The sequence below is a fragment of the Acomys russatus genome, chromosome 7, assembly GCF_903995435.1.
Source record: "Acomys russatus chromosome 7, mAcoRus1.1, whole genome shotgun sequence".
NCBI classification, from domain to species: domain Eukaryota; kingdom Metazoa; phylum Chordata; class Mammalia; order Rodentia; family Muridae; genus Acomys; species Acomys russatus.
In genome coordinates, this window is record NC_067143.1 from 66,346,345 (window position 1) to 66,418,433 (window position 72,089).

Genomic DNA, 72,089 nt, shown 5'->3' on the forward strand with positions numbered 1-72,089 from the left:
AATTTTCTAACTTAGGTCAGGTCTTTCGGGTTAACATAAAGCTATGGAAGGGCCTAAAATTAATACATGGTGCACAGTGGATGCTTCCTTTATCTCTAAAAGCCTAGGCTTATTGTTGAATGTTTCATTCTTAGTTTGTGGTGCTGTTTTGGAAGGTTCTGGAAACTTTAGGAGGTGGGACCTAGGTAAAGGAAATTGGTTTCTGAGGGGCACGACTTTTGAAGTATATTATCCCTGACCACTTCCTGTCTGTCTCTCTGCTTCCTGTCAGCCAAGCAGTGGCAATCAGCTCTATTTCACCTTCCAGCCATGCATACATGAGGCCAAGCAACCACAGGCTAGCCCCTCTACAAGCATGAGCTAAAATCAATCCTTTGTCCTTTAACTTGTTCTGTTAGGCATCTTGGTCATGGTCATATAACCCTAACGAACACAACATTTGACCTCCAGTGTAGTGGTATTTGGAGGCAGGACTTTTGCAGGGGTTATTTAGTCGTGATGATGGAGCCCTGTGCTAGTTAGCTTTCCATCACTATAAAAAAAAAATAGAGAGAGAAGGTTTTGGAGTTCCTGGTTCAGGATGATAATTGAACTTGTTAGTTCGAGCCTGAGGTGAGATGGTAGATTTTTAGGAGGAGTGCAAGGCAGAGCAAAATCACTCATCCCACCAGCCAGGAAGCTCAAAGCAAGGAAAGGAACTGAGGGCAACGCTGTGCTACAAGGGCTTCCTGCAATGACATAAGCACTTCCAACAAGACCCCACCACCACCCAAAGGCTCCATGCCGCTCCACCTTCAGGGGCTGGGAGGGAAATAGTTGCTGTTTAAGCCAATCTGTCTTCGAAGTCTCCTTGCAGCTGCCTGATTAGTCGAACAGATGTTGTTTCACCAGTATCTATTCAACTCTTCTCTGCGCTCTACAGCCTAGTGGCCAAACCCCAGTTACAAACACAGGATTTTTGGACCCAGAATCAGACCCCGGATCAGGAAGCTCCCAGAGAACCAGCCAAACTTACCCTGACCAGGCTGTCTCCCATCTGCCTTTTGTTTGTTTCTTTTTTTTTTTTTTTTTTTAAGACAGGGTTTCTCTGTGTTGTCTTGGCTATCCTGGACTTGCTTTGTAGACCAGATTGGCCTCTAACTCACAGGGATCTGCCTGCCCCTGCCTCCCGAGTGCTGGGACTAAAGGCGTGTGCTCCCCCTGCCTGGCCACATTTGTGTTTTGTGTGCTTACTTTACCTATCAGCTTTACCTAGGGCCTACTTTGGCTTCTTACGTGTCCGGAAGCCTAGTAAATCAAGGTAAATTTCTTCTTGTCTGAAAAGGCTCCCAGCAGCTGCCCGGCTTCTCTCCAAAGCCTTTCCCCTCGGACTAGTGCGTGTGCCAGAGAGAAACATTCAGTTACTAATCTGTCATTAGCACCTGTTAGTCTCCAGTTCCTTTAAGCAGACTTCAGCCAGCAGGTTTGGTCCTTGGGTGTTTTCCATCAAGGGTGGTGGCAGGGTGCAGGGGGCAAGTCATCTTCAACCACGGGTGCAGTTTTATTTTTGTAACTCTGGGAAAGCCCACATCAGATTCTAAATGGCTGCTGCCTTGCTCAGAGATAAAATGTGAGAGTGGATTGTGAGCATTAAGCTTCCCAGGGAAGGCACATTCTACCCTGCATGACATCCTTTCTGGCTTAGTGAACCGTCTGGGGGTCCCAGGAGTGCTGGTGACTAAGTCTACAGATGTTACATTGCTTCACAGTAAGAGAAGAGGGTCACACTTATGTTCAGGAGTGAGAAAGGAGACGGGAGTTTGGGGGCTTTGCTGAGGAAGTCTGCGGTAGTTTGGCAGCGGCAAGCAAGGCTGTAGATAGCAAGTTTTCAAATGTCAATCAGGAGCCTTGGCCTTACTTAGGCTCTAAACCAAACTCAGTGGCTGGTGGGGTGCATGAGCTCATTGAGGCTGGGTTTTGTTTTTGTTTTTGTTTTGTTTTGTCTTGATTTTTTTCCTGTTTTATCTGTCTTCTGTGCACTCTGACAGTGAAACCTTGGTGTCTGTCTCAGTCTCCAGAAATGAATTCACATTTTTAAGCCCATTGAACAATTGCACTCCCAAGGGGCATTAAATGAAAACTCATGGTTGAAGATTGGCACCTCTGATCATGCGCAACCCTCAGATAAGAAAATGTTTATTTGCACTTTGGCAGTCTCCTTCAAGGAAAAAAAAATTGTACATTTTGGGTGCACTTCCCCAGTCTCTTGTTTTTAGTTTGCTGTTCCCCAAAGAAGAAGAGGGGTGTTTGGGGTGTATGGGGATGTGAAGGGCTGTGTAAAGGATTCATTTATCATCTCTTGATGCCTGTAGTAAACCTTCTGTCCCTCAGGGATAGATCTGAAGTGAGGAAGCCCAAAGCGAGCCTTTTAAAGACAGGGATGAGAGGGTATATCCGCCTATATACTTCCAGACTGTGGCTCGGAGATGGAAAACAAGGGTATGGAAGGCAGGGCAGACAGCTCGGGCAGAAAAGTGCGTGCTGCGAAAGTACAAGGAACTGAATTTGATACCCAGAACCTCTGTAAGAAAGTTGAATATGGTGGCATGCACTTGTAATCCCAGGGCTGCGGGGTGGGGGGGGGGGGGGGGGGGGGGGGGGGGGGGGCGTGGGTTGTGGAGAAGGGTGGGTCCCTGGTGCTCACTGAGCAACACCTAATCTACTTGGTAATTCTGTGAGAATCCTCTTCCCCCTTAAATCAAGGTGGACAGTAGTACCCGAGGAATGATGCCTGGGGTTTGTCTCTGTCACACACACACACACACACACACACACACACACACACACACACACACACACACAATACACAGATATCCACATATCCACACAAATCAAAGAATAGTGTGGGGCCAGTGTAGGAAAATGTACGAAGTAGATTTTGACTGTAGATCCGGCTGATTTCAAAGCTGGGGTTGCTAACCATGGGGACATAGAGTCACAAGTCATTCAATACAGTGATATTTAGATTCACAACTTTTGTAACTGCCAACATTACAGAGTGGAGTTAAACAAAAGTGACATCTCTAGGACACATGATGTAATAATGGAGCCACTGCCATGTATGTGGCCCATAGCTGACCAAAGCGCCGTTGTGTGGTATTTGGCTATAACTGTAACTGGAGTCACCAAACCCTCGGCAGGATGATTTTTACAGCCAGACACAAGCCACAGCATCCCTGGCATCTGGCTAGTTATAAATTGGCTGTGGTGACTTTTGTGTTGTTTTGTTAGGTGGCAATCATCTGGAATCATTGAGGTGTACTTTTACGGAGTAAAACTTTGCAGCATTGACATTGCATCAGTCAGAGCTGAGGAGATGGCTCCTCGGGTCAAGTGATTGCTGGGCAGGTATGAGAATCCCTGAGTTCAGATCCCCGACACACACATAAGTCAGGTGCAGTGGTGCACATCTGTAGTCCTAGCACTGGAACGTGGAGCCTGCGGCTCAGTGGTTGGTGAGTCTAGACAAAATAGCGAACTCCAAGCTCAGCACACATGTGGAGGGCACATTCGTGTGTGTGTGTGTGTGTGTGTGTGTGTGTGTGTGTGTGTGTGTATGTGTGTGTGTGTGTGTGTATCGCATGTGCCTGCATGTGTATTGCTTTATCCTTTTATCTGTTGATGGGCACTAAAGCTGATTCTATAACTTGCCTCTGGTGAAGACTGTGTTGGTGAACAGGGATGGACAGGCGTCTCTTTTCTGGCTTACATTTCTTTGGGTTCACACCCAGGTGTGGACCTGACGGTCCCATTTTTAGTCTTGTGAGGACCCTTCACGGTGATTTCTACAGTGGATGAACTCATTTTAAACTCCTCCAAATGTGAATGAGCATTCCACTCCCTCCTCCCACCCTTGCCAGCATTTGTTCCTGGTGTCAGCTGTTCTGTACGGGGTGAGAGGGCGTCTCAGTACAGTTTTGATGCTCAGTTCCCTTGAGGCTGCTCGTGTCAGCGCTCTTACACGTGTCCTGGGGGCATCGTTTTAGAATACTGGTCATTTCGTTTCTGTGTGTAGTGACTGGATCATTTGGCTTTGGTTTAATTTTTGAGTTCTTTATGTAGTCTAGATATTAGTCCTCTGCAGATGTGTGGCTGGAGGAGTCTCCTATGCTGTGGTCTTTCACTTTTTCTGCTGCACAGGAGATTTTTATTTTTACTCAGTCCAAGTTGTCAATTCCTAGTTTTGTGAGCTACTGAGTCCTTCCAGAGAGCCCTCATCTGTGCAGGTAGATGGAAGTGTTTCCCCCCTGGAACTTTCAGAGTTCATACTCTACCAGAAGACTCTTAGGACTGATAAATATTTTCACAAAAGTAGTGTAATATGAAATCGGAGCACAGCATATCAGTAATCTTTGTCTTCCCCAATGGAAAATATCCTGAGTAAGAAATAGAAAAAAAATCCCAATTTTGTTTACACTAGCTTCAAAATAAAATCCACCTAGGAATAAACATAATTAGGAAGATAAATTGTTTCTAAGATGCAAACTTTAAAACATGGTAGAAATAAATTGAAGGAGATGTTAAGTTCCCTTAAAGAGCAATCTTTCTGTGAACAATCTATTGAAGTGTTTTGCCAATTTTGGGAAAAAAGTTGTTTCTCATTTAAAATATTGATTTATAATTTCCTCCTGTATAGAGCTGTCCTCTTATCTGCAGAGGATGCATTCCAGATCTTTAGTGTAAATGTGGAAAGTTCAGAATTCTATCATGCTGCTTTCCCTTGTGTATGATAAGTATAGGCTTGGGATAAAGTTTAATTTACAAATTAGACACATTGATGAAACTGAAGAGTTGTAACAATATACTGTAATAGGAGTTTTCAGCAGAGGCTGTAGTTTATTGACCACAGGCACTGTGACAGCACAAGTCAATCTGACAGCCAGCACACCTACTAAGTGCTAACGAGGGGAGAGTGTACACACCGGGCCAAGGAAGGATTCTGTCTCCAGTAGGATGGAATGGGATGGTTGAAGGCTTCATCCTCGTAATCAGAATGATGTATAATTTAAAATTCGTTTTTCTGGAAACTTCCACTTAAAATTTTCAGATGTGCTTGATATCAGGTAATTTAATCCACTGAAGGTGAAACTTGAGATGGCGCTGGTATGCAGGCATAGATCTGCTCTAGTCTGGGTACAAGTTCATGGCCATGGATAGATATAAATGTTTCTTCAAATGTGAGCTGTCTGTTCATTTTTCTTAAAGGTGACATTTGATGAGCTGAGAAAGTTAGTTTTGATGGAGCCCAAAATTTCCATTTATGTTTTGAATTTTCTTTTTGTATCCTGCTGGTGTGTGTGTGTGTGTGTGTGTGTGTGTGTGTGTGTGTGTGTGTAAACTTTATATGTCCAAGGTCGAGGTCCTAGTTTAGTTTACTTTCTGTCACCATGACAGACAGCATGACCAAAAACAGTCTGAGAGGAGAAAAGATTTATTTAGCTTACAAGTCACAGTCTCCCACTGAGAGATGCTGAGTGGGGAACTTGAGGTAGGAGCTTGAAGCAGAAAGCATGGCGGGACCTGACCACTGGTGTTCCCCCTCCGGATGATTCCGCTATTATTCTTACATAGCCAGGTCCACCTGTCTAAGGATGGCGTTGCCTACAGCGAGCTGGGCCCTCCTATGCCACCCAGCAATTGAGAAGGTGCCTCACAACGCAATCTGATTGAGGCAATTATTTTCGGTTGAGATTTCCTGTTCCCGGATGACTGTAGGTCATCTCGGTTTTTATCGTTGCTGTTGTTTTAAACAACTATTGTTGTTTCCAAGTAATGGCTTTAATTGTCAGCTCGACACAACCTAGAATGATCTAGAAGGGACGTCTCAATGGAGCATTGTCTACACGGGGCTGAGCCTTGGGCACATCTTCATGTGGGAAGACTCAATCCACTATGGGCAACACCACTCCCTTGACAGGGGTTGCTGAAACTGTGCTAGAGTGGAGAAATCAAACTAAGCCCAAGCAGACAAGTGGGCATGCGTGCCTTCATTTTTCTCTGCTCTTGGCTGCCAATATGACACCGTGAGTAGCTGCTTCCAGCTCCTTCTCTCTGGCATCTCTGCAGTGAGGGACTGTCACCCAGAACTGTGAGGTAAAATAAGCCCTTTCTTCCATAAGTTGCTTTTGTCAGGATATTTTATCATAGGAAGAATAATGCAAGTAGGACAGGGCCCAGTTACATACTGTCGTCTTGAATTAATGCTTGCACAGGGAGAAAATGTCTCACATTAGTTAGCGTTTCATTAAAACAAAAAACAAACAAACAAACAAAAAACCAAGCAGACTACCTGAGGCTTACTTTGACTCAGGGTTTCAGTTCATGGTAGACTTGGCTGCGCCAGCTCCAGGCTGCTGGTAGGCGGAACATCACAACAGATAGCGTGTAGCAGAGACAGAGTGGGTTAGAGATGCTCTTATGAAAACGAGGGCAGCAGAGATGGCAAGGAAAGGCCTGAGGACAAGGAGCATCCCTCCAAGGCAAGCCCCAGGGAGCTACTTCCTTCCACTCAGCTCCACTTTCAAACAGCCCAACCAGCTGAGTCACCCATGAGTTACTCTACTGATGAAACTGTACCAAAGATCCAATCAGTTCTCAATAATGCCACCAGGTGAAGACCAAGCCTTCAACCAAGCCTTCTGGGGGCAATCATACCTAAACCTCAACAGGTAACATGGCTCTTTCTCTGCCTATAAACTAGTCAGTATGCTACTTGCTATATACAGATGAGGTGGAAACTTAGTGACATCACGTATATGGTAGTGTCCATAATGGTTCCCTCAATGTAGCTCTCCGCCCTGAATTCAGTTCAGACTCTCTTCGTTGCTTATTACTTTAGAATAAAACTTAATATCAGGTACTGTCAGGCTCCAGCCTGTCAATCATTTATTTACAAGATTGTTTTAGTTAGTCTAGATCTGAAAATTGGCTGCATATATTTCATAGCTTTTTATATTTCAAACCAGTAGCCAGGTAGAATATCACATGAAGTCATGTTGGACTTACACGCCAGTTTTAAGGGCAGCATTGCTCTCATATATGCCGAGCCTTCTAATCTGTCAGCATTGAACAATCCCATTTAGGTTTTTATCTTTTGCCAGCAATTTGTTTTTTAAAATGTTTCATTCCTTATTATCGTTTATGCACTTGATGGGTATGTGTGAGTACAAGCATGCATGTGCTGTATCATGTGTGTGAATCATGTGTGTGAAGGATCAGAGACAACTTCCGAGAGTCAGCTCTCTCCTGTCATCGTAGGACGCAGCAGTTGAAAGCAGGCTTTGAGGCTTGTGCACACGTCTTTACCCACTGAGTCCTTTCGAAGGTCTGCTTCGTGAGATTTTTAAGTTAAATTTTTTTATCATATTCATCTACTTTGTGTGTGTGTGTGTGTGTGTGTGTGTGTGTGTGTGTGTGTGTGCGTGTGTGCAGATCTGTACTATGGTGGGCGTGTATAAGTCAGAGGACAGCTTGCGGAAACTGGTTCTTTCCTTTCAAGTTCCAAGGGTTGAACTCAGACTACCAACGTAAGCAGCAAGCCCCCTCACCGCTGAGCTCTGTGGTGTCTCTCTGACTCCTGCTCTGTGATTTTGATTGGTAGATGGTGTGTGTGGTTTACTAAATTTGCTACTGTTGGATATTTTGGGTTATTAAAAGCAATATCATCTTGTTAATTTGGAAATAGCTTGAGACGTCAAACATATAGAGGAGAAAATAAAATTTTCTCTATATATTTTCAAGTAAGGCTCCACAGGACACAGGACTCTGCATCACCACCTACCACATCTCCCAAGAACGGAGTTAGCCCCCTGAATAGCCACCGTGCACTCTTGAATGCTAGGGGCCATCTGCATTATGAACACACCATTTTCATCCTGAGTCCTGTCAGCTGTCCTCAAAGTCCTCTTTGTAAGGAAAGACCCTGCCCTCGAGTAACACAGTGTTCAGTGACAGCCATCTGAGAAAGTTCTGATTGGCCCTTGGCATTTGTAACTGGGCAGGATGTGGGATATCTCTGTGTACTCTGTGTCGCTGTGATCTTACCTTCTGGTTAATTAAACTTCTGCAGCTTTGTCAGAAAGCCACACACGTGAGGCTATCCTGTATTATGCCTAATTGGCCACTGTCATGTTTTTCCTTTCTTGTGGTCTGATGGTAACAGCAATGGCTGACATGGCTTCTGTCAGGCTTGACAAGGTAAACTTAATGTTCTGTCCCCTTGAAAAGAGCATTGAGTGTAGTCATTCTTGAGGCTGCACTGACTGTCATCAAAGTTTATTCCGTATCACTATGGGATCGTACATTCATCTTTATTTAATAGATTTAGTCATTAATCACATTTTATTTTAATGCTCAGATTGCTTCCTGTTTCACTGATGGATGCACATTCAAATTGGTTCCTATATCTTTTAACAGGACCCATTGTTCATTTAGGGGTATTTGTTGTTGTTTGTTTTGAGACTGGGTCTCTTTGTGCAGCTCTGGCTGTTCTTCAACTTATGACCCTCCTACCTTCACCTCCAAGTGTCGGAGCCACAGGAAGGGCCACACCACACAAGGTAAACATCAACTAATAGTGGCTATTACCAAAGTATTTTTTAAAAGTTCTAAGAGAATGTTGGAATTCAGACTATTTTCTACATTTATTTTTATAATTTGGAAATTTAAATTCTGATTATTTATAGTATGCATGATATTTTGACATATTGCATGTCATGTAATTGCTAAAATGTGATAATAAATGTTCACATTAGTACACATCTTTTCTGCATCAAGAACTCTTAGCAATTTTTTCATACATAATGTATTGTTGGTTTAGCTATAGCCATTATCATGGATGGTGGATTTGTTGAACTTATTTTTCTGGGAAGCTGAAATTTTATAACTTTGATTGACATGAACCTAATATCTCTACTCCCCATACACGTGCACACACACACACGTGTATGCATGTGTGTATGTGTGTATGTATGTATGTATGTATGTATGTATGTATGTATGCATATCCACACAGGATCCCTGTCTATAGATTTGTTCTGTGTCACTTAAGTCCTTTGGTTCATCTATGTTGTAACACATGGTAGAATGTCCTTGCATCTTAAGGATAAAAATATTTTATCATCAATACACACTGTATTTTCTTTACTCGGTAATCCTGTGATGGACAGTTAGGTTGCTTGGGATAATGATGCAATAGCCTTTGGATTGTGTTGCCAATATGAGGACTGCAGCTCATAATGTCATTCTGTCTTTACATTTTAAGGCATTTCCATCGTGTTTTCCATAGCAGCTGTAAGAATCCTTAGTCCCACCACTAGTCTACAAGGACTTCCTTCTTCCCCCTCCAACATGTATGATCTTTCTTCCGTTAGCACCAGCCATTCTCGAAAGCATGAATCAGCACCTTCCTGTGGATTTGCATTCATATCTCCTAGCATTGCTAAGCGTTTTTTTCCTATGCCCACTGCCTATTTCTACGTCTTCTTTTGAGAACTGACAACTCAGGCCATTTGCCCATTTAAAAAAGTCTGCATTTTCTGTTATTGAGTTTGAGTTCTTCACGGATTTTGAATATTAATCCCTTAACAGCTGTGTGGCTCACAAATGTCTTCTTTCATCCTATTGGTTGTCTCTTAGTTATCATTTCCTTGGCTGTGCAAAGCCTTTCAGTTTGATGTAATCCTATTTATCTAGTTCTGCTTTTATTGCTGGTGGCATCAAGGATAGATAAAAAATCGTTGCCCAGAGCAACAGCATGGGACATTAGCCGTGCGTTCCTCCGTTCATTTGTCAATTTCAATTCTAGTGTTTAACTTTAAGTCCATTTGAGTTGATCCTTGTATGCAGTATAAGAACAGGGCCTAATTCCATTCTTAGATATGTTGATACTCTGTTTTCCTAGCACAATTAACTTTACTCCTTTTATTTAGAGTGTATTGTGTGTGTGTACATGTGTCACTGCACATGTGTGGAGGTTAGATAACTCTCAGGAGTATGCTATCTCATGCCACTTGTGTGCTTCCGGGGTCAGAGTCAAGCACTTCTATCTGCTGAGCCATCTTGCTAGCTTACCCAGCACCATTTATTGAAGAGGCCACTTTCCCAACTGTGTATACTTGGTGTCTTTGGCGATAATTACTGTAAATGCATGGGGCTATTTCTGGGCTCTATTTTGTTCTCTTGGTCTATCTGGCTGGTTTTGTGTATATGTGTGTTCATGTACACTGTGTGTGAGAGTGTGCGTGTACATGTACAAATGTGTGTGTGTGTGTGTGGTGTGTGTGTGGTGTATGTGTGTGTGTGTATGTGTGTGTGTGTGTGTGGTGTGTGTGTGTGTGTGTGTGTGTGTGTGTGTATGTGTGTGTGTGTGTGTGTGTGTGTGTGTGTGGTGTGGTGTGGCCATTATGCAGGTTCTCCACTTGATTCTTTTGAGACAGAGTCTCTCACTGAACCCGGAACATAGTTTCAGCTAGACTGGCTGCCCAGCAAACCCCAGGATGCACCTGTGTTTGTCTTGCCCTCTACTGACACCTGGGCCTGACTTTACAGCCATGTGGCAGAGCACTCAGATTTTACATGGGCTCTGGAGGTCTTCATGCTTGGGTGGTATGCACTTCATCCATGAAGGCCCTCCCCAGCCTTGTGTGTCTGTCTTCACAGTAGAGCTTTGCTTTCTGATCACTACAGCCCCGTGCTATGTGCTGACACCTACCAGGATGATGCCTCTTGCTCTGGCCTTGCTATTTGCTTTAGGGCTTGCTCTGACTGCACTTCGCAGGCTTCTAGGGCAGGGGCTGAGCCTGCAGTCAGGCTTTGCAGTGGCTTATTTGGGCTTTACTCACCCCTGGAATCACATGATACATAGCTAGGAGCAGACTTTCCTTGCACAGGACCTGGAATGTGAGTGCTGACGTCACTACTCCTGTCTCTCTGGGCTTGAGGACCAAGTTGCCAGCACTCAGAAGGCAGCTCTTTGCTCCACCACTCACATGCCAGCTCAGCGGGATTGTGGAGAATTCTCTTCCCTCTAGCTCTGCTTCCAATGCCTAGGAAATGTCTCACTTCTGTCTTTCTTTCCTGCTACCAGAACTTCTCAGGGTGGCAGCTGTTCAGAGCGGGAAGGCCCCAGAGGGATATTTTTACCACATCTACTCTGCCATTGTTATTTAGTGGCGGAGCATAAACCTGCGTGCCTTATGGTTTCTCTCTGGTCTGCGCTAACTTGGTGTTTGGTGGATGAATCTCCAGCACATGCTGGGTCGCCTTCCCTGACCTTCCCATGCCAGCCTTCCCTGACCCTCCCATGCCAGCCTTCCCTGACCCTCCCATGCCAGCCTTCCCTGACCCTCTCATGCCAGCCTTCTCTGACCCTCCCATGCCAACCTTCCCTGACCCTCCCATGCTAGCCTTCCCTGACCCTCCCATGCCAGCCTTCTCTGACCCTCTCATGCCAGCCTTCCCTGACCCTCCCATGCCAACCTTCCCTGACCCTCCCATGCCAACCTTCCCTGACCCTCCCATGCCAGCCTTCCCTGACCCTCCCATGCCAGCCTTCTCTGACCCTCCCATGCCAGCCTTCTCTGACCCTCCCATGCCTGCCTTCCCTGACCCTCCCATGCCTGCCTTCTCTGACCCTCTCATGCCAGCCTTCTCTGACCCTCTCATGCCAGCCTTCCCTGACCCTCCCATGCCAACCTTCCCTGACCCTCCCATGCTAACCTTCCCTGACCCTCCCATGCTAGCCTTCCCTGACCCTCCCATGCCAGCCTTCTCTGACCCTCTCATGCCAGCCTTCCCTGACCCTCCCATGCCAGCCTTCCCTGACCCTCCCATGCCAGCCTTCCCTGACCCTCCCATGCTAGCCTTCTCTGACCCTCCCATGCCAACCTTCCCTGACCCTCCCATGCTAGCCTTCCCTGACCCTCCCATGCCAGCCTTCTCTGACCCTCCCATGCCTGCCTTCCCTGACCCTCCCATGCTAGCCTTCTCTGACCCTCTCATGCCAGCCTTCCCTGACCCTCCCATGCCAACCTTCCCTGACCCTCCCATGCCTGCCTTCCCTGACCCTCCCATGCCAGCCTTCCCTGACCCTCCCATGCCAGCCTTCTCTGACCCTCCCATGCTAGCCTTCCCTGACCCTCCCATGCCAGCCTTCCCTGACCCTCCCATGCCAGCCTTCCCTGACCCTCCCATGCCAGCCTTCTCTGACCCTCCCATGCTAGCCTTCCCTGACCCTCCCATGCCAGCCTTCTCTGACCCTCCCATGCTAGCCTTCCCTGACCCTCCCATGCCAGCCTTCCCTGACCCTCCCATGCTAGCCTTCCCTGACCCTCCCATGCCAGCCTTCTCTGACCCTCCCATGCCAGCCTTCCCTGACCCTCCCATGCCAGCCTTCCCTGACCCTCCCATGCCAGCCTTCCCTGACCCTCCCATGCTAGCCTTCCCTGACCCTCCCATGCCAGCCTTCCCTGACCCTCCCATGCCAACCTTCCCTGACCCTCCCATGCCTGCCTTCCCTGACCCTCCCATGCCTGCCTTCCCTGACCCTCCCATGCCTGCCTTCTCTGACCCTCCCATGCTAGCCTTCCCTGACCCTCCCATGCTAGCCTTCCCTGACCCTCCCATGCCAGCCTTCCCTGACCCTCCCATGCCTGCCTTCCACTCTCTTTGCACATCAGCATCACCAACCAGGGAAGGCAGTAAATTATAAGCAGGGAATCTTTTTCACCTTTGCTTTTAGCACACCATTCCCGAGTGTCAGGTAGACCTGTGAGAAAGTATGGGAAAACAGTGGATATAAATTTTCTCTGCATCTTGAAATTCCAGTTTTTCTCATGTTGGCCTTTTGCAGCTATTACAGTGTTTTCTTTTAAATAAGTTCAGGATTTGTTTTTCCTCCCTCATAGTTCCAACCAGATCAGTGGCACGTGTCCCACATATGAAGAGTTTCTTACTTCTGGAGCTTAATTCTTTTGTGAATGTGTGTGTGTGTACATGTGTATGAGTGTGCCCATGGGTGTGTGTATGTGTGTGTGAGTATATGTGTGCATGTGTGTGTCCATGTGTGAATGTGTGTGTGCATATGTGTGAGTGTGTGCAGGTATGTATGAGTGTACATCCACATGTGTGTAAATGTGTGTGCATGTGAGTATATGTGCACATGGGTATGAGTGTGCATATGTGTATGGGTGAGTGTGTATGTGTATATAGGTGAATATATTTGTGAATGTGTGTAGTTTGAATGTATGTATATGTTTTTGTGCATATGTGTTTTGTTATATGTATGTGCATATGCTTGTGTACATGTGTATGTGTGCATATGTGTGTGTCATGTATGTGTGTGTGAATGCGGTATGTGTATACATGTGTGCGAGTGTCTGTTTACATGATATGTGTGAACATGTGTGGGTTTATGTGTGAGTGTAGGCACACAAACCGCAAGTACACACATGGTGTCCAGAGGACACTTTTCTGAAGTCATTTCTTTTTTTACACCTTTACGTGGGTTTGAGTGATGGAACTCAGGTTGCCAGGCTTGGGAGCCGAGCACCTCCACCCACTGAGCCATCTCACAGCCAGCAGCACCACTCTGTCATGAGTTCACGTCTATGCCCAGTAAAGAAGGCCACTCACAGACCTTTAAACACAGAGATATTTGTGGCCATTTTCGGATGAATCACATCTTAATACAGAGTTGGTATAGTTAGGATACAGAACTGCTCTGACTGTAACATTGGCGTCAAGTTCCGTCCTCGATGTCCCCAGTCTTCCCTGTGTAACTTCCCAGACACTCCACAAAGAGAGGGAGTCTGTGCCTCCAGCCTCCAGCCTTGATCGCGTTGTGTGTGGGCCTGCTACATCAGAGCTCAGCAGGGTACCACTGACCTAGTGGCCTGAAGAAGACTCCACAGGCCTTGGCCTCAGCGTGACTGCTCTAACTGGCTGCTGGGCAGCGTCTCTCCCTCTCTCTTTGCTTCTCATGGGGCCTTTGCTAGGCTCAGAAGGAAATGAATTTGTTCTGTGGTAGCCCTGCCCTTATGACCTTATTTAATATCAGTTGCCTGTTTAAAAGACCCTGTCTCCAAATACAGTTTCATTGAGGGTTAGAGTGTCAACATAAAATGACAGGGGATACAATTTGTATGGAATACTATGGAAATTATTAGAATATAGCGGAGGTGACAGGCGTCGCTTTCTGAGTCTAACAGGCACACTAAACAGCTTCTACATCTGCTCTTGGTACCCCACTCAGGAGGTGTGAATGACATCCAATGGGAGGAGTAACTGAACTGCCAGAAGCTAACCAATCACAGGGCATGTAAGATTTTGCTGCTGCCCACAGTTAGCTAATTATAAGACACATGTGGCAATGCCCTGAACTGACACAGTCACAAGATATAAACAGCCAACCAAAGTCAAAGCATGCAGGGATTTGTTTCGGCCAATAGTCAACTAATCCATAGGGTGCTTAAAACTTTCCTCTAGTCACTCACAGACCAATGAGAAATAACAAAATCTTATTGTTTAAAAAATTCTATTTATTTTATATGCATGGGTGTTTTGTTTGCATGTTTACCTGTATACCATATGGGTGCCTGAGATTCACTGATGCAAAAAATTTGCATTGGATTTCCTGGGATTGGAGTCAAAGGCTCCTGGGGATGCAGGTGCAAGGTCCTCTGGAAGAGCAGCCAGCACTCATAAACCCTGGGCTCTCTCTCCAGCTTTAAACTATTGAACACTTGTGGTCTTTGTTACTTAGGACTATGTAACTGATAAAAACCACACAAGGGACTGGTGAGACGGTTGAGCACCCCCGGCTCCCTCATGGTAGAAGAACTGACTTACGTAAACTGTCCTCTGATTTCACAGCTGTGCCTGCGCATGTACCTTCCCTCGGAAAATACATAACTAAATGTCATCTTTTTTAAAAAATTACTTAACAATTATTTTTGTGAGGAAAGTTTTTGGTCATACTTTGCAACTGGAGAAGGTAAGTTTTCTGGCGCTCTGGCAGTCTTCCTGTGGTGCCCCAGTCATGTGAGGGGAAGGAAATAGAACTATTCTCCCACCAGCTTGCCTTAGAGCCCACTTGGGGAGAATCTCTTTTTATTTGGAAATATATAGGAGAAGCCTGCTTCGCTGATGTAACTAGAATGGGTGGCTGCTTGGTAAATCCTGCAGAAGAATTGGAGTTGTTCATTAGCCTTGTACTCTCTGCCTTCTATGGAAGTCAGGGCAGTTTATAGAAGAAGGGGGTGCATTTGGGTGAGGTGGCTGTAGTTAGACTTGGCCTGAGTCCTGTTTCTACAGCTGCTGAGGCCTGTGGTTTAGGAAAGGTGCCCTTTGAAGGATACCCTAAGAACAGACTCTGTATATATAAAATGGAATTTTAAATCACTGGTATAGAAATTTGTTAATGCAAGGGAGTTTATTGAAGTTTTCCAAACAAGCAACAAGCAAACAGGCAAACATATTTGAACTCTCTTCTGAGAATCTGATGAAATTAGCTAAGTCATCACCCCCCACCCCCACCGCCCCAGCACACACCCAGTTGTATCTGAGATCATCCAGCAATGTCTGGCAAAGGCCATCACCTGATGGTTGAATTTTTAAACTGATCTTGGAGCACTGGGTTGAAGCTCTGCCAAAATCAACCACTTTAAATCTGGCAACAGAGTATCTGTGAGGAGTAAAACAATCATGTAGCCAAACAGCAAAAAGATAGATCCCTGCATTTGGAGAGAGGTAAGAGGGCGTGGCACAGCCGGGAAACAAGTGGTCAAAGTGGGCCCGCAGAGGAATGGGGTGGCAACCTGGGAGCTACAGCTTGGTTGGAGCAAGTAAGTAAGCAAATGGACATAGGGAAAGAGTCAGAAGGACAGAGAGATGCAGAGATCGAGAAAGGAAGAGAAGGAGAAGGGCCTGAGGGGCGGGGTCCATGAGAGAGGCTGTTGACGGGTAAAGAGGATGACGCCATTTTAAGACCACAAGGTGCTCCAGTGGTAGTTTTATTTGTTTGTTTGTTTGTGTCTGCTAAACTGTGCTTTAAAGTTTCTCTTTATTGTGCCAAACAGTCAGTAAATATATGGCCCCCACTTATTCCAGGTGAATGGTAGCAGGTCAGGGCAAAGCTGAACGGAGTGTGAGCTGATGCTGACTTAGCGGTCTCAGCTGGGCTGTGGCGCTCTGAGCAGGAAAGGATCCAGGTGACTGTGATGCCTTCTCATCTCAAGGACCTGGGGAGGGATGCAGAGCTTCTCTGTGGCATATGGGATGTGTCTTTGCCAATCTCATCTGAATTTCAGGAGTGGGTGGTACAGGGAGTCTGGCACCAGGATGGCGTGTGCGTCAATTTAGATATAATGGAGACAGAACCTCCAGGGCACTGGAAAGTGAGTGAGCACACAATGCGAGGGAATACACACATTTTCTGAGCCCTTCATTGTTCCCTGCTTTGTACACATATGATTCAGTAAGGTGCAGGGAGATGCTCTGTAGACTTCTCTGTTTTTAGTTAGACTCAACCCTCACTCCGTGGCTGTAAGAGCATATGCTTGGGAGCGCTGCATAGATGCCATCTATCTATGGCTAGAACTAGTGAGTGTGGCACCTTTACCTGACCAGGCTCACACACCTGTTGTCGTCTTCTGCCACTCTCATATTGAGCTCTGGACAAGAAGAATTCCCACAGAAGTATTATTAAGCGTTTTCCCTGCCACCCTTCTGTAACTGTAGTACGTTCTCTGTCAAGACTTCCTTCATCGGCCCACGAGCGCCACCCAACCTTCTCTCGGTGTGCACTTTGGAGACTCGGTGTAATAAAGTCATCCAGGCCCTTCTGAGAGGCTGATGAAAGGTGAGCCTGTTTGGTACCATGAAGTGGTTCAGTCCTTAAGGGCCAGCTTATCAAGGTCTGAGGCATGACTTGCACTTTAATAAGCCAAGACATACTCCATGTCCCACCCTCAGTGTGTCTTTCTTAGAATAAGTGTTGACATATCTCTGTGTGTTTTCTGATGAAGGAAGGCAGGGCAACTTGATGGATCAAAGGCTACCATCTCTTCTCCAGCCCTAGTGGTTGGGAATACACCTTTAAGGTGGAGTCTTGGGTACCGGAAAGAGAATTTTAAGCTCCTGGTTATGGGCTGGTAATATTACACTCCAATTCTGGGGTTATCCATGCCGAGATTCAAATACTGATCTCACTACTTTCTCATTTATCCTGTTATTAGTGACTACCTAACTCCGTTAGGATTTAGCTTCTTTATCTGTGATAATTAAACAAGTAGTTGCTTTTCTTTAAAAATAAAACAGCACGGCCAGCTTTCTACTCCAGAGATTCTGACTTAATTGGTTTGGGCTGCACCATGAACACTGGAATAATAAGGAGTGGGCTCTCTCCTGAGCACTTGTAATGTGTGCCAACAGAGAGGCAAGAGAGAAGACAGAGGAAGGAACACGGAGGACAGGGGTGTAATCGCCGGCATGTCTGTATCACCCTATGCCTTTTGAGGACTGTCACTAACTTTCCTCATCCTGGAATAGAGGAATAGTAGATGTACCAAACAGACGTTTTAGTTCACTTTCTATTGCTTCAAAAAAAATACCCAAAGTGACTGTTATGTATGAAAAATAGAGGTTGATGTACTCCATGGTTTGGGGACTGTATGTCTAACAGGATGGTGATGGTACGTGCCATGTGTCTGGTGAGGGATCCCTCCTGCTCTGAAATGTGCCGGATAACATCTCATCGAGAGATCTAGCAGGCTGCCGACTCCATGAGTGTGTAGCTGCAGTGACCCCGTCACCTCTGAAAAGTTACATCTCCGGTCTGTCTGCATGGCCTTTGGGAAGAAGATTCCAACATTTTCTAGGCAAACACTGAGATCCTAGCAATAGGATTCTTTTTTTTTTTTTTATTATTAATTTATTCTTGTTACATCTCAATGTTTATCCCATCCCTTGTATCCTCCCATTCCTCCCCCCCCCCCATTTTCCCATTATTCCCCTCCCCTATGACTGTTCCTGAGGGGGATTACGTCCCCCTATATATTCTCATAGGGTATCAAGTCTCTTCTTGGCTACTTGCTGTCCTTCCTCTGAGTGCTACCAGGTCTCCCCCTCCAGGGGACATGGAAAATTTGCTCAACCATGTTCATAGCAGCCTTATTCATAATAGCCAGAACATGGAAACAGCCTAAGTGTCCCTTAGCAATAGGATTCTTGTGAGCATTATGCTCCTGTGTTTATCATACCTGGGGAAATGTGTGTACAAAACAAGGCTAGTTAATTGTTTATTACAAATGTAATTAGAATCACTAGAAATAGATTATATGCCCTTCACTGTAGATGCAAAAAATGAAATTCCTGTCTCTCTGTCTCTCTGTCTGTCTTTCTGTCTCTCCCTGTGTCTCTATGTCTCTGTGTCTCTGTCTCTCTCTCTCTCTCTCTGTGTGTGTGTGTTCATGTACATGGGCATATACGTGCGTGTAGAGGATAGAGGATGAGTGTTAGGCATCCTTCCAAATTAGGCTAGGATGGCTGACCCGTAAGGCCTGTCTCTGCTTTCTCAGCACTGGGGTCCCAGGTACATACCACCACACGTGGCTTTTTATGTAGGTGCTGGGAGCTGAACTCCTGTTTCCACACTTGCACGGCAAGCATTCGTCCACAAAGTCACTTCTTTAGCACACACTCTTTTATGTTAAAGCATGCCTGCTATTGAAGTAAAACAAATGCCTATTGAACGGGGTCGGATTTTGAGTGTCGCTCTCCGCGACTCTTCAGAGATGGACACGTGCCCCGGTCAGAATGGAAGGTGTCAAAACCCACAATGTCTCCCATAGTCGTTAATGGTCATCACTTCCTTCAAAGCTCCCCTGCAATTTTGGCTTACACCACAATCCACTAATTTTCCCTGCATTACATTTAAAAAAAAATAAGTGGAGCTATAATGCTTGAGTACCTTTGAGGTTCTGATGTGTCTGTGGAACTTGCTTACCATATTTTATCTAGTAGAAGCTTGTTATTCTAATTCCTGTGTAATGGTCCATTCCATGACTGCCATATGTTGATTTATTATACTGTTGAATAATTGGGTAGATTCCAATTTTGGGCAATTGTGAAAAATGTATTTGTAAATATTCTTATACAAGCTTTAAAGTATTTCCTAAAGTAAAATCTATTTTGATTAGCTTTAGCATAGCTATGCTAGTTTCTTTACTTTTTTGTTGTTGTTGTTTATTGTTTACTGTGATTTTATATTAAGGTGTGGGACTAGGGAGATGGCTCAGTGGTTGTATTCATCAACAAGCATGGGGATTGCAGCTTAGATGCCCAGAACCAGAATGAACCATAGGCAGAATGCCTGCAATTCCAGTCTCTGAAGGCAGAGGCAGGTGATCCCTAAGAGCAAGCACTAGCTAATTCAGCAAGCTCTAGGTTTGCTTGAGAGACTCTGTCTCAACTATTAAGGAGGAAAAGTGATCAAAGATGACTCCCAACATTAACTTCAGGCGTCCAGACCCATGGATACCCACATGGGTATACCTTCCCACGTGTACACAAAGAAATGCAAACATGCACCCCCACCCCCCAAATGTATATATAAAAATGGAAAAGGGAACAAAAACATCTCTAAGTATGTGTCTCATAAACAGCACATATTTGGTAATTTTTATCCTTAAAGATATTCTTTAATTAGATTAACTTAGTCAATTACCATTTAATGTTAATTACTAAAATATTTATATTAAAATGTATCATGTTTTTGTTTTGTTTTTCTGGATTTTAGGTTAATTAATTTTATTTGTTTTTTATTTTGCCCCATTTTGGAGGTTATTAATGTGCATTTTCTAGTTTAGGTAGCTATTATAATGTGACGCATTAGCTTAAAACCTGCTGTGTGTAGTCACTTTTTAAATGACTACATACAGGAAGAGTTAGAATTTTATAGCAGTCTGTTACTTAACTTATCAGATTTCGTATGTACCATACAGGAACTATATACTTTAGTTCTAAAGATATAGTAGGTCCTAATTATCTTTAATTATCAACTGGACGCAGCCTAGAGCATGTGAGAAAGGAGTCTCAGATGAGAGATTGCCCAGATAAGATTGTCCTGTGGCATATCTGTCGGGGTTGTCTTGATTGTTAATTATAGGATAGGGTCCAGCCCACTGTGGGCAGCACCATTCACCAGGCAGGTGGTCCTGGGATTAAAAAACAAAACAAAACAACAACAACAAAATCCCAACCTAGCTGAACATAAGCCCATGAGCCGGAAGCTCAGCAAGCAGTGTTCTCGCCTGAGCTCCTAGGAGCCCTGCTCTCCGTCAGCGACGGACTTTAACTGTAAGCTGAACCAAGCCCTTTCCTCCCTAAGATGCTTTTGGTTGACGGTTTATCACAGCAGCAGATTAGGCACATAATGCCAGCATCCCAGCGTCAGTGTTCATCTACATACACATGCACATGTGTTCTTGGCAGTGGTTTGTACCCCTGCACGTTAAAAAAAAATTTTTTTTAAAATTTGTTTTATTTTTGTAAGTGCTCTGCCTGCATGTACACCTGCATGCCAGAAGAGGGCACCAGATCTCATTATAGATGGTTGTGGGGTACCACGTGGTTGCTGGAAATTGAACTCAGCCAGTGCCCTTAACTGCTGAGCCATCTCTCCACCACCACAACCCCTGCCCGATGCCCCCTCCCCCACATTTTATCATTGAATAAGTTACATTTCTGTCGCTGCGATAAACATTACGACCAGAGGCAACTTAAGAAAGAGGAAAGGGTTTACTTCGGCTTATGTGTGTAAGGGAATCGAGCTCATCATGGCGGAGGGCATGGCAACAGACAGACAAGATGGCAGGGATGGGAAGCTGTCTTGTCGTATTTCCATCCACACACAAGAATCAGTGGGAGGGAGCATGAAGTGGGGCAAGGCTGTCAACTATCAAAGCTTGGCGCGGGTGATGAACTTCCTCCACCAAGTCTGCACATCCCAGCGGTTCCACAACCTCCCCAAACAGCACCAACAAACGGAGACCCAGTGTATCAATACAAGGGCCCGAGAGGGACATTTTAAATTCAAACCAGAAGGGTCACAGTTCCTTCCAGGGTCCCAGGGTCCTGCCTCTAGGGTTTCTCCTATGTGAAGAATTCTCTTTACTTTTCTCTCTATCATCTGCCTACTATAATTAGATTTTTAGTTTTTTTTTTTTTTAATCTAAATCTGTATTTACTCAGGCAATACTTCTGTGTTATGCACAGAACTTGGGGCTGCTGGTTGTTTCCTGTCAATAATTTAAAGGTATTATTTTGCTGTCTTTGGTTGTGATAATTAAAACCGAGTTGACTGCTATTCATTGGAAAGGCCTCAATCTTGTCTGCCCCGGACCTTTGAAGCCTCCCAATTGTCTCTGTACTCTAGCAATGTGCCTAGATACTGTGTTTTCTTTCATCCTTCAATGTTTATAGAGCCTTTTAAACCTGTGTGCCAACTGTCTATCAATTGGGGAAGATTTTTTTAAATCTTATTTCCACAGGTATTTCTTTTCTACCTTTTCAGCTCTCCTCCTCAGCTCTGTTGCACCTGGCCACCATGCCCCATTAGCTGCATTCCTGCATGCTTCCTCTGCCCTTGTTTCATGCTGTGTCCATTCTGAGCAGTTGCCTCTTGTAATTTCACTCTCCACCTGACCTTCTGTTGAGGTTGTTACTGATTTATAAATTTGAGTTGCTGTAGTTTTCAATCTTAGAGTTTCCGTTTGCTTGTATTTTTTCTTGGAACTTCTCATTCTCCGTCTTTTCCTATGTTGCCTTCAAACAATGATTGTCTTTTAAATTAAAGTCTTGTGTGATAACTCAGTCATAAAATCATCCCCAGGCCGGTTTCTATTGTTCCTGCTTATTTTCACGGGTTTAGTCACAAAGCTCTCTTTTTAAAAAATGTCGTTGTCGTCGTCATCGTCATCATCATCATCATCATTTTAGTGTGTGTGTGTGTGTGTGTGTGTGTGTGTATGTGTGTGGTTGCAGGTGTCTGCTGAGACCAGAAGAAAGTTACAGTTATGCCTGTGTGATGTAGGCACTGGAAACTGAAAAATGACAACTCTCTCTAAGAGGAATATGTGATCAACTATTGACCACATTCTGTTTCTAAGGAGACCTGTATTTGCAATGTATTAGTAGTGTAGTCAGAATTCTCAAATATATATACTACATATATATATGAGAACACACACATACACACACACACACACACACACACACACAGACACACACACACACTCTGCAATGTTATAGGTTATAGTCCAACTATTCCAACAATGGCTGTCTCCCAGCGGAAACTTAAAGAATCCAGGAGTTGTTCAGCACCTTGAGCCTGGATGTTGCAGTTGATGTTTAGAACGCACTGGAATCCCAAGGTAGGCTCTAATGCCAGTAAACTCTTTCCAGCAAGAGTAAGAGCAATCCGGCAAAGAGTAAGCACTATCTTCTTCCATGTCCTTTACAAGCATTGCAACCAGAAGCTGTGGCCAAGATTTAAGGTAGATCCGCCCACTTCAAAACATCCAGATTCAGTGTGACTCTTCCCACTGCAAATGATGCAGTAAACAAAACAAAACAAAGAAAGAAAGAAAAACAAAAAACAAAAAAAACAAGTCTCCCGTAGGTGTGTACCCAGCCACTCGGGATTTGATTAATTCCAGATGCTGTCAAGTTGACAACCAAGAACAGCCATCACAAGGCCTTATTGGCATTTTAGTTTATTTATTTTTGTAGGGGGCTCTGAACAATGCTGTCTTCCTGTAGAAGTGATTTAACTTCTTTACTTCTGGATGGAGGGGAGGATCGGTTACGTCACCCCACCTTAGTGGAGGCAGGTTCTGCGTTTGCATGATTGCTGCTCTTGCTTGATTACACTCCTAGGTAGTTACTCCTGATCCAAAGGCAGTGCTCAGTGCTCAGCTCTAACCCTATTTAAAGCTGGTTGCCTTTCATATCCTTGGAGCTCTAACTTTTGTTTCTGTGAGTCTGGATTTTCCCCCAGTTTCTTAGTATTTTCTTCTTGAGCTTCTCTCTCTCTCTCTCTCTCTCTCTCTCTCTCTCTCTCTCTCTCTCTCTCTCTCTCTCTCTCTCACACACACACACACACACACACACACACACACACACACCAAGATTTTCAAAACTGTAGAGAGTCTTTGGCTCAATTCTCAAAACTCCTCTTTTATCTCTAAGATCTTGGGCTTGGGAGTCTAGATGCCTCTGCACCTGAGCCTAAGCTTTGGCAGATTCATCTGGGCTAGGGTGTTTGCCTTGAGTAGCCTGCATTGCCATCTGGCACACACAGCAAGAGGAAGGGGCTCACCTCAATATCGTCCTCATCTCTTGCGATCTCACCTCATCAATTTGCCTGCTTTGCTTTATCTTCCAGTGACTTCAAACAGCAAGGGAAATTTTACTCAGATTTTGTAGCTATTATTGGCAGAAGATTGCGTGTGATATAAGTGAGCCACTGTCCTAGTTAAAAGTAGGAGTTGGGGCACAGTCTTTGATTATCTAAATTAAATATCTCCAAAACCTCATCCTGGGAGAATGTCTTATATCCTACCCAGAGTCACCTCTTGTGGCAATTCAAGTAACACAGGTGCATATGTTCTTCACAGAAGCTGCTGCTGTGGAAAAAAAGTAAAGAATTAGCACAAAGCCCTTCCCTAGCGGCTGGGAGTGATGCTTGTTTGGCTGTGGTAGTTGCTGTGCTCACATCATCACTCTTGAACGACAAGTTCTGTTCTGCAGCTGGTGTGGTCCTCACACTCCAGCATGAGGTCAACCAAGGCCTGGCCTTACACTGCTGTGGAAACCTAGAGACCTCCCTTGTCTCCTCATTGGATTCATCCCCCTTCCTCAGAGCTAGTCTCTCCTTGTGCAGGGTCTAGGAGTTAAGGGTTATGTGTACAAGGAGCCATGGAGCCATGCACACACATGCACACACACACACACACACACACGCACACACACACAGAGAGAGAGAGAGAGAGAGAGAGAGAGAGAGAGAGAGAGAGAGCTCTCATGCAATTGTTTTACTTAGACAGATGTACTAATTAGCCTTATGACACTATATCAAAATACCTGATCATATAAACTTAAGGGACAAAATGTTGTTTGGGCTGTGTGTTTAAATGGTTCAGTGCATGGTGCTTGGTCCCTTTGCTGTGACCTCATCGCAAGGCAGAGCATCGTAGCAGGTCGCACATGGTGGCCTGGTTAAGGGGTAGACAGCACAGTAAAGAGCAGCAGATGGGAAGACCCTGCCCATCGTGGCTCCTCAATCCAAGGCCTGCTTCCCGCAGGAGACTTCACTCCCTACTATATAATGCCATCCCTGGCTTGACCTGTTGATGAAGTCAATATCCTCAGGGTGTAGTCAACTCTGAACAGTGCCACCAGCTGCAGACGAAGCTTTCAGCATGCAAGGCTTCTTTATAGGGCACTTCATGTCTAAACCATCAATGTCTCCAGGAAGATTTCTCAATGGCATAGTACCCTGACTTTACCTAGAAACCTCAGCACTCTCTCAGGCCCGAGGGCCATTTCTCTGAGTCTCCTGGGGGTAATGTCATCTTTCTATGGAAACACTCCAACTTATTACATACCTAGGCAAGCAGCTCATTTTCCTCTTTTATTTTAATGGAACAGATAACCATCTGTCCAGCATATTCTAATATAGAAATGTTGGAAAGTATATATGCATACATATATACACATATATAACACATATATATTGTGTATGTATTATTTTTATGGTTTTTTTTTTGACACAGGGTCTTATTATGTAGCTCTGGCTATCCTAGAACTCACTATATATACCAGTCTAGCCTTGAACTCATAGAGATATGCATGCCTCTGCCTTCTAAGTGTACACCACTACACCCAACCAATAATGCATATGTATGAGTATATGTATATATTATTAATAAATATTCTCATATGTTATATCTAGACACACACACACACACACACACACACACACACACACATATATATATATATATATGTATATATATACACACACTGTCTACTTTTATGTTAACTTGACACAAGCAAGAGTCTTGAGAGATGAAGAATCTTCAATTAAGAAAATGTCTTTCCAAGTTGTTTTGGTCATGGTGTTTTATCACAGCAACAACAACCCTAACTAAGACAATATCTAACATGTCTGTGTCTGTGTGTCTGTGTCTCTGTCTGTGTGTGTCTGTGTCTGTGCCTCTGCCTCTGTCTCTGTCTTCTATATATAACTTTTGTGTCACATTTGCACAGTATTACCTTGTTCTTTGTTAACCATCACTTTTATTCTGTCCTCTCCACTGGAAAAGCAAATGCATCTGTTTCTTTCTCAGTGCTAATGACTGATTGACAGTGTGGAGCATGTGACTCTGCCACCAATCCCAGTGGAGACCTTGAGGGTTAGGGACAAAGTAACTCAGGAAGCAGTGACATCTAATCGGCGAGAATAGTAGATTTTAAAGTCAAGGATTATTCGTGGCTGATTACGCAGGTCCACACACTGGAGGGTCACCTTGGACTTGAATTATTGAAGGCTTGGTCACCTGATGTACAGAGTCGGAGCAAGGCAGTTGGGGGTAGAATCTGAGAGGTAAAGAAGTAACCACATCCCTGGTCCTCTGCGGAGAATTCACTTCCAGGCATAAAAATGACTACCGTGAAAACACTTGGATCTCAGCTGGAGGACCTCTGCCCTGGCCGTGCCTATGAAGCAGCCAAGTGACAGGGTGACATTGCTGTCTGTGAGCCTTCATTTCCCCACCTGTAATGCCACAATGATAATACACTCCTCTAATGGCTGCTGTACATTTAAAAGTAAAATAGAATGAGGAGAGTGTTCTGTAAACTAGATTACAGAGTAGGTATAAAATGTCACCCATGGGCCTCCACTGCATTCACACCTCAGAGAGGAATGGAGCCAATCTTGGTTCTAAAGGCCTTGAGTTTCTATTTTTGGCACTGTGGAATAATTTCACAGTAAATCATACCAGGGTTTAAGGAAATAAAGCAAAACTCTTGATGTTCATAACTCTGTATTCTGTTAGATTTCTCGTTTCGAGATGCCTTTTTGTGTGTGTGTTTGGGGACGTCTTTAGGTGTTCATAATAGATGTGATGCTTTTCTGTGTTTTGTTTTCTCACCACTGAAAACCCCAACATCGACAACGATGGCGGGTCTGGAATGAGGTTGGGGATTTAGGCAGATCCCGGTTAAGCTGTGTGAGAAATCACAACAGCAACAGCACTGGGGCCCTATCACATGTCAGATGCCACTCTGAGTGCTACCTGGCTCATCTCATCCTCTGGGATCCTTGGAAGGTTCCATGATCCCAGCTTTAAAGACAAACAAGCTGAGGTATCCAGAGGTTGAGTCTCCCAGACTCTCACCAGCAGATGGTGATAGGCTTGACCTTAAAGACGAAACCTGTAGATTCATTCAAGTCTGTGTTTTAGAGGCAGGGCAGCTAGGCTTGATTAAACAGAAACCTCCATAGGAATCTGCTATCTGGCCTGGGAGAGCACAGAGAAGCCGCTGGTGAGCAAGTGGATAGAGCTAGTCTTGTTTGTTTTAAAACAGGGTCTTGCTACTTAGCCTAGTTTTGCCTCAACTTGAGGCTCTCCTGCTTCTGCCTGGCCAGAGTGCCAGGATTGTATATAGGGGAGTCACTACCACACCCTGCTTAGGTGGGCCTTAAAGAGAAGGCTAGGAGCTAGACATTTATTACATAAGACATCCAACCCAGAATATTCATTATCTCTCTGTCTCCACCTCTGTCTTGCTCTGTCTCTGTCTGTGTCTGTGTCTCTGTCTCTGTCTCTGTCTGCCTGCCTGCCTGTCTGTCTGTCTCTCTCTCACTCTCCCACCCCTCCTGCCCTCACTCTCTGCTTTTCTCTTTTTCCTATCTCTCCTCTCTTCCTATTCTTAAAATCTTTAGTGGGTTGACACAGGTCTCTTTCTTACTCTGCAACCAGCTTTCTCTACTTCCATATCTATGTGCTGGAATATGACTGGGTCACAATAGTAGATTATATCGTTACCATTTCTGACACTCTGGGAAAGAGACTCTCAAATGGCGCCACCTCCTAAAGACTCCACAGTTTTCACATAGCACCATCATCTGGGAAACAAGGACTAGAAACACAAGGCTGTAAAGGATATTTCAGATTTAAGAAAGAGTGCATGTGCTCCCATGTACCAGTTCATAAAATGTCCTATGATTGAACCATCCTTACATGGGATATAATATGTGGTCAAGATTGCACTATCATCGCATCTATATGAAACACAGTTATGATTTAATTCTCTTCGCACTGTATATAATATGGAGTCATGATTGAATTGCTTGTAATTATATGACCAACACTAGTTGCTTATGTGAGTACTAAAACCCTCAGTCAGTTGGTCAGTATTTGCCTGTGTCAGCCCTGGACCCAATAATAAACAAGGGATTTTGTATTGTAGAGGAATCAGAGTCTGACTTAAATATAATGCACAGTAAATGTCAAGGCGTGTGCATCACGCCAAGCTGACACTTCCATGTTGCCATTTTGTTGGCCATGGACCTCGTCTTGGTCACTCCCTCCAGGGCTCCATTCCTTCCTGAATGGAGGTGGTTCCTCCGTGATTCACTTCATTTACATGATAGAGAAAAATTGGCTCAAACCTGGGTTGAGATAGAAACTTTTTATGATGTAATTCACAACCTTTTACTAGGAGAAAATTAAGAGTTGTGATAAAATGCTTAAGCAGGTTTTAGGTTAAACTTTAATAAGATTAAGACCTACTCTGGGAAGCTCCCTACCCACTCATTTAGCTGCCTGCCAGTCAAGAGTCTTCTGATCTCCCTCACCAGATGCTCAATTTACAGGTATCCCGTCCATCAGGGATTACCCCACAGCCCTCTTTCCTACAAATGACCTTCCAAGGTCAGCAGAGGCTATTCCCCTGTTATAATTTGAAATAAGTATTAAAACATGGTCATGATAAGGTCAGCTGGTAGCCCACTTCATTCTTTTTGTTTTTGGGATCGATTGATCATTCTCAAAGCTTTAACAAAAGAGAAAGAGATACAGTACACTGTATAATTATTTACATTGTTATGATATTGGGAAGACATGAGTGAGATCTTTTTATGATATTTTATTCTCTCTCTCTCTCTCTCTCTCTCTCTCTCTCTCTCTCTCTCTCTCTCTGTGTGTGTGTGTGTGTGTGTGTGTGTGTGTGTGTGTGTGTGAGTGTGTTCACATGAAAATGGGTATGTTGGTGTAGGTTGCAGTTCAATGTCAGGGTCTTACTCAATACCCCCTACCATATCTTTCTAATATGTATTTTATTCTTAATTATGTATATTTGTGTTGGGGGCATTGTGACGGTACAGTGCCCAAGGAAATCAGAGGCATCAAGTCCCCTGGAGCTGGAGCTTAGGTGGTTGTGAGCTGACTGACCTGGGTTCTGGGAATTGAACTGTGGTCCTCTGCAGGAGCAGCAAACCACTCACTTAGCCAACTCCCCAGACCCTACACCTTATGAGGCAGGGTCTCTCACTGAAACTGTAGTTTACCAGTTTCTAAGCTGCTAGCTGAGAAAGGGGAAAGAGAATGGCAAGAGTGTTGTTGTTGCTTTTTGATGAGTAAATGGGCCAATGCTTTCCCCTCTGGACTATATGTTGGAGTCACCTGGGTGGCCTGTAAGAAATACGTGTGTAGATTTCCACCAGCAAAAAAGCAAATGCCAACTAACGCTGGTGAGGACGTGGGCAAGAGAAACCCTTATCCACTGCTTGTGGGAGTGTAAGAAAGCAGAACCACATGGAAATCAGCCTTGAGGCATCTGAAAAACCAAAATTAGAACTACCTTATGGCCCAGATATACCAACCACTTCTTGGCATGTGCTGTAAGGATGCTGTATCCCGCTACAGGGACACTTGCACATTGGAATTCTTTGTTGCTCTATTCACAATGGCCAGGAAATAGAACCAGTCTACATGTCCATCAACAGATAGATAGATAATGAAATTGTGGTATATGCACATGTAGAATTTTATTCTGATGAAAAGAAACATGAAATAACTAAAACGAAGGGGGAATAGAAAGAACTTGAAAATGTTATTTCAAGCAAGGTACACCAGGGTCAGAAAGACAAACATGTCTCCCTCTCATATGTAGATTCTAGCCTGCTCTAATAAATATGCATATCCAGGTGGGAGAAAATATGGGTAAAGGCTGGGAAACTGGAAAGGGGCCCATGACACTGGGGCGGGGCGAGAGACTTGAAGAGAGGGGATGGAGTAAGAAAGTAGAAGTGGGGACACTGGGGGTTAATGGGTGTGACAAGGAAAGGGGAGCACAGAGCGGGGTGGGGATGGAAGAAAAGGGAAGCACAGAGTGGGGTGGGGATGGAAGAAAAGGGGAGCACAGAGCAGGGTGGGGATGGAAGAAAAAGGGAGCAAGAGCAGGGTGGGGATGGAAGAAAAGGGGAGCACAAAGCAGGGTGGGGATGGAAGAAAAGGGGAGCACAAAGCAGGGTGGGGATAGAAGAAAAGGGGAGCACAAAGCAGGGTGGGGATGGAAGAAAAGGGGAGCACAGAGCAGGGTGGGGATGGAAGAAAAGGGGAGCACAGAGCAGGGTGGGGATGGAATAAAAGGGGAGCACAGAGCAGGGTGGGGATGGAAGAAAAGGGGAGCACAGAGCGGGGTGGGGATGGAAGAAAAGGGGAGCACAGAGCGGGGTGGGGATGGAAGAAAAGGGGAACACAGAGCAAGGTGGGGACGGAAGAGCCAGCCACATTCTTGCATAAAGACCACATATAGAAACCTATTACTTTGTAAGATAACTAAAAAAATTAAAAGTGAAAATAAATGCCAGTGGCCATGCTCCACCAAGAGGTCTGTATAGTGTTTATAAGGTGGAGCATGGATGTAAGAACTATCATCAGCTTCTGAGTTCGCTGTAGTGTCCATGCAGATTTGAAGATAGGAGGTACACAACCAGCTTCTACACTGCCACCTCATCACACTCGAGGGACAACTAGAAAGTAGTAAATGACCATGGCAAGAGTTTTCATCTAGGAGCTAGGGTAGGTAGCTTTAAAAAATCCCGTGGGGACCATCCTAAGAAGGTTCTCATTTACTGCATCCCCAACCTGAAAGCTCTGGAGCACTGGTTTACTCTATAAGCACTGTTTGTATGTCTGTCTGTCTGTCTATCTATTTATCCATCATCCATCTATCCACCCATCATCCATCCATCCATCCATCCACCCATCCATCTACCTTGCTTTCCTAGACGGGGTATTAGTATGTACCTTCATTCAGCTGGCCTTGAATTCATGGACTTATCTGCTTCTAGGACATGAATCATGGCATAGTGGTTAGGAGATCTCCAAAGTTAGAATCATCTGGGTTTAAATCAAGTTTTTTTTTTCTATTTTATATTCAGTTTTCTCATGTTTAAAATGTGATTGTAATCATATCCATCTGTATTAGTTCAACTTTGTAAACATTATGCAATGCCAGAAGCTGGATACTTTACAAAGACAAGGGTCCTGTCTAGTTCACAATTCTGGATATAGCACTGGTGAGGGTTTGGTGAGCATCTCACAGCGGATGCCATCATGGTGGGGAGATGGTGTATAGCTGTGAACCAGGCTGTTTCAGGTCTGCTCTGCTATGAAGGTTGCTGGGAAATTGTGAGCAGAGCTAAGAGCCTCATTGCCACAGGTATACAATGAGTTTTGGATTGTGAAACAATCTTCCAAAGACCAGTCTATATAGCCCAGCTGGGTTCCTCACCCAGTTTGTGAATGAAATTTCCTGCAGTCAATAATTGATTACTGCAGGATGATTATGCCCACCAATTGGCCTCATTAAACAACTCAGCTTCATTTATTTGAATGTGTTTGCTGTGAGAGTGTGCATGCCAAGGCACATGGATGTCCAGGGCCAGATTTCTGGCTTCGAGGGATGGAGATCTCCTCATCAGGCTCATGTGGCAAGAACTTTGACCTGCACAGACATTTTGCCAGCCTCCTACATTTATTTAAAAACATTTGGTTTCTATTAGGAAATAGTAGCTACATGTAAGAATGGGTTTCATTAATCTCACACATTCATATAACGTGTTGTGCTCACACACACACACCATTACCCTCCTTTGTCCCCTCCCACCTCTGCTGATTTTTCTTCTGTGCCCAGCCTGTCATCCATCTACTGTCATGCCTTTTTTAGTATCCCCATGGTTTTAATTATGGCTACTTACAGGAGGATGGGTGAAGCCTATGGACAAGTTATCAGTGGCTACACCAGGAAAGAAAATCTTTGTTTTCCCTAGCAACCATGAACCGGGTATAAATTCTCGGGGGTGGGGGTGGGGGTGAGGGTGGGGGTGGGGTGGGGGTGAAGGTGAGGGTGGGGGTGAGGGTGGGGGTGAGGGTGGGGGTGGGGTAAGGGTGGGGGTGGGGCGGGGGTAAGGGTGGGGGTGGGGTGGGGGTGAGGGGTGGGGGGGGTGGGTGGGGGTGGGGTGGGGGTGAGGGTGGGGGTGGCCTTGTGTGACTTCTCCATATCATTTGAATCCTTATGAAAGGAGAGCTACAGCAGAAGGTTGACCTTCAGATGGGCAGTTTTCCACCCATTTCTCCATGTTGGTAACAAACAAGCTGTCTGGACACTTGTTTTTCTTTAATATAATCCAGTTTGCTTGGTTTGGAAACTTGGTTTTGCCACTCACTTGGGCAGCCTTAGTTTTCATATCTGTGCAATGAATGCAGTGACAATGCATTGTTTCCAGGTGTACTACAATGGAATAAATAGAAGCACTTTGAACAATGGCTGGCATAGCGTAGGCACCCAGTAGCCACCAGCAAGAACCTGTGCCACTATTTAATTATAAATACAAAGTATATCTTGCATAAATATTTTTGAATGAATAAATACACGAGGAATAAAAAGAAGCTGCCATGTGATGAATCAAATTTTAAGAGGGTAGAAGACAGAGGGGTCAAGGACACCACAAGAAAACCCACGGAATCATCACTGTGAGCTCATAGGAGTTCATAGGAGCTCACAGAGACTGAACCGAGGATCAGAAAGCCCTTTGCATATATGTTACAGTTGTGTAGCTTGATCTTGTAGAACTCTTATCAGTGGGTGGGGTAGTCGTGGTGGGGTTGGGGGCAGTGGGGAGAAGGGGCTGTCTGACTCCGTTGCTTGCTTTAGGGACCCTTTTCCTCATACTGGGCTGATTTGTCCAGCCTTAACGGGGGGGGGGGGTGTCTAATCTTACTGCTACTTGATATGACATGTTTGATTGGTATCTCCGGGAGGCTGTGCCCTCCCTGCCCCGTCAGATGGAAATGATGACACTGCAGGATCACCTTTAGGGTGGTAGATTGGCTTTATTCAGGGTGAAAGAGAGCTATATAGAACTTTGGGGAGGAGGTAGGAAGTTCCATGGTGGGCAAAAGTCACTGGCTGGAGGGCTAAGGTACGGGATCCCAGGTGCTTCCCGAAAGGGTTCTTCTCTAGAGAAAGAGAAAGGGAGTTGGACCTGTAATTTGCCCAAGAACTATCTTTCTTTCTCTTTCTTTCTTTCTTTCTTTCTTTCTTTCTTTCTTTCCTTCTTTATTTTATTTATTTATTTATTTATTTTGTTTTTCGAGACAGGGTTTCTCTGTGTAGCCTTGACTGTCCTGGACTCACTTTGTAGACCAGGCTGGCCTTGAACTCACAGTGATCCGCCTGCCTCTGCCTCCCGAGTGCTGGGATTAAAGGTGTGAGCCACCACGCCTGGCCTGTGATATTCTTCAAGTAGAGGATGTGGGGGTCTAGGATCCTGGGCAGAGAAGAGGAAGCCTCATGGACAAAGGGAGTCCTCCATTTTACATGGAGGTCAGGGCTTTCCTGTGCACTGGTTAACAGGAGGCCTGCTTTTTTTTTTTTTTTTTTTTTTTTGAGAAGTGGATTGTTGGTGAGGAGAGGTTGGGCAGTGGGACAGGGAGGAGAGGAGGAGCGGAAAGGATGGTTGGGATAAACTATATGAGAGAAGAATAAATGAAAAAATTTAAATCCTCTTTTATATTAACGATCCCCTAAATGTCTCCACTTTAAGCAGGCTTAATCCTGTTTCCGGATGCTTTCTGAGGAAAGCCTCACTTGTGTGGCCACTATCTCCCAGGTCTATAAACACACAGAGTATTGTGGCTTCTCCAACTGGGTTCTGCCTTGGACTAAGTTCTCTAACGCAGGTGTCTTGTTTCAGTATGTCCATTAGCCTCCCTGTAACAAACTGTGTTAACAGTGGCTGCCTGCCTATGTCGGGAGGAGCTCATGAGGGAGGTGTCTTCCCTGATGAGGAGAGAGAAAAACATCTTCCTGGAGGTAACTCCATCCCATACCACAGCTTTGTTGCATCCTTTCCTCTAAAAGGTGATAAAATTCATTGCCTGAATGACCATGGCAGAAGCCCTGGCCTTTAGAGTACATGGGCACCATGGAGTAGGCATGGCAGGATGAAACAAAGACAGAATGGAAAGTTGGGTGGTGTCATCTTCTAACACTTGCTCGGAACAAAGGAAGGGAGCAGAGGAAGTAGGAAAATGCTCCCCAAAATCTACACCACGCAGAGTCAACACCTCCTAGGCAGAACTTCCTGGAACTTAAAAGGTCACAACGCCATGAGGTTCTGAAATGTCCATCCCTCAGGAAGGACACCTGAGCTCCTTGGTCCACCATCAGTCAGCCTGAGTCACTTCTAGCAAGGCTGTTTGTCTCTTGGCTGCCTGAGTTTTGGGACCAGACTTTGAACCTGCCTTCTTGGAGGGAGATGGCAGGCTCTGATGGCCACCATTCTATGGAGGATAAGAAGAAATAAAAATAGCATACTATTCAAAAGAAGCATGGATGAGGCCCCAAGAAGCAAGTGTATTTGATTCATTATCCTGTACAGTCCCCAAAAACCCCATCCAGGGAGGTTCATTCTCAAACCGTTTCATAGAAGAGGAGTTTGAGGCTCAAAATGGCTCAGTACCATTTCCCACAGGCTTGTGCATCTGAGAGATGTTGGCACATTTTGGATTCATGCTTGGGGAATTCCAAACCCAAGCTGTTAAATACTATTGTATGCCTTTACTTAGGAAAGAATTATAAAGGCGCCAAGCAATAAATCAACCCCATTTAGTCAGGGGAGGACTATGCTCTGACCTCCTTAATCCCTTCATTCTGAATGCATCTACAGCTGAGAGATAAAAGGACCCTCTTCCCTGGAGTAATTTCCTGTTCCCTCTTACTGAAAGAATTGAGCTAGAGGGATGATTTTTTTCAGTCCTCAGACTTGCAAACCTCTGCAGTTGTTGGTGAGTGTTAAATCATAAGCCGAGGGTAGCTTTCTCTGGAATTCCACGTTGGATTCCTGAGCTATAGAAAGGAGCAAAAATAAACAGTGTCCCTGCTGAACTGATTACTGAAGGGAGTTTTTTTCTTACTAATACTGTTGGATATTATGCAAACCTCCATCAAAAAGAGCTTTCCGATAAACATAAGCTGCTGAGTTCCATTTAAGGGATTAGCTTACAAATGCTATGGAGGTGAGTCGGCCTGACTACAGAATCTCTGATAGCAGTTACCACTGGGCAGGCTGCTGGGAGGGCAGCCAGGCTAGACTGTTATATATGGAATTAGCCACCAAAAGGTCTGCATGTGGAGTTGAAGCAGCCTGTGACCCCATAGAGTTCAATTAGAGAGCTACGTGTGGTCCTGGTGAAGGCAGGGTTTCTTCGTCTGGATTTTTCTTCCCAGGATGGGAAACATGGGATACGACAGTACTTTCTGGGAGGGTTCACTTCAGCACCACCACGAAACTGTTCACATGACAAAGAGCTCCAAGTTACAAGAGAAAGATCAGTTTGCTCTTAACAGCTTCACACAGGCCCTGGGGTCACAGGAGGGCCAGCATACAATCCACTGTTGGCTGGATAAAAAGGATCTATTGGGTCCCACATTTGATGAGTCAAGGGCTGGATGGAGCCACCAGCATGATGTGATTCTGGGCTGAAGTAACATCACCAGACTCATTCTCTCTCCATCTATTTACTCTGTGTTGATTCGTCAGTTCTTAAGGAGCCATGTCCTCTCCTTGCTGTTTGTCTGTGCTCACCCCTGGAGTTCATCTCGCCAGGGCCAAAACCATCTCTGTCCCCACCACCTCAGCCCCATTAGAAGACCTCATGGTCCCTGAATCAGCCCTAGTAGCTGCCTAGATACTATCCTCCTCTGCCACACTGATCATCTTCATAGTTACCCCCCTCACACCCCACCATGAGATCATCCTGGTCCCTTCCTGGGCCATTTGGTTCAGGGGCCTCCCACAAATTGCATTCATTTATCTAAAAGAAGTTGATGTTCTCACACGTAGGATTAGGACATCCCCGGGCCTTGTTGTCTGCCACCTTCTTTGGGATACCCTCCCTGGACACCAGCACCACTGTCACCTCCTCAGGGGCCTCCACAGCCCACAGGTTGTCCCTTTCTGCTCTGCCCCCATGACTATTGTCAACACCTCAGTTGAAGTCTTCCTGGTAAGCAGCAAGTGAAACCTTAATAGGACTCCCAGAGAATTCTTCACCTTCAAACAGGTTGAGAGCTGCTTTAGCGGAAGGTGGGTCATCAAATGAGACTATTGCCTCACCCTCCAGCTTGCCAGGTCTCCCTGTCTGTCTACATATCAATCATAGGCTGTCCGATTTTCTTCTGCATCTTGAACTAATCGTCCAGATTTAGTTGTCACATTCTTGCCCAGGCCTTGCACAAAGATGGTGTTGTCTGAATTATCCTGTTTGGAATCGTGACATGATCTTTGATCCCAACCGGTACCAAATTTATTAAAGACCCCACATCCATTTCTGCTCATGTACCTTCTGTTTCCAGGGCCACCTCTACAACCTTTGGGTGTATAGCCACCATTCCTGTGGCTGTAACTACTTGCCACAGCCCTCACGGCCTGGTTCCTGATTGCCACAATCACCAGTGCCACCGTCACTCATGGAGGACTGAGCAAGGTTGCCTCCAGCACTCCCTCCACCACCTCCCCTGCTACTGTTGTTCTGGTTCTGTTGTCTATAACCCTGAGGCAGGTTATAGGAGCTTCAGTGCTGTCCATAGCTTGGTTGTTGTCCACCATAGCTAGATTGTTGGCCTCCACTCTGGACCTGTCCATGGCTGCTGTTCTGAGAATAGCCACTGTACCTTCCCGAGGTGCTGCTAGGAGCTGTCTGTTGTCCATAGCCAGGGTAGGCAGACCAGTGTTCATAAGAAGACTGGAAACTCTGGATGCCGCCACAGCCTCCAGTGAAACCACAGCCCTCAGGAGCTGACTGGAGATCCTATGTTTTGAGTCTGTCTATGAGAAGAACCATAGCTTCTCTGGATATATCCTGTAGTGTCAGCTGACTGCCCATAGCCTTTGTAACTCTGCTGGTTACAGGGCTTATTGCTTTGTTGAGAACAACCCTGCTAGGCTGGGTACCATAAGCTCTATAGCTTTGAGTTACTTGCTAGGGATAGTCATTTGAAGTCAGCTAGAGATTTTTCCTCCCACCCCCATAGATCCCTGAAAATAATGACTCATAAGACTCATTAAATACTATTTACAAATACTTAGGCCATATAGCTAGGCTTTTCTCTGACTTGTCCATAACTTAAAATAACCCATTATATACTAATCTGTGTTCTGCCACATGGCGGGTTACCTGAGCTCAGGTACCATGTGTCAGCCTCCTCACATCTTGCCAGCTCAAGCTCACATGCCTGGCTCTCTTCCAGGACTCTTCCTGCCTCCCAGATGTCCTACCTCTCAGTTATTGACGGGCGCCACATCCACACAATTCACAAGATATTCTCTCAACAACACCATGCCCTCACAAGCCACACAGGCTGCCACCAAGCAACGAAATTCCAGGGACTGTGAACTAATGCAAGAGGACTGACTGGAAGCTGTTTCTTGGGAATGGTATCGAGGGGGTGGGGGGGTCATATTCTTGGGAGTAAATATCAATTTATGGTTTCTGAGGTGATATCAAGTGGGTACTTGATGATGAAAGTCCTTAACGCCATAAAAACCAAGAGATTCACTAGATTTCCCTCATCTGGGATGGCATGGCAGCTACTGGTGTCTTTCATGAGGACAACCTAGCCAGCCTATTGTTGACACTGATGACGCAGCTTCCCTGTCATAGCCACAAAACACTGTCCTGCAGCAGGAGCTTTTCCTTACAGTCCCCCCCCCCCATTCACTTTAGCTCTTCATCCACAGGAAGCACCTTGTGAGATTTTAACATGTGAGCGTATGACCTGGAGCAAGTAATCACCAAATTAAGAAAGCTTAAAAAAAGGACCGTGGGATACAGTCCTTTGGTAGACTGTCCAACCCCATCTCGTCATTGCTGAATGAATACATATGAGGGAGCCTCCACTGAGGAAATGCCTCCATCAGCGTGGCCTGTGGGCAAGCCTGTGGTGCGTTTTCTTGAATAAAGGTTGATGTGGGAGGGGAGGGCCCTGCCCTGCCCACCCCCCACCCACTGCGGAAAGTGCCACCTCATGGCAAGTGGTCCTGGGAAGTATAAGAAAGGAAGATGAACACAAGCCTTAGGGGAAATCCAATGAGCAGCATTCTTCAGTGATCTCTACTTCAGTCCCTGCCTCCAAGTTCTTGCCCTAACTTCCCTTCAATAGTATAGAACTGTAAGTGAAATAATCCCTTTCCTCCACATTACCTTTGCTCATGGTGTTTTATCACGGCAATAGGACGTAAACTAGAATGATACCCAAGTGTAAGCATCTGAGTTTTAAGTCCCAGGACCTATGTAGAAGGCCTTGGGTCCTTGGGAACTGTTGGCCTGTTAGGCTAGCCTATGAGCAAGTCCCAGTGCTGACGCAGCAGAGAGGGGCGGGTCCTTGGGAACTGTTGGCCTGCTAGGCTAGCCAATGAGCAAGGCCCCAGATTCAGTAGGAGAGTCTGCCTCTGCAGATAAGACTGAGAACGCTAGAGGAGGACAGATGTGCCCTCTGCTCTCTACATGCACACACCTTCACAGGGTCACCTGCATACATACATGTACACACTCATAAGATAAAATAAAGTAAAATGGTGAATCAAATGTGCATTAAAGCTGAATAAAGATGTTAAGTTTGGGGGAGAATCTGAATGACTAAATGCAGTGGGTGCTAGATCAAGGGTTTTATTTTATTTTATTTTTTTTTCAAATAGTGCTTGGAGTCAAAACTTTTCTATTTCCCAAACTGTTCTATCTTCAACAAAAATGGAAGATTGGAATCTTCTGAACCTGGAGACAGTATCTGTGAGGCTTAGGTGAGGCAGCATATTTAGCTCCTAGCATGTAAGCCATGAGCAGGATCCAGACCCAGAACAAGGCAGCACAGGTCTGTGGACCAGAGACAGGAAGGATGTGCAGCTCTTGTCCTTGCATTAGTTACAAGTGACAGGGCCAAGGGGATGCCTCAACACTTCAGTGGAACCTCAGTGCCATCATAAGTTCAACTGCAGCAAGGAATGGAGGGAGGGAGGGGAGAGAGGGAGCGATGGAGGGAGAGAAGGAAGGAGGGAGGGAAGGAGCGATGAAAAGAGAAGGAGGGAGAGAGAGGAGGGAGATGAGGAGAGGCCACACTGGCCAGTGGCTCCAAGGCAGCCGCAGGCTTCTTGCCTTTTCTCTGCTCATTATGGCAGCTCTTAGTTCATAGCGGCGACTGCTTCTTTGAGTTGCTTCTTCTGCCAAAAAGCTGTGTCTATAAACCAATATTTACCTGACATTTATTATAGTATCTTATCAACTCTAAAAGTAACCTCTGGCTCAATGTCAACACTGAGGAGAGGGCATGAAATGGAAGAACTACTGAGTTATCCATAGATGCTTTTATTTACATCATCAAAACCAGCTCAAAACCCTGATTGAAAATGGAGACATTTTCTTTCCAGCAGCAGCCAGTCTGAGCCATGCTTGTTCCAGGCCCTTGTGCATGGCTGACTGCAGAGGGCCCATAGTCCTGTCAGCGCTCCTGACCCTTGACCTTTTCCATGTTCGCAGGATTGATAATGGGCCTCAGCTCTCATCTGCAGGGTCCTGCTCAGCAAAACTAGTAATTCTTTAATTGAATTAGATGCTGAGGAAGTTAAAGGGCTTCTCTGCACAGCCGCCGGCAGCCTTGTGATGAAGAGATGTATGGCCCCTGCCTGGTCCTTCATGGTCCATGAATCAATTAATAGCCCTCACTCTCAGCTTGAAAATTCTGTGATTTATGAAGCTAAAATATTCAGCTAAGTTGACACACGCTTGGCCACCATGGGGTAAAGCTCGCTTGTCTTTGAAAAATCTTCCTTTCTGCTCATGTGGGCTTTAGATTTTTAAAAAATTATTATTAGCTTTTAAAAACAATTTACTTTTATTTACGTGTGTGTGTGTGTGTGTGTGTGTGTGTGTGTGTGTGTAAGCAGGGTAGTATGTAAGCATGGCTGTAATGCTGGTGGAGGCCAGCAGAGGCTGGCGGATACCCTGGAGCTGGAGATACAGGAGCCTGTGACCAGGCAGATGCAGGTGGGGTAAAACAAACCGAACTTCAGTCTCCTAGACAAGCAGCCTAACCATGGGCCACCTCTCCACTTCCTATTAGTAGATTTTCTAGTTATCATACGAAGTGATGTCTCATTATAGTTTTTACATATATGTGTTATATATAGAATATATGTATACATATATACATAGATAATACACACAGAGAGAGAGACAGAGACAGACAGAGACAGACAGACAGAGAGACAGAGACAGTCAGAGACAGACAGTCAGAGAGACAGAGACAGAGAGAGAGAGAGAGGCAGAGAGAGGAAGAGAGAGGGAGAGAGAGAGAGAGAGAGAGAGAGAGAGAGAGAGAGAGAGAGAGAGAGAGAGAGAGAGAGAATATTATATAGAGAAAAGGGAGAATTTCATCTTTGTTCCCAACAGTCCCCTCCTTTATCTCCTCTGCTTCTTCCCACAGACCCTTAACTCTGGGTTGCAAACCCATAGGGCAGGGGCTCTCGACCTTCCGAATGCTGCAGTCCTTTCACACAGTTCTTCATGTTGTGGCGATCCCCAGCCACAAAGTCATCTCATGCTGCTTCATAACTGGAATTTTGCTACTGTTATGAATCTAACTGCAATGTAAATGTGTGTGTTTTCTGATGGTCTTAGGTGACCCCTGTGAAAGGGTCATTTGGCCTCCAAAGGGGTTGTGACCCACAAGTTGAGAACTGCTGCCTTAGAGGATCAGGTACCTGAGTGTGGAATTGCAGAAACATAGGCAGCAGGTTTCTGAACACAACAACCAAGTTAAGTCGAACCCTTAATGAGCCCCATGTTGTGTCACATGACTTCCCTGCAGCTTTGGTTCTGAACCCACAGCAGGTCTTACCTTGCATGGTGCATGCTGTCAGACCACACCACACCAACAGAGACAGCCTCAGTGCCTTAGCTCAAAGTCAAGACTATGGTACCTTATGCTGTTTTCTGGTCTTATGTAAGTGTGATTGATTTAATTAGGAAAGAAAACAAAGACTTTTAGTGGTTTCTACCATCATTTCTCAGCAGTGTAGACATCAAAGCAGTTTATATTTTGGGTTACATTGTGTTAAAATGTTTGATTCTTAAAATTGTTACAGTTGCTACCTGCAGTATCATAAAGGTAATTAAATGGATTTTTGGTTGGGGTTGTGCTAAATTTCCAACATTTTTGAAATGGCTCTAAGCATACCTCTCTTTTTTCTAGGTATTTCTGTGAAGGGTAAAGACAACAGAGTCAAATACTGGTCAGCTCTGAAGACCAGTGAGCATGACCTATGCTCTGTGCTGTCAGCCAACCGGCCAAGCCTTCATTCTTCAGGTATAATACACAAACATATCCTTTTCAGTATGCAAATTTGCTCTTCTTATTCATCAATTGTAAAATTATCAATATTTTAAATACTTGCTTTGGAATAAGTTTGGTTGGTTTTTCAAAATTTTTGTTTTGTACGCTTAGCCTATATATCAATGAGTTACTATCAGCATGCATCTTCTTTTTACACCTAATATATGTTTATGTGACCAAGGTCTTGAGAAAATGTTCCTGGGTGAAGTGGGATCTGAGTGGACAAGGTTTAGGAAGGCTGATGTGGACTTTTCCTCTCCCTCAGTCTCTTTTCTAGTTTCCTATCTAGGATGTAAACACACACACACACACACACACACACACACACACACACACACACACACACGCCCACATGCACACAAGTGGTTCTGCCAAGATAGAAGATACATGTTCTTAGGCTCTCTGAGTACAGCTTATTTCCTTTCATGATGGCCCCAGTTGCCCCTATTTTCCTTCAAGTGACATAATTTCATTCATTTACGGTGGGTGAGACTCCGTTGTTTATGTGCACTGCATTCTCTTGCCATGGTGTGTGTGTGTGTGTGTGTGTGTGTGTGTGTGTGTACACACACACGCAGTTCCTCACACGTGGACATTGTAGGACAGTTTCGGGCATTAGTCCTTAACCTTATACCCTGTTTTGAGACAGGACATAGACCACAGCCTTCTGGGGAATTCTCCTGTGCTCACCTTCCATTTCACTGTTGCATGAGTTAGCTAGGTTTTGGGTTTTTTTGTTGTTGTTACCTTGACACAAACTACAGTTGTCTGAGAAAACAGAATCTAAGCTGAGAAAATGCCTCTTTAGACTGGCCTGTGAGGGGATTATTTTGATTGATGATTGATGTGGAAGATCCCAGTCTACTGTGAGCAGTGCTGCACCTGGGCAGGTAGTCCTGGGTGTATAATAAAGCAGAATGTGACCTTGCTTGACCTCACCTGGAAATGTGCACACCAGCTGCTCAGACCTGTCACCGTCCTGACCAGGAGGATGTCCAGAACTGACTACAGAAGTGACATTCATGCTGACTCTGGGGTGAGGGACAAGTTTTAGCTGGTAAATCAGCTTGCATTTGTTGAGCTCACAGAGAGCAGGGCTTAACTAGGACCACGTTGGCCTCCTGATCAAACCACGCCTAAAGTTATATGTGAGGTTACAGGTTGCCTCTGCCCCAGCTAGTGTGAAAAGGGGTCCATGTTGCATCAAATCAATATTAATAGGCTGCCAGGGTTGCCATCCCTCTTAATTTGTTTGGGTTTCAGACACATGCTGATCCACTGCACCAGCCCTCTGCATGCCCCCACTAAAAATTCAAGGCATATTCCAGACTCTGGGGAAACAGAACCTTAAACTTTGGGCACTGAAAGGCTAGAAAAACTCACATGCATGATGGCTCTGGGTGTAAATTTTTACCTAATCAATTCCACTTTGAGAGGCAGCCTGTGTAATATCATCTTACTGACTCTACACCCAGAATCCCATCACTGTCCCTTGATCTGACTCCTGCCCGCTGGCACTTTGACAGCCTGTAGACAGACTGTTATTAAGATGGAATTTGTATGGATTATTTTCAAGCCCACAAAAGAATCCCCTTGTTATTTATTCACAGGGTTTAGTGTGCAATATAAATTTAGCCAATTTGAAGAGCCTGACTGGCTGATCTTGTTAGAAAAAGCCAAAGGCTGTTGTCTGCTGTTCACACAACGCCCACTGCAAATCTCATTTCTAATTGCAGGAACATCATTTTCTGCTTCCTGATTATATAGACCATAGGGCAGTGGTGTGTTTGCAGGCCTCAGCTTATGGCATCCGGGATGCCGTTAATATACCCTGCTGGGACATTTTGCGGTCCCCTTCTCAATACACAAGGTAGAAACAAAACTGGGAACCGGCCTGTATGTGAGGTCCCAAGAGATAGTCCAGAACTGGCTAAAAAACGATGCTCTGAAAATGCGCTTCATGGGTGGATAGACGGCTCAGTGGCAGAAGTGTGTTCATGTGGAGCTGAGTTAGACCCCCAGCGCCTACATAAGAAGCCAGCTGGATGTGCAGCAGGCTGTAAGCCGAGCCCTTGGGCAGCAGAAAGAGGAGGCTTGTGGGGGCAGAAGACAACATAAGGTACCATAGTCTCGACTCTGAGCTGAGGCACGCAGGCTTCAGGCTACATCTAGGCTCAACGAGAGACTCCGTTTCAAAGGAATAAGGTGGGAGAGTGACAGAGCAGGAATTCTGGCATCTGCCTTTGGCCTCCACATGCATGTACACACAGGTGTGCACACATAGTCATGCGCCCTCCCCAACACACACACACACAGACACACACACACACACATCCAAAAATAACACAAAATAAATGCTTGAGAGCAGTGGATCATTCCATCCAGGGTTTTGGGGCAGACCTCCACCCAACAGGTTGCCCCGTGGGGATGTGTGGTCATGCACACGGAGACTTTAGAACTCACAGCTGTTATCCTAACAATCTTAAAGACCCCCAAGTTCCCAAGCCATTTAAAACACTATACCTAAATTTACCATGATGGCTCTTCCTTCCATTTTGGTTCTGTACTCATAAAAAGCAAAAAACCATAACTAAAAGCAAAACAAAAGCAAAACAAAACAAAATACTCAGTTACCCAGTGAGCATCAGAGGGAATAAAGGAAAAATAAACACATGACCAATAGAAACGTGTGCATGTGCACGCACATGTGTGTGTGTGTGTGTGTGTGTGTGTGTGTGTGTGTGTGTGTGTCTGAATGCCTACATGTCCCTGTATATGTCCCTTTGGAGGCCAGAAGAGAGCATCTGCTTCTTAGGAGCCGCAGTTACAAGCTGTTGTGAGCATCCTAATGTGGATGCAGGGAATCAAACTCTGGTCCTCTGTAAGGGCAGAGGGTTTTAACCACTAAGCCATCTCTCCAGCTCTCCTCCTTTTCACTTTTTGAGGCAGCATCTCTCATGGATGTCACCGGACACCTGACTAGATTGGCTCGCTCAAGCACCTAAGGGACCTCCTATCTCTTCTTCCCCAGCACTGAACTGGGTACCTGCCACTCTCCCAGCTATTTATGTGGGTGCCTGACATACAGACTTGGGGCCTCATGTTTACACAGCAGGTGTTTTCCTGCCTGAACCGTCTCCCCAGCACTTCCATTACTTATGTTGGAGGACCATCTACAATGCCGATGCTACCACTGCCATGTGTACAAACAGCAGGGATTACTTACACTGTTTCACACATAGCTTTATTTTTACTCTTGATTACACTTCAATCATAAAGACTCTTAGAAGGACATTGCAGAAGGTTCTACAAGGACATTGCAGAAACCTTCCATTGGGCGGATGTGCTGACTCACCAAATCCTCTTCTGCTGGTTGCTTCTGTTGGTCTCTTCTCATACACACGCGATTCTGAGGTGTACTGTGTAGCATATTCTTAAGAAAATGCTCACAAGGGACTGTATGGTTGTCAAGGATCAAAGCCTTGAAAAGACATCTCTTAGCTCAACAGATGAGAATGTTTGCCAGACATCTAACTCAGGCTCCCAAACTGCCCTTTGTGACCATCTATGGCTTCACTCTCTCAGAATGGTGAGCCACAGCTCCCGTGTGTTTTAATCTCTCATTTTCCTGGTTCTCCTTGATTGTCGTGATTCCAAATGTTTTCTTGAGCTAAAGGATTCAGGCTACATCTGCCCCAAAGAGACTGCCGTTGTCACTAGTCTGAGAGAAAGGCAACACAGGTACTGTATCACGCAGTATTTTGGTTTCTTATTTTACTTCATAACAAAGTATGTCAACAATTGCTGCTTAAAATACTAACGCTGCTTCCAGCCTTCTGGTTGTGTGGCTTGGCTGAGCTCAGCTGGGTGGCTCTTGTGCTCTGTGTTGGCTACCTCTCTGTCATGCTGATAAATTACCATGGCCAAAAGAAACTTATGGAAGAAAGAGTGTGTTTGTGTTTACTGTTCCAAACAGATGAGTCTGTCATGGCAGGGAGGCGTGGCAGCAAGTGACAGGCATGGTGCTGGAGCAGGAAGCTACTTGAGAGAGCATCTCACCCACCATGTCTTCCCCGAGGGTCAACTGAAACTGTCGCTGGCGTCAGCTGCCAGCTGAGTGGTTCAGCCAGGGCTGTTGAGGAGAGTGCCTCGGCTTTTCTCTGGATGATCTTTTCATGTAGCCTGGCTTTTCTCACACTATGATGTCTGAACTCCATGAAGCAGGAAATAGAAACCACAACTTGGCATGAGGTATAGGAGCCCTGAAGGGGGCTCCAGCCACACTCTCTTGGCCGTCATTCACCATGACCCAAGGACTGGGGAAAACCTTCTATGTCTCCACATCGGGATGAAATGTGCATACAGGGTGAGGAAGGTTTACCTGAGTTAACAAAAGCATCATGAAGAGATCGGAGAAGGATGGCAGAGATGGACGTGTCTCAGCCGTGTGGCTTTAGGCATGCTGCTTGACTTCTCTGAATTTTAGTTACTGCATTTCAAAAGGAGCAACAAGGACATCTGTCTGTAATCATGGAATAGAGAGCTTATATGTATTGTTCATATGTGTATATGTATGTGTTCACATGTATATATACATATATGTCCATATGTGTATATACGTAACTGCTCTTATGTATATGTGCATGTGCTAATATGTGTATATGTGTTGATGTATATCATCTACCAATAATCGTGAAGTTTAGAGGTTGTGTATTTGCTCATATGCATATATGTAATAGTATCTACCATCTGTTGTTTATATACGTGTCATCTATAAACATGAGGACTACATGTGTGTGTTCTCATATGTGTATAGATATTAATATCTATAATTTGTCATCTCTTTATCTATCCATCCACCCATCTCAAAGTCTATATGTAGTACACAGAGTTGGCAGTATCCATCATCATTGTGAAAGTTGGTGTGGTCCCTTTCCAGCTCATGCTCCAAGGAAGCCATCTGACCTCTAATGTCACGTCTGAAAAAATGGGAGAAGACAAGTCCTCACAAACCCATTGAGATGATAAGCATAGCATCCTGTCAGATTAATGAGATGAAAGATGTGAATGTCCCGTCTTCACCCTTGGCCGTGCACTATGGGCTGTGGGAACCACGAGCAAACCCAAGATGCTCTGCGCCTTCTTGCTGAGGCATCTTGGCTGATTGTGACACAGGTCTGCCCCCACCTCTCCTGTTGATCGGCATAATGAAAAGGCCACACTGCTTTAGTTTCTGTGTTCATTTTAGAAATAAGCACACAAATAGACACCGCAATGCAGCAGGAAGTCATTCTGGCCGCCAAGACTCAGAGTTGCACTCAGAAACACGACTATAAATTCTCCTCCTCACTGAGCATCTGGCCACAGGCAGGAGCCTTTCAAAGGGATTTGCTTTGTGTTTTCTGGAGGGAGAGAGGGCTAGAAATGACAAAACATCCTCTGCCCTAGGTGTGCAGGAAAAGTGTGAGTTTTGAGAATGACAGAGGACTCTGAACTATGAGCTGTGAGGTCACCTAGGTCTTCAGGATGCAGAGTGGCCTGGGACAACCTCCACACTGGCAGCCGTTATCAGTGGAGCCCAGTTCCTGTGCGTTTCCTGACATCACACGCATAGAGAATGTGTTGTTGAAAGGAATCCCCTCTGGACTTCAGTTAAACATTGCAGCCCGGCACCTTCATTCATCTCCACTCCTCCCTGGAGACTCTCACTTAAATGGCACTTATGGGCTGCACTGGGGCGAACAGGACAAGAGACAGAAAAGGGAGGAAACACAGAATGAGACAACGGCAGCAGTGGCTCAGACGTGTCCACAGAGTTTGAAGCCATGATACATGGTTGCAGAACAGGAAGTAAAGCAGCAGGCTGAAGAAAATGAAAATCTCAGTCCTGTAAGGGCAAAGACCAAACATATGGCGGCAGCTCTGGTACTAGAACCTCACAATGTGTGGGTCATTTTAGGCGTGATCACTGGGGTGCACTTGTAAGAGAAGGGTAAGGTGATCGGTAGCTGTCTAAGCACCCAGTGCCACCCAGTGATATCAGGAAGGGGGTAGAGGGGTGATCTGAAGAAAGGGAAGTGGGCTGGTCCTGTGTTCATGAATAACAAGCACAGCCAACAAGCAGCTCAGGAGACTAGAGACAAGGAAGGGCTACACTGTGTCAGGGTGCTGGCTGGCAAGACTACCATAATGGTGAGATCTAAGTCTTTTCCCTCAAACTTAAGACAAGAACAATCTTCCTGAATGAAACAGAAATCAGTAACTACGGATACCAATAGTTGGCTTATCTCAGGAGAATGGCTGGGCCCAGGGTTTTAGATTAGCAACTTTTGTAGAGCTGCAACCAAAGAACCTGAGGAAGAAAAACTTCAAAGAAACAAAGATTTATCTTAGTTCATAGTTTCAGAGTATTCAGTCCACAGTCCTGTGCCCCCATGACTCTGGGCCTGTGTGGAGGCAGAGCATAGGGGTAGGAATTTGTGGTGGAGGCTGTTTATCATGGAAAACAAAACAGAGGGGAGGGGACAGGAGTAAGACACATGAGAGGCTCTTCTCTTAGCAACTTGCTTCTTCATTAAGCTCCATGTCTCAAAATGTTCCATAGCCCCCAATAGTACTACTAGCTAAAGTGTGTGTATGTGTGCATGAATACATGTGTGCGTGTGTGTGTGTGTGTGTGTGTGTGTGTGTGTGTGTGTGTGTGTGTGTGAATGCAATGAAGGCCAGAGATTGATGTCAGATGTCTTCTTCAACCACTCATTATCTTATTAACTTTTTACATTGTTATCTATTATTTTATGCACACCTGGGTGTGTAGGGATGTGTGTGGAAGTCAAAAGATAACTTATAGGAGACAGTTCTCTTCCTCACGATGCAGGTCCCTGATTGAACTCAGGTTGTCAGGTTCACCAGCAGACACCTCTACTCCATGGAGTCATCTTGCTGGTCCGGTACCTCATTCTAAAGACGTTTCTTATTGGAACTGGAGAGCAGTGATTCAGCTAGACTGGCTTCCATGAAAACTCCAGGGGTCCCTGTGACCCTGTTTGCCTCTGGCTGTGATGACAGGTGTACACTGCTGCACTTAGCTCTTTATAAGGACGCTGGGGGTCAAGTTCTTATGCCAGAGCAGCAAGAACTTCTTATCTCCTGTCTTAGTCAGTGTTCTATGCTGTGGATAGACACCATGACCACGGCAACTCTTATAAAAGGAAAGCATTTAATTGGGGCTGGCTTACAGTTTCAGAGATTTTTTTTTGTCCATTATCCTCATGGCAGGGCACATAGTGGCACACAGACCACATGCCAGTTGAGAGTTCTACATCTGAATTTGAAGGCAGCAGGAAGAGAAAGGCAATAGACCTGGCTTGAGCATTTGAAACCTCAGAGCCCACCCCCAGTGGCACACTTCCTGCCACACCTACTGAAACATGGTCCCACCTCCTAAGCCCTGTCAAGGACACCAAACATGCAAAATTATGAGGCCAGGGAGGCCATTCCTATTCAAAGCACAGCGTCTTCTCAGTTGTTAACCAGGAGGCTCTGGGGCCTTATTTAACATGCAAAGCACACAGATGTCATTCTCGAATGATGAGCTCTGGCTGCAGAGCCTCTGTATTTGAGAGAACCAGATGCTTGAGATGGGTCTTTTATGCACAGACAGACAGACAGACAGACAGACACACACACACATACACACACACACACACACACACACACACACACACACACATACACATGGTAAAATGTAACTATGGGAAATAGGAACTGTTAAGGAAATTTCTAACCCATGATCACAGATCTTGAAGGTCTTCACAGAGATATGAAAAAAATGTTAACCCTTGTGATGAGACAAAGACACTATATTAAAAAACGAGCTTCAAGGTGGCTGGAAACAACCCCTGGACATTAAAAAATGTCAGTGATAGGGTTTTTATTTCCAAAAGCAGAGCAGAGGGGAAAATTTTAAAGAAGTTTGCAGAAAATACAACTGAGAGTCAAACATAAACAAACTAGAGATGTAGAAAAAGTGGGATGATTCTGAAGTCGTGCGAGTAACTGCAGAGAGGAAATAGCAGGTGACGGGGACATGTTATTAGAGGATGCATGCCATCGACCAGCCCAAAGTGAAGGACGTGAAGACTCCTGTCTGGAAGCCTTTCGAGAATCCCAGAGTACAGTGAATTAAATATAAAAGCTTGCAATAAGGCACACCATTGTTAAACTACAAAGCTGGGGGTGTAAAAGAAAATGTAAAAGCCGTAAGGGACTCACAAGACTAAGAACGCCACATCTGAGACTAAAAGCCAGATGTGTCAGGATCTGTGATGCCAGCAGCCCTGGGGTTTGCCAGCCAGCTGTTCTTGCCAAACGGATGAGCTCCAGGTTCACCGAGAAACCCTGTCTCAGAAAGAAAGAAAGAAAGAAAGAAAGAAAGAAAGAAAGAAAGAAAGAAAGAAAGAAGAAGAAAGAATGGAGAGTGATTGAGTAAGACACCTGATGTTTCCTGGCCTCCATATGTGCATACATACACGTGCTGACACACCAGCCAGCACTCACACATATGCACACCCATGAACACGCGTATGCACACACTTATACAGGTTCATAAAAAAGGACTAATATATATATATATATATAGACTTTATTCTGTTGGAATCTGTTTGGCGATCTGGTAGACTTTCCTGGGATCATGGTGAATGCACAGCTGTGTCCTCCGAGGAGCAGCAATTAGCGTTGAATGGAGAGAAGCCTGCTGTCTTCAGTTGAGATGCTCTGTGGATTGTCAAGAGTTCTGTAAGATTATTCTGGGTTGTCGAATAATAGACACAAGGCATTTTAAACACCATAAAACTGGGTCATCAAGATGGCTCAGTAGGTAAAGATGTTTGCCGGCAAGCCTGACAACCTGAGTTCAAACCCATCTGGTGGGAAGAGACAGTTGAAATCTCACGTGTTGTTCTCAGACCTCCACCCACGCACTACAGCATGACCCTCTCCCAAGTAACTAATTAAATATAAAAATAAAATAAAAGTAATAAAAACTTAATAAAAATACATCCAGAGCAGTCTGGAATTTGAAGGTAGAACTTCAGTCAGACTCTCCCACCTCTACCCTTGCCTTAAAAAAAAAAACTCTACATGAGCAGTGACAGATCATTTAATCTTCTTATAGGCCTTTTGAGTGAAACACTTTGTTGTTGTTGTTCTGGAAATTGAGACAAGGGTGCTCCACTAGGTAAGTTGTCTTCTACTGAGCTCTGGGGCAAGCCCACGAAGAGGGACTTTTATTTATACTTTCTGGAAGCAGAGACTTGAGGAAGTTAAGTCACCCAGTGCACATGTCTCCGAGAAAATTCAAGGCCATCATTTTCAGACCTCAAAGTCTCACTTTGGGCATAAGACTAAGTGCCCTTTTTGTAGCTGGTTTCTACTTGTGGTCTAAACTCACTATAAAAATGCAGTGTTTCAGATCTAGTTTGGTTTAAACACTTTGTGTTGCTTGTGGGTGAATGGAGGTTGCATCACTCAGCTGAGGATGCACAGCTGTTAGCTGCGAATCCAGCCCAGGTTCTTCTGCATCTTTTAATCTGCAAGGCACTGTCAGCTCTGTGAGGAAACACCAAGAAACAAGGCTCTGAGAAGGAAGCAAAATCGCAGCTATTTGTTCCTTCCCAAGGATAACCATACATGTCTACTTCAAGAGGAGAGAGAAACAACATTCTGACAACGGGAAATTTCTACACTCTGAAGGTTTTGGGTGAGTGTGATAACCATGGTTTTGTTCTCCATTAAGTATCTTCAGCATCTCACATAACATTCTAGAAAAGTCCTTGTAATGTTCTCAAAGTAGCATAGGGTAGCTCCCTGGAGCCTAGGCTGTGCTCACGGGGGTCTCCTGGCTTGGGTCAAAACATAAATTTCATTCTTTGGCTCAAATGTTTGTGACACCAAAATTGACATATTGAAATGCAACCCCTCTTCCTCCCTTTCCTCTTTTCTCCTCCTCTCTCCCATTCCCATCCCCTCTCCTCTTTGTTCTCCTTCCCTTTCCATCTCATTCTTCTCCTTCCCTCCATTCCTTTCATTATTTTCTCTTCTCTCTTTTGTGTGTGTGTTCACGTGTGTGGTTGAGGGAACACCACATATCAGCGTGTTATAATTGCCAAGGGTCAGTCTTCACCTTCCAACTTGTTCCAGGAAGGGTCTCGTATTGTTCCTGGTGCATATGCCAGGCTATTTGCTTCTAAGAGCTGGGGATTCCCCTGTCTCTGCCTTCCATCTATGTCATGGGAACGCAGGGATTACAGATGTGTGCTACAGCATCTGGATCTTAAGTGAGTGCTGTGGATCCGAACTCAGGTCCTGACGTTTGCGTGGTAAGTGCCTTACCTACAGAGTCATCGCTCCAATCCAGACCTAATTTCTGATGTAATTGTCTTTGGCAGGCAGGGTAGGCTTTTAGGAAGTGATAAGTCATAAGTGCTGAGCCCTCATAAATGTGATTACTGATTCGTGCTCATATACAAAGAGGCCCGAGGGAGTCTGTTTTCTCTTCCTCCTTCTGAGGACATAGTGAGAGGCAGACGCTGAGCTCTTACTTAAGACCAGATCTGCTGGTATCTTTTCCTTAGACTCCCTGCACCCAGGACTGTAAGCGAGACATTTTTGTTGTTTATAAATGACGTGCTCTATGGCCTTTGTTATAACTTGTGCATCTCTTTCCTCTGTCTCTCCTTGAGGGAAGAGAGATGCTCACCACACTCAGGAAACTCAAGATTTGCAACCTGCCTTCTGGAGTTTAATGAGCAATAAACACTTGCTGAGAGAAAGAAGAGTCTCAGGCAGAGTTTTCTGTGCTTTTGATAGTCATCTCCCATGCTTTTAGGTGATGCAGATGCCTTTGGGTAGCCCATTCTCCCATAGCAAAGAACTCATTGGTTGACCAAGCTAGACTCGGATGGGATCATTTCTTTCGTCTGTCCTCAGTGCTTGATCTGAGGTACACAGACGTTGTTTGTATCTACCCAGGAAAAGTCACACAGTATAACTCAAGTAGGCCAAGACGCCACATCACAGTGTCCAAGTGCAGAAGGGAAACAAAATTTATTGTTTCTTGATTGGGTACGTTAACATAATTGCAGATATCATCTCCATTTGACAGATGAGAAAACTGTAAGATTAAACTACTTCAGAATTAAAGACCAGAGGGATTAAACACACCAGAAAACATCAAGCGTATGTGAAGCCCAGGCACTCTGTCTCAAGCTTTCTACTGTTGCTACTTAATGTAGCTTGTTTTTTTCCACCTGTCAGTCAAAGTACCTCAGTCAAAGCTGGCCAGTTGAAAGCAAACACTGAAGCCAAGTATATTAGACACCTGGACTCCATTCTGCATATATCGTGCTTTCTGTCTGGAGCATCCTTACAGCCTGGACCACTCTGTCTAGAGCATCTTCACACTCTGGGCCAACTTGCAAGAACTGTGTTGTCCTCTTATACGCTTGTCTCCCATTCACCTTTTCAGAAGAGCCGTATCCAGCATTGTGTTAGGTAACCATCTAATTGCTGTGACAGAACACCTGACGGGAGCAACTTAAGGGAGGAAGGAAGGGCTTGTTCAATCTCATGGTCCATCACGGCAGGGAACACATGTCAGTGGGCGCTTGTGACATGGCTCATTATATCTGGTCAGCAGACAGGAAGCAGGATGCTGGGTGACCCCTCCCAACCCAGTGGCCCCGAACCCCACTTTCTCCATCTAGGCCCCACTCTCCCAAACAACACAACCAGCTACGGGCCAAGTATTTGAACATATGTATGAGCCTGGCCAAGGGTGGGTGCTGGACAGCTCACATCCAAATTTGGACAAGCATTTCCTCCAAGAGATACTCCCTCCCACACTGCACTTGGCTGAAGGTCCATCAGCCCACCCACCACCTCTTGAGACTTACCGTCAGATTTCTCATTATCGTCTGTTTCCCCCCAAATGAGGCTGTAGCTAATGGGTTTGATTTAATTTTCCATGTCTTCATGGCATGCCTCTGTTCCAGATACTTCTGCCTGGGGTTGTGTGATTTTGACAGGGCAGTATCAGCCTTGGTAACAGTGAAACTGAGAACTTGAGAGGAGGGGGTTGTCCTAGCTTGTCAAGATGGACCTGATTTCATCACAAGTGTCCTCACAAGGGGAGGTAAGTGAAGGGCACAGCCCTACTGACACCTTGGCTTCAGAACTTCTGACATTTGTATGAGTCCTTACAGCAGTGTCTGGAAATGAACACACGGTCCTAGAGCTTGGAAAGCTCACAGTAGGATCTCAGTGGACCTAACTTCAGCCAGTGATGCCAGCCTGCTCCTCCACACACACAAACACCCTCTGCTGTTAAGGTGGTCCAGTGAGCCCAAGGTGCGAGGATGTGACTCTGACACTGTACCGCAGAACTCTGACCACACTCTTCAGCAGCTCATGTGAGCGCATCCAACAGACTCACTCTGTGGCTTATGGAAAGTTGATCCCTCGGTGTCTTGGTTTTTATCCATCTGTTAGAAGGAAAAAGACAGTCCCGGTTTCTGCCTCACAGTGGAGTTCATAAAGATAGACGATGTTATTCAGCCAGAGTACTCCACGGAAGACCAGGTATGATATAAATACCGGGTAGCATTAATAATAAATATTTCAGAAATAAATCTGTTTTTCAAAAACAAATATACCAAGACACCCAGAGTCACCTGCCGCTTAGGGAAGACTGTACTGCCTTCCTGAACCAACACACTTAGTGCTTTTAATAGCTTCACTTTTTAATATTCTGCAACTTAAGGAACACACAGCCTAAGGATTAAATATTAAAATATTAAATATTAAATTGGACAGCAGTAATCCATCAGAAACTGAAACCTGTTTGTTTATCCAGGGCCTCTTAGGCACACTAAGAAATTCAAGCACAGTTTGTTATTCGCTGAGGTCATTGCTTGCTTTTTTTTTTTTAATGCCAGACACACAGGCACCATATACATCTTTTTATTGATCAGAGTGGAAGACGTGGATGAAATAGAGCCAGTACTTGCATCTGCTCTTGAAATACCCTATCTAGCATAGTAAAGCTGGGGGTGAGGGGCAGGGCTATGTTGAATAGTCACAGCCGAGTCTTCCAGTGAGAGAACCGAACCGATAAAGTTTGTATCTTTAAAGGGTGTGTGCCTGTGTCTTTGTGATACTTAAGGACAACAAATGTATGCGACCTGAGTTGTGAGCCTGGAATTAGACTCCACTGATGGCCTGATGATGAGCTTAGTGATGCTATCAACTGCGACCAGCACCCAAGTAAGGCCTGAGAAGCTGCTTCTTGGATAGGTGATCTTCAGGGTTCCCTATCCAAAGAAAGAGAACTTTGAGTCTGTCTGTCTTGTCTGATTTTTGCTTGGAGACTCTCCTGCCATATAAGATCTGTTCCTGGGAAATGAGCTGAAGATAAACATTTGTCATTCATTCTAGAGGTAAAACACACAGTTCAGTTAAAAGACAGAAAGGCACAACTCCAGCGCCTTGGCTGTATGATGCAGAACAATTACTCGTTTGCTGAAACTGGTCTTCATCTGGTAAGGAAGATGAGGAGTGGCCAGGACAATGACAAACAGGTGGGATGTTGCCATTCACACGAGTGAAGGTGGAAGTGAAGTCACACTTAGTTATTGATGCAGTCAACCTTTAAAAACATTTAATTTATTATAATTTATTCAGGTTACATCCTGATTATTATCCCCTCACTTGTATCTTCCCTTTCCCATCCTCCCTCCCTCTTCCACCCTATTCCCTTCCACTAGACCTGTGGCAGAAGGGGACCTTCTTCCTCACCCTATGGTCAAACCTAGCCGGTCTCACCTGGATACCCTGCTTCCCCCTCCTCTGTGTGCCCACTGTGCCTCCCACCAAAGAGAAGTGATTAAATTGGGACACTAGATTTCATGTCAGAGGCAGTCCCCACTCTCCCCACAACTGTGGAGGATGATCTGTCCATTGGCTAGATCTGAACAGGTGGTCTAGGTTTACTGCATGCATTGTCCTTGGTTGGTGTAACAGTTTGTGCAGCCCCCCCCAGGGCCCAGATCTACCAGCCTTGATGGACTCCTTGATGAGCTCCTAAATCAACATCTATATTGAGATAATATCCACTTACAAGCAAGTATATACCATGTGTATCTTTCTAGGTCTGGATTACCTCACTCAGATCACCTTTTCTACTTCCATCCATTTGCCTGAAATTTTCAAGATTTCTTTGTTTTAACAGCTGAGTCGTATACCATTATGCAAATGTACTACAGTTTCTTTATGCATTCTTCAGTTGGGAGACATTTAGGTTATTTCCAGATTCTGATATTATGAATAAAACTGCTATGAACATAGCCGAGCAAATGCCCTTGTAGTGTGGTGGAGCATCTTTTGGGTATATGGCCAGGAGCGGTATGGCTGGGTCTTGAGGTAGCACTATTTTAATTTATTTTTGTAAAAGCACCAGCTTTATTTCCAAAGTGGTAGTACAAGTTTGCACGTCCACAAGCAATGAAGGAGTGCTACCATTTTTACACATCCTCACCAGCATATGCTCGTGAATTTTTGATAATAGCCATTCTGGTAGGTGTGGGATAGTGTCTCAGGGTCGTTTTGATTTGCATTGCCCTGATAACTAAGGATGTTGAGCATTTCTTTAGGTGTTTCTCAGCCATTTGATACTCCTCTGTTTAGCTCTGCACCCCATTTTTTAAATTGAGTTATTTGGTTTGGTGGTGTTTAATTTCCTGAGTTCTTTATATATTTTGGATATTAGCCCATTGTCAGATGTAGGATTGGTGAAGATCTTCTCCCACTGTGTAGGCTGTCATTTTGTTCTATTGACAGTGTCCTTTGCCTTCCAAAAGCTTTTCAGTTTCATGAGATTCCATTTATTAATTATTGCTCTTAGAGCCTGGACTATTGGTATTCTGTTCAGGAAGTTGTCTCCTGTATCAATGAGTCCAAATCTCTTCCCCACTTTTTCTTGTAAAAGATTTAGTGTGTCTAGTTTTGTGTTGAGGTCTTTAATCAACATAGACTTTAACTATGTGCAGAGTGATAAATATGGATCTATTTGCATTTTCTACATGTGGACATCCAGTTAGACCAGCACCATTTGTTGAAGATGCTGTCTTTTTTTTTATTGTACAGATTTGGCTTCTTTGTCAAAAAATAAAATGTGCATAGCTATGTGGATTTATTTCTGGGTCTTCGATTCAATTCCATTGATGAACCAGTCTATTTTTATGCAGTTTTTGTTACTGTTGCTCTAGAGTACAGCTTGAGATCAAACATGGAGATTCCTCCAGAAGATCTTTTATTGTACAGGCTTGTTTTAGCTAGTCTGGGTTTTTTGTTTTTCCAATGAAGTTGGGAATTGATCTTTCAGGACTGTAAATAATTTTGTTGGATTTTGATGAGAATTGCATTGAATCTGTAGATAGCTTTTGGTAAGATGACCATTTTACTATGTTAACCCTACTGTTCCTAGAGCATGGGCAATCTTTCCATCTTCTGATATTTTCAATTTTTTTTTCAGAGAATTAAAGTGTTTTTCATATAAGTCTTTCACTTGCTTGGTTAGAGTTACATCAAGATACTTAATATTATTTGTGGCTATTGTAAAGGTTGTAGTTTCCTTAATATTTTTCTCAGCCCATTTCTCATTTGTATACAGGAGCCCTACTGATTTTTTAAAATTAGTCTTGTATCTAGTTGCTTTGCTGAAGGTGTTTATCAGGTGGGTGGGAGTTCTTTGTTGGAACATGGGGGTCAGTAATGTGCACTACCGTATCATCAGCAAATAGTGATGCTTTGACTTCCTTCTTTCTTATGTGGATCCCCTTGATCTCCTTTTGTTGTCTCATTGCTCTGGCTAGAACATCAAGTACTATATTGAAGAGCTAAGGAGAGAGTGGGCTTCCTTGTTCAGTCCCTGATTTTGGTGGAATTTATTTAGGTTTCTCTCCATTTCATTTGATGTTGGCTGTTGGCTTGCTGTATATAGCCTTTATTATGTTTAGGTATGTGCCTTGTATTTCTGATCTCTCCAAGACTTAAACATAAATGGGTGTTGGATTTTACCAAATGCTTTTTCTGAATCTAAGGAGATGATCATGTGTTTTTTTTTTTCTTTCGGTTTTTTATATGGTGGATTACATTGATGTATTTCCTTACACTGAACCCTTTCTGCATACCTGGTTATAAGCCTATTTGGTCATGGTGAATGACATGTTTGAAGTGTTCTTGCATTCAGTTTGCGAGTATTTTATTGAGTATTTTTGCATCAATAAGAAAAATTGGTCTGAAGTTATCTTTGTTGGACCTTTGTGTGATTTAGGTTTTTAGGTGAGTGTGGCCTCTTAGAATGAGTTTGGTAATGTTTCTTCCATTTCTATTTTTAATAATAGTTTGAATAATATTGGTATTAGCTCTTCTTTGAAGGTCTGGTATAATCCTGCACCGAAACCATCTGGCCCTGTGTTTTTTGTTTTTGTTTTTGTTTTTGTTTTGGATGGGAGACTTTTAATGACTGCTTCTATTTCTTCAAGAGATATAGGTTATTTAACTTGTTTACCTGATCATGCTTCAACTTTGTTAAGTGAAATCTATTAAGAAAATTGTCCATTTCATTTAGATTTTCAAATTTTGTGGCACATAGGCTTTTGAAGTAAGACATAATGATTCTTTGGATATCCTCAGTGTCTGTTCTTATGTCTACTTTTTCATTTCTGGTTTTGTTCATTTGCATAGTGTCTCTCTGCCTTTTAGTTAGTTTGGCTAAGGGTTGTCTATCTTGTTGATTTTCTCAAAGACCCAGCTCTTGGTTTCATTAATTCATTGACTTGTTCTCTTTCTTTTTAACTTATTGATTTCAGCACTGAGTTTGATTATTTCCAGCTGTCTACTCCTCTTGGCTATGTCTGCTTCTTTTTTTTCTGGGGCTTCCAGATGTGCTGTTACATTTCTTGTATGAGATGTTTCCAATCTTTTTATGAAGGCACTTAGTGCTAAGAACTTTCCTCTTAGCACTGCTTTCATTATGTCCCATAAATTTGGGTATATTGTACCATTATCCCATTGAATTTTAGGAAGTCCCTAATTTCCTTCTTTTCTTTTCTTCTCTGACCCAGTTATCATTGGGAAGAGAGTTGTTTAGTTTCTAAGTGTGTGTAGGCTTTCTGTTGTTGTTGAGGTTCAGCTTTATTCCATGGTGGTCTGATAGGATGCAAGGTATTATTTCAGTCTTCTTGTATCTGTTGAAACTTGCTTTGTGACCTATTATATGGTAGATTTTGGAGAAGGCTCCATGTGGTGCTGAGAAGAAGGTATAATCTTTTGTGCTTGGGTGAAAATTTCTGTAGATATCTGTTAGGTCTATTTGACTTATGACATATATTTGTGTCATTGTTTCTCTGTTTAGCTTTTGTCTCATTGACCTATCCTTTGGTGAAAGGGGGTGTTGAAGTCTCCCACTATTAATGTGTGGTTTTCTTAATGTTTCTTTTACAAGTGTGGGCATCCTTGTATTTGGTGCCTAGATGTTCAGAATTGTGACATCATCATGGTTGAGTTTTCCTTTGATGAGTATGAAATGTTCTTCCTCATCTCTTTTGATTAATTCTAGTTGAAATTCTATTTTATTAGTTATTAGAATGGCTGCTCCAACTTGCTTCTTATGTCCATTTGCTTGTAAGACCTTCTTCTAGCCCATTACTCTTAGATAATGTCTATCTTTGTGGATGAGGTGTGTTTCTTGTATGCAGCACAATGTTGGGTCCTGTTTATGCATCCATTCTATTAGTCTGTTTCTCTTTATTGGAGAGGTGATGTTGAGAGAGATTACTGACCAATGACTGCTAGGTCCTTTTATTTTGATGTTGGTTGTGGTAGTGTTTTTGTGTGCTTGGCTAATTTTTGTTTTGCTAAAGTGAAGTTATCTATTTACTGTCTTTTCCTGGTTGTAGCTACTCTCCCTTGTTTGTAATTTCTTTCTACTATCTTCTGTGGACTGAATTTATGGATAGGTACTGTTTAAATTTGTTTTTGTCATGGAATATCTTGCTTTCTCCAGCTGTGGTTGTTAAAAGTTTTGCTGGGTATAGTAGTCTGGACTGGAATTTGTGGTTTCTTAGGGTTTGCAATAGATCTGTGAATGTTCTTCTGGCTTTTATGGTCTCTGCTGAAATGTGCTATGTGATTCAGATAGGTTTGACATGTGTTACTTGGCCTTTTCCCCTTGCTTCTTTTATTATTTTTCTTTGTTCTCTACATTTGGTGTTTTGATTATTATCTGGTGGAAGTTTTTTCTTTCCTTGTCTATTCTATTTGGTGTTCTATAGGCCTCTTGTATGTTTATAAGCATCTCTTTCTTTAAAATTGGTGAGATTTTCTTCTATGGTTTTATTGAAAATATTTTCTAGGCCCTGGAGCTGGGCATCTTCTCTTTCCTCAACTCCTTTTATCCTTAGGTTTTGTCTTTTCATGGTGTCCTTGATTTCTTGGATATTTTATGTCTAGATTTTTAAAAATTTAACATTTTGTTTGATGGTTGCATTAAATTATTCCATTGTATCTTCTATATCTGAACTTCTTTCCTCCCTCTCTTATATTCTGTTGGCGATGCTTACCTCTGCATTTCCTGTTTTCTTCTCTAACTTCTCTCTTTCCAGGCTTTCTTCTGTTTGTGCTTTCATTATTGTTTCCATTTTCATCTTCAGATCTTGAGCCATTTTATTGATTTCCTTCACCTGATTTTTCGCTTTTTCCTGAATTTCTTCTAGTGATTTCTTCATTTCCTTTTTATACGTCTTTGTCATGACCTCTTAAAGGGCCTCAATATGTTTGGCTGTATATTCCTATACTTGTTTACAGATTTCATTCATTTATTCCATTATCATATTCATTAGGAAAGATTTGAGATCTTTTTCATGTGTTTCAAGGAATGATTGATTTGGGATAATTGGGTTCTGGAGATGCCATGATATTTTGGCTTTTGTTGTTTGTGATTTTATGCTATCCTTTAGCCATCTTGCTGTCTCTAGAATTGGATGGTAGTCTGGCTGTTAAAAGCAGCTCAAAGGTGCATGGTTATAGGTTGAACCCCTCATCTGTGAGGATCCAGGAACTGTTTGGGTGGTCTGAGATCAGACCTGGGAATTTTCTGTGGACTACTTCAGTGACCTGAAGTCAATTCTATCTGTGTTCCACACTGGGCTGTTTTCACTCAGACACTGGTGTTTTGTAGCCCATAGTTCCTTCTGGAACACCGAGTGCAGGTGCTGTACACCCCGCCAGGTGTGCTGCTAGTCCTTGGAGCCCATTCCCATGCTTCCATGGACTCAGGGACTTTCTATGGATTGGCCAGGTCACTTAGGGTCAGCTCCACTTGTGTTCCAGACTGTAGAGTCCCCTCTGGGCTAGAAGACCCAGTCTCTGGTGTTTTTGTAGCCCACAGCTCCCTCTGAGACCCAGAGTTCAGAAGCTGCAAGCTCTGCCAGGCATGAGGCTAGTCCTTGGAGTCCACACCCATGTATGCAGGGACCCTGGGACTTTTCTGTGAATTAGGTGGGTGGTCCAAGAGGTCCCACCCGTGCTCCACACACTATGAACCTCTCTCACCTCAGCATGACCACCACTGGTGTTTTCTAGTTCTTGGTTCTGCCCTTGGGTCACTGTGCAGCCACTTCTGTCCTGCAGATTAAACATGGTGTGTGTTCAACACTGCCAACTTGGATCCTGAGCTGGTCAACCTCAACTCTAAGCTCCAGTGGCAGCTTGGCCATTGCTACTCTGAGTGTGTGTTGGATAGTGAACATAGTGGGAAAGAAGAAAAAGATATTCTAAATGCCTCCTGTGGCATGCAAGCTGGCTGCACATCTGAGGCATGAGTTTGCCACTTCTGGTATTTCATTCCCACCATGTGCATCAGCAGTCAGTCATTCACAGCAGAGCTGAGGCGGTTGGTCAGGTGGTTTGGTGTCTGCCTGTCCCCACTGTCTGGTCAGGTGGTTTGGTGTCTGCCTGTTCCCACTGTGCAGAATCTGCTTCTGTTGTTGAGCTCTTGCTGCTGACCTGGCATAGCCTGAAAACCCTCCATTCTATGTCTGGGCAAGGCATGAGTGGTCTTCAGTATCTTTCCATGTTCACTAGTTACTCAAGTCCAAATCTGTCACCATAGAGGGTCACTGAAACTCAAAAAAGGATAAGAAATAAATTCTTCTGAAGGAAATGTGTCAGTGTCCTATTCCCACTGCTGATTTCCACACCCTCAAGGAATTGGAAAGAAGAAGTCTCTCTTGCAACTACAACCTTGTCCTGGGGACTCTGTAAAACAGAGGCAAAAGCACAGCTCCATTCTCGTTTTCCTTGGGGGATCCTGGCAATTAGCTCTTTCATTTCTCTGTTGCTCCAAAAATCTTCTATCTTTTCAACCTTAAACCAGTGGTTTTTTTTTAGCCCAGTTAAAACTTCCTAGCTATTTAAGATTACAATTATTCATGCATCCATTGAATTTTAATGTGTGAGTATTTTACACATCTGAATGTGTTTTTGTACACAGGTATGTGCAGGTGCATGTGTACGCATGCACATCGGGCAGAGATTAGTGTCATGTGTCTTCCTAAGTCACTCTTCACCTTCATCTTTGAGATGGGGTCTCTTACTGTTTTGGCAAAAGTTGGATGGCCCAGAAGCTCCAAGGATCCTCTGAGCACTGCCTCTGCAGTGTTGGTATGCTGGACACAGACTGCCCCTCTGTCTTTCTACATGTCTCCATGCTTGTGTGGAAAGCTCTTTAGTGAGTGAGTCATCTCTCCACCCTTCTACCAGATTCTACAATTAAGACAATGTATTCAATCCATCTGAACACTGACCTTCATATATCTCATATTGTTTTATAGTTCGGGAGCCATGTAAGCAACAACAGAAGTAACAGTAAATAAACACACCATTATTTTTATGTCAGCCTCTGATCCAGGCCCTTTACATAACCTATTCATTCAAGTATTTTATTGAGCAAACCCCACACAGTTGGTGCTGTCCCAGCTGCTGAATATGTGACACATGCCTGATTCCTACATCACTAGAGCACAGGGGCTTGACCAGCCATGGAAAACTACAGCCTGAGGCCTGCTTCCTGTATGGGCTGTGAGCTAATGATATTGGTTTTATGTTTTTCTTTTTGTTGCAGTTTTAAAGGGCTTATGAAAACAGAGAATATGCAACAGAGACCCCATGTGGTCTGCAAGGACTAAAACATTTACAATGCAAACATCTGCAGAAAAGCAGAACAGTCTGCTGACCCATAGTGACCTCACAGTGTCTTCCAAAGTATCCTGCAAGATAAATCTTTATTCTGTTCATTTCAATGGCGAGGAAACTGAAGCTTGTAGAGGGTTGTGATCTTGCCCAAGAGATACATCATATATATATGTGTGTGTGTGTGTGTGTGTGTGTGTGTGTGTGTGTGTGTGTGTGTGTAGTTGATATTCAGTCTAGAACACATTTAAGTTGCCTGGGGTCAGTGTTTGTGTTGTCTGTCTAGATATGGAAATGTGAGATTAGCTTTTCAGATGTATCTCGGTCCCAATTCCACTATGGAAATTACCTATGTGACTTATTGAAATACTATCCATCCACTACACAGAGACAGGAAGATTTTTTTTTTAAGTCTATTGTTGATGGGTCAAAGAAACAGAAGTTCACGACAAGATAAAAAAGAGTGGCATCTGAGAATTTGGATGCTGAAAACCCTTTTTGCAGTCTCAAAATTATCACATAGGACAAGTGGATATGGATTGATTGGCATCACAGCACCATTTCAGTCTGCAGCTTCCTTGCAGGGAAGGGACAATTTTCTTCATCCCAATGGTGTGGTAGAGCATAAAGTTTATGCCTCTATACATCTTGATTATTCCGTTTGAAGGGCTGTTGGTACCGTTTTGTTTTCTTTTAGAAAATGTCCATCTAAAAATGTACAAAGCAGGACGAAGAGTTTAAGGCAACCAGGCCTATCAGGTGATACTGTGGGGACCAGCGAGCCATCCCCCAAGCCACCAAATGAAGATTATGTCAGCTTGCATCCTTTATCCTGACTCTTTTGGCTTGGAAAGTTTGCCTTGTGCATGTGCGATGGGGAGCTTGCTCACTGAGATGCTTGGCTTGTGCACATGGACCAAATGTCTCACAGAGAGTTGTTGACCTTTTTGAAATTATTGCCCCTTCACCCACCTTTTGCCTTCCCATCATGCCAGTGTTACGCTTGTAATAGTCAAGGGGTTTGAGAAATGTTTTCAGAAGTGAGGGTTTTCTATTTAATAGGAACAGATGGTTCACATTTCTAGCGTCTTTGTTAAAACCATCCACAGAGCTTTAGGAAGGTGCAATAGATGGGGTCTCATGTCCGGAGATACTAATTAAACTGAGCTTGGTGGGAAATATTTTAAACGCTCCACTGAGCATTCCAATTCACATGTGGGTTTAAAACTATCATCATAGAAAGAAATACATATAGATTAATCTCCTAGTAAGTCACGCATCTAATTTTATATTATCTAATTTCAGTTAGAGTAAAAAAAAATCACATATTCTTATAAAAATAATGTGCATGGTGTATTTGACCCTCTATGTGTGAATGTGGAAGTTTCGTGGATTCCACCAAAGAAATAAGCTACAATGTACAGCATGCTTCATGGTTTTGTTTTCATGAATATATATTCAATACATTCTGTGTTGCATTCTATAAGGACGATTACTGTCAAATACATCATCCTGTGCTTCATGAGCATAGTCATGATCCTCCCCACAGTCCCCTTAGCACCTCCTCTTTTCATTATTCCTTTAGTATTCTTCTTTCCCTCAGTATGTGTGCGCATTATATGTACATGTACGGAATATGTACACAGTATGCATATGTACATATTATATGTGCATGTAGATACATGTACATGCATATGTGCACGTGTGGACATATGACATATATGTTTCTAGAGATAGGTATGTGATGCTTATATGTATATCTCATGCCGGCAATATGGCTCAGTGGGAATGTGGTAGTTTGAATTTAAATTGCCCCATAGGTTCTTTTATTTGCATGCCCTAGTTGATTAACTTTTTGGAAAGGATGGTGTGGCCCTGTTGTAGGATGTGTGTCGCTTTGAGGTTTATAAAACCCATGTGAGGCCCAGTCTGTCTGTCTGTCTGTCTGTCTGTCTGTCTGTCTGTCTGTCTGTCCGTGTGTCTCTCTGTCTCTGTCCCCCCTCCCCCTCTCTGTCCCCCCTCCCTCTCTCTCTGCCTGCTGTTTATGGATCAGGATGTAAAGCTCTCGGCTATCGCTCCAGTGCCACGCCTGTCTGCTTCCTGCTGTGATGACATGGACTGACCCTCTTGGTCACAGTTTCTCTTCACAGCAGCGGAACAGTAGGTGCTCTCCACCAAGCCTGACTGCCTGAACCACGTGGCAAAGGAGAGAACTGACTTCTGGAAGTGGTCTTCTGACCTCATATGCCATAGTGTGCACACACACACAACCCTTACATGCACAAACCTATACACACATACAAAATTAATGTTTGTAAAATATTTAAAAATACTTATTTTAGAAAAACAACTCTAAGACACACACAAATCTGTTTTTCTGTACCTGACTTACTTTGTTTAATATGATGATTTCATCTATTTTCTAGCAAACTGCATAATTTAATTCTTGTTGATGGCTGAATAAAATCTCATGTTTATAGTTTACATCCCTTACCCGCCCCCACACACATGCTGATGAACACCTAGATTGATCCTAAGGTTTGGTTGCCATGAATAGTGTTACTGTAAATATGTCTGTGCAGCTGTCTCTATGATAGGCTGACTTTGAATCCTGAAGGTAAGTACCCAGTAGTGGTAAGGCTGGGTCATGTCATTGCTCTGCCTTGAGTTTTATAAAGAACTTCCACACTGATTTCCAGCGATCCCTGAGTGCCCACACCAACAGAAGTACTACTGGAAGTTTATGGCTACTGAGGGAGAGACGGTCACTCTCCCTTAGGGACATGGTCACTAGTAGGCTTCTCATGTTCCAGTGGGTGGCCATATGCCTATATGCATATGGGCAGCACTAATTAGACTCAAGGAATTATTAATAGCAATAAAAAGAGGCCATGAAGTCAGGTGAGAGATAGGTGGCTAGATAGACCAATACATATTGTATAAATGTTTAGAAAATTTGTAGAATGAAAAATATTTTTTAGAAAGGCCAGGCATAGTGGTGCATGCTTGTAATCCTAGTACTATAGAGGAAGACAGGCACATCTGTCTGGCTTGCCTGCCAACCTGCCTACCTACGTGGTGAGCCTAGGCTAGTAAGAATGGTCTTATTTTTATTATTTTATTTTATTTTTTACAAAAACAGTCCTTAAAGCACCGTGTAATTTTATTTTATTTTTTTTTACAAAAACAGTCCTTAAAGCACCTTGTGATTTTATTTTATTTTATTTTTTACAAAACAGTCTTTAAAGCACCTTGTAATTTTATTTTATTTTTTTACAAAAACAGTCCTTAAAGTACCTTGTGATTGGTGCCCGTTATAGATGAGCAGCTGGGAGCTGGCTGTGGATGCCTGGTCTCCTGTGGTGCATAAGGCAGAGAACAAATCGATACGAACATGATTGTATTCTGAAGATGACACTGTTCCTAATTTGACCCAACAGATATTTATTAAACATCACTATGCCCTTAGTGCTGTGTTCGGGAAGGATCCAGGGACAAAGCCATAGAGCTTAGACTTCAGTTTTCTCCGAGTGTGGTAAGGAAGGGATCTTTAAATGACAAATTCCCATTTGGTGTGTTCAGCAGTGCCTGGCATGGCGCTTAGGGAGCTCATAAGCAGAGGTAGAGGTGGTTGTCCTTAGGTGGAGTAAAAGGCAGTACGGGGTAGTTTATGGGCCAGAAAAGAAGGAACCACAAAAGCAGATATATAATAAAGATGCAAAGAAAATCCCAGAAAATACATACGAAATGCCACAGGGAGGGTCAAAGAACCAGAAGCTCCTGTGCTGTGTCGCTATCTTTGCTATCTAGACTAGCCCGTCCTTCTGTTCAGCTCCTCAGCCCCACAATCTTACTGATGCCAGTTCACAGAACCTTCCAGCCCAGCTTTTAGCTCCACCTTCATGCCTCAATTCCAGAAATTCAGGAGAGAAAAAAGGTGATTGGCTCTGCTATGGTCACATGCCCATGCCTGTTCGGATAACTGAAGCTGGGAAGAGGGTTTATGAGACAAAGACTTAGAATTCTCTTTAAGCTACTAGCCAGGGTCCTGGTTGGTGTTTTGGCACTAGAGTGGCTCCTAAGCCACAAAGTGTCGATACAGAAATGGTCTATTGCCAGGTGTGATGGGGCACTGCTGTAGGTGGTCTCAGCATCCAACCTGAGTGTTGAGAGTTTGAGGCTGGGCAGGGGCATGCGGGGAAGGCCTGTCTTTAAAGACGTGGCTTGTTGTGATCTGTGTGTAAGCACATGAGCACCTCTGGAAGGCACTGGCTGCTGAACGCTCTACAGTGACCCCATTCTCAGAATCCCGAGACAGAGGGAATGCTGCTGTTTGTTGATGACAGGGTTCAACAATGGCTCCTCGCAGGAGGAGAATGTAGTGGATTTCAAATAGTCAGAGAGAGATTAAAATCTCCCTCCCCTCCCTGTTTCCCTCCCCGACCCCCTCTCATTTGGTCATACCGTAGTGTGTCATTGATTGCACAGGGCCACAGATGGCTCCGCTCGCTGTTACCTGACCATCTATTATGCTCCAAGCACTTCGGAGAAAACACAGTGGTGATAACCTTATCTCCTAGGAAGCTGCTGAGAACACTCCATGAATAGAGCTCAGGGACTGTTAGAGACAAGGTTGACAGATGACTGAGGTGTCCGAAGATGCTCGCAACACAGTGCAGCTGGGGGCTCAGGAAGAAATCAGAGACAGGGAGCAGTGCGTTCTCCAGTCCGTCTGGAAGAATGGACTTTGTCTGAGAACTCTCAGAGCAAGATTTTATTTAGGTTGTTGGCGTTGGAGCACACCACGGAATCTTGTTGACTCTGTGCACGCGCTCTTTGTAGGACTCCTTTAAGAAACCACAGTAGGTCAGCGCGTGTCTACAGCCCCCAGAATGAGCATATGCCAAGTCTTATCCTCTAGTTGTTCAGTGTACAGGAGTCGTCAGCTAGGGACACAAGTTTGCACCTTCTTTCTTTCTTTCTTTCTTTTGTTTTACTTTCTTTCTTTTTTAGTTTTTTGAGACAGGATTTCTCTGCGTGTAGCCCTGCCTGTCCTGGACTCACTCTGTAGACCAGGCTGGCCTCACACTCACAGAGATCCACCTGCCTCTATCTCCCGAGTGCTGGGATGAAAGGAGTGAGCCACCACCACCTGGCTGCATTTTCTTATAATCTTAGCATGCTGTCAGTTAAGTATAAAACAACACACCCATGGGCACGGAGCCGCCAGCACCATTCAAAAACAGAATAATCAGAATAATTGTTTGAACGTTTGGGGCTTGTGTGTGAGTAGGTGCTTGTGACTGTTCACACATGTGTACATATATCTGTGTGTGTACACATGGACATCAGCATTGAGTGCCTACCTCAATTGTTCTCCCGGAGTGTGCCGATTTGGCTACTGGCTGTCCAGGAACCCTCAGGGATGACTCCATCCTTGCCTCCCCAGGAGCAGGATCACGGATGTGCCCCCATCACACCAATCTTGGATTCAGGTCCTCCTCATGCTTATTTGATGAGCACTTTATTGGCTTCCGCATCTCCCGACCCCCCTGAACACCTGTGGTGAGCCCATCCTACTTCAGTGTCGAGGGCACACGGTAGCATAATATGATGGAGTCACTTTCCTGCTCCCGATGGCCTGTTGTGACAGACACTTGTCCTTGTACTGTATTAGACACACAATGAGCTGCCAAGCCACCACAACTGAACTCCAACAAAAGAAAGAGCCACACCACCACCACCGCCGCCGCCGCCGCCACCACCGCCGCCGCCGCCGCCGCCGCCGCCGCCGCCGCCGCCGCCGCCGCCGCCATGTCAATGTCCAGTGACAGATTCCAAGCACAGGAGGGATTCTGAACCAAGCGGAGAGTTCCCGACCAGCGATGATGGTCGAGCATCTCTGACAGCATCACTATTAGCAGCATCGATAGCGCCGGGACAAGCAGGGGATTGCAAAGACTTTCTGCCGACTGACAATAGCAAGGAATCGATTGACTCGGAGCACAAGAACAATGTCAGCGCCCAGGTGGCAGCGAGGATCCTATTATGGGAAGCCTTCTCTCTCTCAAAAGACGTCCTAAGAAATCCACGCTCAGTTTCCATCTGTTACACTGCTGGACTCTGGGTCGGTGACATCCAGCTTTGTGGTCACTGGGCCTTTTGTGTCCTCAGCCTGTTCAAGGGCTAATCATCCAGGAAGTTGAACTTGTTAGGCTTTGTTGCTGCTGTAACTTTGAACAAACACCCCATAAGAAGCAACTTAAAGAAAAAGGAATTTAGTTTGGCTTCCAGAAAAAGAACAAGTCCATTCTAGCAAGAAGGCATGATGACAAGGACATGAGGAGGTTGCTTATACTGCACCCATGATTGAAATAACCCAGTTTCTCCATTTCATGCAGTGCCAGAATATGGAGCCACCCAAATTCAAGGTGAGCCTTTCTCAGTCTGTGCCCTCTGGAAAGACCCTTATAGACATTCCCATAGGTGTTTTCCCAAGGTGAATAAATCCTGCCAACTTGATAGCTTAACACCATGGGCCTCACGTGGACACAGATGGCAACACCCTTCCCCATCCCCACGTTAGCACCACACTGGAAATTTCTTTCTTTGCACTTACCACTACTGAAGCTGTCTTAAGTGTTTTTAGGCTGCCTTTTTTTTAAATACCTGTTTACCTTCTAATTTGTTCTCATTCCTGTTTGTTTTGTGTTTCCTTTCACTTTAAGACAGGGTATTGCTATGTACCTAAGTCTGGCCTCAAGCTAGTGATCCTCCTGCCTCAGCTTTTTGAGTGTTGAGGGTATAAGTGCGGGCTATTGTGCCTCAGTTTGCTTATTGCTCCAAGAGCAGAGACATCGAGGAAGTGTGCACTCTGCCTGTCTCGCACACAGGGTAGACACTAGCCTCAATGGACCCCTGTGCACCTTCACACAAATTAGAGAAAATTGCCCTGCATAAAGGGAGGTATGCTGGTATTTACAGCCCAGTGACCGACAGACACAGCTGGGTGGGCTTCCAGCCTGTGCGGGCATCCTTCTTGCAGAGGAAGAGCTCCAGCAGCATCCGAGGCCACCCTGTTTGACCACTGCTGTTGGATTTCTCAGTGCACAGTGGATTTTTGCACACTGTTTGGTGCATGAAGGGAACTATGCAAACGCAGCAGCCCTACTCCAACCCACGTTACACAGCAGGATGCTTATTGAGAACACAAAGAAATCCTTGGAACACCTTTTAGAATCGACTCCTCTGCCTTTAGAGACTGGCAGTGGGCCATCAGAGGCTCCCCAGATAGAGTACAATAGCGCCTCAGGAACACAGTAGCCAGTTGAGGGTGACTTGTGTGACCTTCTGATATTTCATAAATGCACCATCTCCAGGGACCCATGTCAGCACTACCGCGGCCTTGTTCTTGCACAGGGACTTCATGACCCCCCCCCCCTCATCCCCCAGCCCCACACTGTGGCCAGGCTGGCACAACTGAAGGCCTCCTGCTGAGAGCATCCCTTACTAAAGCAAGTCTGTCTGTAAGGGTCCAGGGAGCCTCCCCTGACTTTGGCCCATGCACAGAGCAGGGACAACGATTTTCCTCAGATGTTGTAGAGGAGAAAAATTCATGTCGCTTTTCTAAGTCAAAACTTGAAATAAGAACTGTGGAGTTGGCAATTTGTTCCCCGCAGAATTCACCTTTGTTTCTCTGAAGGCCGATTCTAAGAATAAGCATCTTGCTAAAAGGAAAGCGGAGGAGCTTAAAGAACAGGATGCATGTTTACCACTCAGAAAGAGGAGACGTGGAGGCAAGGTTGACAAAGGAGCCTCCTTCCTGTGGACCAAGCCTCCAGGCAGAAGGCAAGAGATGGGAAAGTGTAACCCAGACCAGACTGAGAATCCCCACCCACTGTGCTCACAGGTGGCTCCTGCTGTTCCTGTAGCTGATCCCTACAAAACCTTGTGGATTTTTTTTCTTTCCTTTTCTTTGCATTCGTGTGTGTGTGTGTGTGTGTGTGTGTGTGTGTGTGTGTGTGTGTGTGTGTGTGTGTGTGTACGCACATGCATGTGTGCATGTGAAGACCAAAGGTCAATGTCAGTTATCTTCCTCAGTGTCATTCCACCTTATTATTTATTTATTTATTTATTTATTTATTTATTTATTTGCATTTGCCTGTACATGCACATTCATGGGGTGGGAGGCAAGTCATCATGTAATCTCACATACCTATGCATTGATCAAAGGATAGCTCTAACCTTCTGGGGTACAGGCATCACACTCAGGCCCTGAGGCTTGTGTGCAAGCACTTCTGCCCACTGAGACATCTTGTGAGTCCTCCACCTTATTTTATTATTATTATTATTGTTGTTGTTGTTGTTGTTTTGAAACAAGACTTCTCAAGGAACCTGGACTCCATTGGTTTGTCTAGGTTGGTTAGCCAATGAGCCGCAGGGGTCCTCCTGTCTCCACTGCCCAAAGCAGGGGAACTTCGGACATCCCAGGGCACCTGGTGTTCTACATTGACTTAGGAGATCTACCCTCAGGTCTGCCTGCTTGCGTGGCAAGTGCTTTGCTGTCTAAGAAATCTACCCAATCCTATACCCGCCATGGGCTTCTTTTTTGTGGACCATGTTCCACTGAGTCATGGTTATCCTTTCACGTGTCAAGTACAAGGTATTTCATTTCAGTCAATTTTTTAAAAAGTTGGTTGCTTAGCATGGTGTCCAGGATGCTGCCCAGTGTGCTTTCAGTGAGGCAGGCAGTGGCTACTCTACCAAGTTGCTTTAAGTCATAGTATTTATTGGCACTTTGCCCCACACCAACATTGCACCTGAGATGTCTAACCCGGGCATCCACAGAGGAGGCCCTCACTTCGACATGTCTGCCTTAATCAGACACCCTATGAGCTTCTTTGCCAACAGTTTTCTCGCTCACATCTCATCTGTGATGAGATGCTACAACATGCATCCTGTGACTTTTACAGCACCTGGGATGAGGTGTGGGGGGATGAATCTATTATCTTCCTCACAGTCACCAGAGAGAGAACAGATTTGTCTAATCCCATAGTCCCTTGGTCTAGGTGCCTAGTTGAGTTGGCTTCTCTGGCCTTAAGGGACATATGACACAATGGGGGAGGGAGGAGTACTGTCAGAGGGTCCATGCATTTGAGGCACTAAAAGCTACTGAACATCATCAAGTTGGGTGGTGCCTTCACGAATGACACAGGAGTCCTTGAAGCAGGATCTCCCTGGGGCCAGGATTGACAGGGAGACTACTGAAGTCCCAGGCTCAGACTTGAAGTCAGCATGGAGTTTAAGCATACAGAGGAGATGGTCAGTTAGGGAGACTGTGCTCACACACGACAGAGGAGTAACATTTGTGGGCAGCCTGATCTTTAGAATCAGAGAAAACTGGGGACCAAACTCCACTTCTGCAACTTAATAGCTGAGAGTAATTTTAGAACCATTTAAGCCCATGTGGGCAAAGGATGCAGTGAGACCACCATATCTGCTAAAAATGATGTCTACGGCACTCACTAGTTAGGAGGACATACTGCTTTTACCGAGATACGGGTTCTGGTTCCAGAACCCATGTCAGGTGACCCACAATTGCAAATAACTCATGTCCCAGGGTATGGACACCTCTGGCCTTCACTTATCCCTGCATTCACATTCATGTACCTTCACATATACACATGCTTTAAAAAATAGAATAAATCGTTTTTAAA

The 72,089-nt window shown here is 44.5% G+C and overlaps 1 pseudogene; it reads right to left on the minus strand.

The window, feature by feature from the left end:
• Positions 1-35,192: 35,192 nt before the first annotated feature.
• Positions 35,193-53,033, minus strand: LOC127192043 (RNA-binding protein FUS-like; annotated as a pseudogene).
• Between the last annotated feature and the right edge of the window lie 19,056 nt (positions 53,034-72,089).